General features: G+C 39.5%; 1 protein-coding gene across 1 annotated transcript; it reads left to right on the top strand.

Moving 5' to 3' along the window:
• Positions 1–31,683: 31,683 nt before the first annotated feature.
• Positions 31,684–58,522, top strand: Alkal1 (ALK and LTK ligand 1). The gene is made up of 4 exons (XM_059255625.1): positions 31,684–31,867; positions 55,331–55,384; positions 56,876–56,956; positions 58,458–58,522. The coding sequence occupies exons 1-4, from the start codon at positions 31,684–31,686 to the stop codon at positions 58,520–58,522; spliced, it is 384 nt and encodes a 127-aa protein (XP_059111608.1).
• The last annotated feature ends 13,567 nt before the right edge of the window (positions 58,523–72,089 follow it).

The raw sequence follows: 72,089 nt of genomic DNA, 5'->3' as shown, positions 1-72,089 counted from the left end.
AATGGAGTAGAATTCTGTGGTCAGAAGAGGTTTTCCGCTACATACCAAAGTACTTCCTGTGGGTTTGATGAGGTAGTGCAGCAGATGAAGGTGATAGCTATACATGCCTGGCAACTTGAGTTTGACAAAAGAAAAACAAGTCATGAGACAAAAGTCATGACATAGCATGAGCCCTATACTGATCACATAATGAAATTAACCAGGAATTAACGTCTGAAATAGAGATACAACTTATTCATTGTGAAGTCAATTCTGCCTTTATTTCTATTGTTGATAGTATTAGTTTGAAAAGTTACTTTGGAAGTTTTTCTGAAACTTACTGCAAAAAAAAACAGCAGAGGGAGAAGCAAGGGCTAGAAAGATAGCTCAACAGTTATCAGAGCTTACTGCTGCCTCCAAAGACCTGAGTTCAAAATTCACTGCAATATGTCAGGCAGTTCATGACCACCCATAACCCCAGCTCCAGGGAATCTGATGCCCTCTTCTGGCCTCCATGTGCATCAGGTATTCACGTGATCAACAGACATAGATGCAGATAAAACAGCCACACAAACAAAATAATAAACTTTAAAAAAAGAGAAATAAACAGAGCTCAATTGTCATCTTATCTTTTTAAGAGTGAATCAGAGACAGAATGGACCCCTGGATGTAAGAATTAGCTATAAATGAAGATGAACACCATATTTAGATTTTCCCATTGTCTTGGTTACTGTTCTATTGCTGCAAAGAGACATATGGCCATAGCAACTCATAAAAGAAAGCATTTACCTGGGGCTTCCTTTATGTATCAGATGTTTAGTCCATTTTCATCATGGTGGGGAGCATGGTGGCACATAGGTGCTGGAGAAGGTACTGAGAATTTTACATCTGGATTCAGTTGTAGAAATGTAACAAGCATCCTACAGCAAGGCTATATAACTCTAACAAGGCCATACCCCCTAATCCTTCTCAAGGAGGGCCACTCCCTGGGGACTCAGCATTCAAATATATGAGCCTGTGGGGGCCATTTTTATTCAAAACACCACATTCATCAAATATGAATAGCTTCATTATTCCTCATCAAATACAAATATATCAAATATAAATAATCAATGCAAAACTATCTTAAAACAATAAAACTGTATTTTTTCAGTGAGCAAGAGGAAGAATAAGACAATTTACCTGTGCTTAGCACCAGGGTCGTCTTCTACCTGAACAGAAGGAGGCTCGGTGAGACTCAGTTACACACTGAAGGGATTTCTCCAAACAGGATTTCATTTGCTTTCTTCCAGGAAAAAGACACAATTGAGATTAGGGTAGGGTTGGCTTCTGGCCACCAACATCTGCTCTTCTTACATTACTGACTTGTAACAGTGAGGTGGCTGCTCTCACTACTTTATGGGGTTTAATAAGAAAGTGACAATACTATTAGAACAGCCTCAACATGTAAAAGCTGTACAAAGCCAAGATGATGAAAAGACATAAGAGTAAAAATGAGATCCTTGGTAGGATTATGTACCTGCAAATTCTAAGGTCTTTCCTCCCCCACCCCTCACCATCTATTTTGAGACAGAGTTCCATGTAGCCTGGGATGGTCTTGAATTTGCTGTATAGCTAGAATAGCTTTGAAATACTGACCCTCCTGCCTGTATGTCCCATGTTCTGTGGTTACAGTTGCACATAATTGTGCCCAGTTCCTGAGGTGTTCTTGATTAAGTGACAATATTTGGAGCAGGAAAGTAATTCATATTATAGAACTGACTTTCACTTTGTGGTTTGTTTTTTTTTTTTGTTTTTTTTTTTTAGTGTTTTTACTTATATTGCTCAAATCCAACAATAACGCATGCAATGTGTTAATCTAACTCACTGTATTTGTTCACTGTAGGGATTCAGATTAAGCCCTACTTGAAAATCTTAAATGCCTATCAAAATGTTATGGCAAATATTGATCTTAGCTGGGATAATAGTGATTTAGTAGTTTGGGGGAAATAGTGAAATCACAATAATGCTTCAGATTGCTGTGGATTTTGCTCTGTATAAATAAAATGCTGATTGGCCAGTAGCCAGGCAGGAAGTATAGGCAGGACAAGCAGAGAAGAGAACTCTGGGAACAGGAAGGCTGAGTCAGGAGACACTACCAGCCGCCACCATGAGTACCAACATGTAAGATACTGGTAAGCCACAAGCCATGTGGCAAGGTATAGATTTATAGAAATGGGTTAATTTAAGATGTAAGAACTAGATAGCTAGAAGCCTGAGCCATTAGGCCAAACAGTTTAAATAATATAAGAGTCTGTGTGTTTATTTTATAAGTGGGCTGTAGGACTGCCTGGGCTTGGCGGGAGCTGGAGAGAAACTCTCCAGCTACAAATGGTGCCCAATGGGTTGGCAAGAGTTTCCACCTAAAACCTGAGAAAGAAGATTCTAAAACAGAGCTAAAAAACAGCCTAGTTGTCTCTCTCAAGTTAGCGGCAGCCTGCAGGTTTGAGCTACTATGGAGGGTTCCTGGTGTGAGAGCTTGACTGGCAGTATGGCAGGAAGGAGGCGTCTCCAAGCTGCACATTATGCTGCTTCTGTGTGGTGGATTTAGCCTTTGCTAGTACACACACACACACACACACACACACACACACACACACACACACAAAAGAGGTTTCTGGGCTATGTGCTGCTTTGATAGAACTGATTCTGATAGTTGATGGTACACATGGCTCCAGACCCAGAGCTGGTGGTAAACTGTACCACCACTGTGTTGAGAAGCTGAAGTGGGTGGAGCCATCAGCCACAGTGCTGTTTCAGTCTTAGAATGCAGCAGTTTAAAGCAATAGGTTCACAATAAGACAGATTCAGATGGAATAGTTTGCAATATATATAAAAATATAGGTAGGCTTGAAAGAGAAAAAATATATACAGTTATATGCAGTTACATAAACAAATAGTTTAAAAATAAAGTCTTTAAAGAGACAGTAAAAGTATTATAAAAAATAAGTCACATGAAGATGGATATCACACAGAGAATCTGTATTGTGTTGTCTTTTGGGATTCTTAACTACAGAAAAATATTTGATTGTAAAAGCTGTTGAGTTAAGCCAATATGTATATTTTAATGACACCTTGACTTCAAAGTTTGCATCTAAGGATATGTTGCTTTGGAAAGGAGGCTCGGCTTTTGTTTCCAGAGAAAGCCAGAGGCTATGGATTTGTCCCAGGTTAAGATACATCAGGTTTGACCAGCCAAGATCCCCTGAAAGGTCTCCAATGATACCATGGCCCAGATGATCCAACATCTAGAATGGTTTCAAGGCAAGTGGCTCAGGCAATACAGCCTCATGTACTACCACATAAGCCTAAAAATTTTCTTTGTGTCCCCATAAGATACAGCACCCCATCCAGCAGGAAGCAGTAAGAGAAGCTACGCCCAAATTCCCAAATATACCAAGTTGTCTTTGGAGATGGAATTGGCTCACTCCTTCTCTAAATCCAAGCATATTCCTAAAATAAAAGGTTATGAGATTCTTGTGTCCCATATCAGAAGAGCCCTCTGGTGTGGGACAGAGAAAAACCAATATTTTTATTTAAAGCAGGTTGATTATACATGTAATCTCTTTCTAAAGAAGAAAGGGGGATAGTATAGATAATGATAGGATGAAAGGGTAAATTAATGAACCTACTTTTAGAGAACAACAACTTGTTTAGAAATGTTTTACATTGCTATGTATTTTAGTTTATTGATACAAATTCAAAGTTAATTTTGTTATAATGTGTGTATATTTCTACTCTTGTTTAAGGTATTATGTTTGTACAGCTCATTTAAAATTGTAATGGATAATTAAGAAGTAGATTAATAATTAGTCATCTATGATAATCATACTTGTAGCAATGTTAATTAAGTTTTCTAGGTATACATAGATATATTTCAGATAGATAGGTAATTTCAAATACTTCAAAGACCTACAGAATATGGCATTTAAAATGTTTTAAAAGCTGGGCGGTGGTGGTGCACGCCTTTAATCCCAGCACTCGGGAGACAGAGGGAGGCAGATCTCTGTGAGTTCAAGGCCAGCCTGGGCTACCAAGCGAGTTCCAGGAAAGGCGTAAAGCTACACAGAGAAACCCTGTCTTGAAAAACCAAAAAAAAAAATGTTTTAAAAAATTTAGACTTTCTGGACAATGAGACATGTCTGCTCCTGGCAGCACCAATTTACTTCAGAGAGGAGGATGAGCATCGAAGACACTCTATATGGAGTTTATCTTCTTGGCAAAAATAGCCATTTGGGCAAGAAATTGTTCTTGCCTGGACTGCTTGATTGACTGGACATGCAGGACCCACAGGAAGGTGACCACTGAACTTTGCTTGGCAAAATGGTCCTTCAGGTTCCTGCTTCACAGAGGAAACTGCCAGACATTCTACAGGACACAAAGAGAAGTGACTGAGAGACTCTCGGCCTGTGGGCTGAAGACAGATGCCCCAGCTTTACAAAGGAACTTTAGATGACTATCCAGGCTGCCAGCTGTCTCTATCTACTCTTGCAAGGCTCCTGAAAGTTGCTTGCATCCTCCTGTTTCTCAGGTAATAGACCTTCTGAGGTCTTCGATGTAGTTGAAGACTAGATAGTTATAATTTTCCTCTAAGTTAGATATGAAACCTTAGACTCACAAATATAGGATAGATAGGATATCTTCTTTAATTTTGCCAGATACAAATAGACTAGATATTATAAATAGACTAGATATTGTAACTATAATTCTTGTTTGATAATTGTTTTGTTATATGTAATTTTACTATGTTAAAGTTAAAACCTTCCTTTTTGAAAAAAAAAAAAAGAAAAGGGAAAGTGCTGTGGATATCACTCTGTATAAATAAAAAGGTATTTGGCCAGTAGCCAGGCAGGAAGTATAGGCAGGACAAGCAGAGAAGAGAATTCTGGGAACAGGAAGGCTGAGTCAAGAGACACTACCAGCCGCCACCATGAGTACCAACATGTGAGATACTGGTAAGCCACAAGCCATGTGGCAAGGTATAGATTTATAGAAATGGGTTAATTTAAGATGTAAGAACTAGATAGCTAGAAGCCTGAGTCATTAGGCCAAACAGTTTAAATAATATAAGAGTCTGTGTGTTTATTTTATAAGTGGACTGTGAGACTGCCAGTCTTGGCGGGAGCTGGAGAGAAACTCTCCAGCTACATCAGATTATTATTGACTTATAATTAAGTCTTCTGTTAGAGCCTTTATTTTAAGAAAATTTGATTTACAGAAGAATTACAAGCACTGTAGAGGGTGTTCTCATAGGCCCTGTGTCCAACTTCCTAGGTCACTAACATTACATACTGACATGGGAATCACTAGTATTGAAAACATTGGCATTCCCTACAGTCTGAACTTTATTCAGCTTTCCTTGGTGTTCACAGGATGCTCCATTTTCTGTTCTCAGATTCTACCTAGGATCCCACATCTGGCCACTGTGCTTGTCAGGGCATTCCTGGCTGGTAGATTTTCCCTGATTGTCCTTGTGTTTGATGACAAATTCCTCATCACCAAAAGCTTGTCTCTTAGCCGGGCGGTGGTGGCGCACGCCTTTAATCCCAGCACTCGGGAGGCAGAGCCAGGTGGATCTCTGTGAGTTCGAGGCCAGCCTGGGCTACCAAGTGAGTCCCAGGAAAGGCGCAAAGCTACACAGAGAAACCCTGTCTCGAAAAACCAAAAAAAAAAAAAAAAAAAAAAAAAAAAGCTTGTCTCTTACTTCCTCCTAATTGACTGATTCAATTATTCACTTAAGGGCTGATGGATAAAAGTGCTTCAGTATAAGCTTGTTGATCCAAGTTCAATCTCCAGATGCTGTGTAATAGTGGAAGGAGAGAACAGACTTCACAATAATTTATGCCAGTACAGATTTACAGGTATTTACTTTAGAACTTGGTCTATAATCTAATTATATGTTATTTCTCTAGCTGTTCCCAGGGCTCTAGCTTTGGATTTTGGGAGGTTTCCTAGTTGAATATTCTGTTTGTTTGAGAGAATACCTTCACATCATTGCATTTTAAAAACATGTCCTAACTTTTGGTAGATCAGACTTATATATTTCATGCCCCAGTTCCAGAATCATCTATTTCTCCAAGGAGCCTGGTTATTTCTATTGAAGACAACTAGCTTTACTTTGTTGATCTGAGATGTAGGTACTTCAACACTGAGAGTCCTAATTCTCAACATCTACTATCCACTTCCTTAGTAGTTTAATCCAGATCTACACATACAAGTGGCATCAAACATTTAGTCTATGATGTTATGAGGGTCACAGGGACCAATATCAAGAAACATGTCACAGATCTTATGGGCACTATCTTTTGCATTTGTAGACATCATTCATTTCCATAGTTACTAAGGCTGACATGTCCCTCTCACATTTTTAACTAAATGTAATGGTTAGCAGCTTGGCATAGTGAAGACTAAAAGAGCAAAGATTTATCACCTAGATCAGGTAACTACAGCACAGGAAGTATTTCAAAATAATTTCTTCATCAGAGAAAGGAAAATGAGAAATTTACATAATCACGTATGAAACATTTGGAGAATGAGTACATACCTAAACATGCTCAGTAAAGGGGTATGTTCTCGAACATGCTCAGGTTAAGATCGTAATCTAAGAAGAAAAGATGGTAGGCAAATTTTTGTTTATGGAACACATATTTTTTTTTTTTTTTTTTTTTTTTGGTTTTTCGAGACAGGGTTTCTCTGTGTAGCTTTGCGCCTTTCCTGGAACTCGCTTTGGAGACCAGGCTGGCCTCGAACTCACAGAGATCCACCTGGCTCTGCCTCCCAAGTGCTGGGATTAAAGGCGTGCGCCACCACCGCCCGGCTTGGAACACATATTTAAAGGTTTAACATGGTGGGCAGGAATGCATCTAGGCATACTCAGGTTGCATCATGAAGTGTTAGGTAAAAATAAAGGAAAAAAAACCTGAAAGAAGATTAATATAGGATCTTGTCTAATGTTGTCAATCTCACTTAGCAGGCCACTCCTTCTGAAAGCCTGTGTCATACATGTCACTTGATACATTCTGTATTCCATTCTAGGATCACAATCTTCTAGGACTAAGACCCCACCCCTGTTTGTATGTGTGTGTGTGATACCAGGTATATAAAACACTGAATCCCTGATGCTAGGCAATCACTCTATCATTTAGCTGTATTTCTTCTTTACTGGTAAGTTTTAAGACTTTTTAGATCTTTTCTGTTGTTGTTTTATGTTTTTAAATGAAGGTCTTGCTATGCAGGCCAGGGTGGTCTGAATTCACTTTGCTTTTGCTTCAACTTTTCTGGTGCTGAAATAATAGGTGTATGACACTGAAGCTTCCTTGGATATGTTCTCCTAATGTAAGATAGTTTCTTTTTCTTTTTCTTTTCATTCTCATAATAGAATCTTTCACAACACAGAAATTTTAAATTTTATTAAAATCCAATTTATAATTTTTCATTGCTTTTACCTTTTGAGATGAATCTGAAATCTCATCATTAAACCCAAGCTCCTTCTAAAAGTTATATTTTATGTTTTATGGTAACTATTTGTGAAAAGCATACACTTCATGGTCTGTGTTTACCTTTCTCAGTATACCAGAGTCTAATTTCTTTCTTTTTTTTTTCCATTTTTCTTTATTAAGAAATTTTCTACTCACTCCACATGCTATCCACAGACCCCCCCTCCTCCCTCCTTTGACCCCCCAGCCCTCTTTCCCAAGCCACCCCACATCATCCAAATTGAGGTCTCCCATGGGGAGTCAGCAAAGCCTAGCACACTTCCCTTCCCACTGCACCAAGGCTGTGCAAGGTGTCAAACCACAGGCACCGGATTTCAGAAGCCTGCCCATGCATCAGGGACAGATCCTGATCCCCCTGCCTGGGCACCCCCCAAACAGTTCAAGCCAAACAAATGTCTTCTGTATCCAGAGGGCCTAGTTCAGTCCCATGGGAGCTCTACAGCCACCAGTCCAAAGTTCATGGGTTTCTACTAGTGTGGCCGGTCATCTCTGCATGTCCTCCCATCATGATCACAACGACCCTCGCCTGCAGTATCTCTCCTCTCTCTCATCAATTGGGATTTCCGGAGCTCAGCCTGGTGCCTGGCTGTGCCGTCTCTGCAACTGCCTCCATCAGTCACTGCACAAAGGCTCTATGATGACAGTTAGGTTATTTGCCACCAGAGTAGACCGGTCCAGGCACCCTCTGGATCACTGCCAGCAGACCTAGGTGGGGTCAACCTTGTGGATTCCTGAGAGCCTCCCCAGCACCCTGCCTCTTCCTATTCTCATGATGTCCTCATCTTTCATGGTATCTTCCTCCCTGCCCTCGTACTCTGTCCCTGTTCCAGCTTGACCCTCCCATTTCCCTATGTTCTCATCCCCCACTCCTTGCCCTCTGCCACCCCCTACACACCCAGTCCACTCATGTAGATCTCATCCACTTCTCCTTCTCAGGGTCATCCATGTGTCCCTCTTAGGTTCTTTCCCTGTTAGCTAGCCTCTCTGGAGTTGTGGGTTGCAGTCTGGCCATCCCTTCCCTCACATTTAATATCCACTTATGAGTGAGTACATACTATGTTTGTCCTTCTAAGTCTGGGTTACCTCACTCAAGATGATATTTTCTAGTTCCATCCATTTGCCTGCAAATTTCATGATATCATTGTTTTTTACTGCTGAGTAGTACTCCATTGTGTATATGTGCCACATTTTCTTTATCCATTCTTCAGTTGAGGGACGTCTAGGTTGTTTCCAGGTTCTTGCTATTATGAATAATGCTGATATGAACATAGTTGAGCGTGTGTTCTTGTGGTAAGATTAAACATTCCTTGGTTATATGCCCAAGAGTGGTATAGCTGGGTCTTGAGGAAGACTTATTACCAATTTTCTGAGAAACTGCCATACTGATTTCTAGAGTGGCTGTACAACTATGCATTCCCACCAACAGTGGAGGAGTGTTCCCCTTTCTCCACATCCTCTCCAACCTAAACTGTCTTCAATGTTTTTGACCTTAGCCATTCTGACAGGTGTAAGGTGGTATCTCAGAGTTGTTTTGATTTGCATTTCCCTGATGACTAAGGATATTGAGCAATTCCTTAAATGCCTTTCAGCCATTTGAGATTCTTCTATTGAGAATTCTCTGTTCAGCTCTGTAGCCCATTTTTCAATTGGATTTTTCAGTATTTTGATGTCTAGCTTTTTGAGTTCTTTATGTATATTGGAGATCAGGCCTCTGTCAGATGTGGGGTTGGTGAAGATCTTTTCCCATTCTGAAGGCTGTTGTTTGTTCTTTTTTTTTTTTTTTTTTTTGGTTTTTTGAGACAGGGTTTCTCTGTGTAGCTTTGCGCCTTTCCTGGAACTCACTTGGTAGCCCAGGCTGGCCTCGAACTCACAGAGATCCGCCTGGCTCTGCCTCCCGAGTGCTGGGATTAAAGGCGTGCGCCACCACCGCCCGGCTGTTGTTTGTTCTTATTGACCATGTACTTTGCTTTACAAAAGATTCTCAGTTTCAGGAGATCCCATTTATTAATTATTTCTCTCAGTGTCTGTGCTACTGGTGTTATATTTAGGAAGTGGTCTCCTGTGCCACTTCATTCCAGACTACTTTCTACTTTCTCTTCTATCAAGTTCAGTGTAACTAGATTTATGTTGAGGTCTTTGATCCACTTGGACTTGAGTTTTGTGCATGGTGACAGATATGGATCTATTTGCAATCTTCTGCATGTTGCAGAGTCTAATTTCTTCAACAGAGAATTTAAAACAGACTACCCTTCTTCCCATGAATGATCATTGCTTCCCTATGATGGTATTGAGACATAATGAGGATTGGTTATAAACCTTTTAATGATTCATATTCATTTCCTCTCTTTCTCTCCCATGAATTCATGTATTCCATATATATCTCTCTGTCTGGAACTTTATAATATTTTGAAAATGAGTATATGTTTCTCATCTGATATTAAAACCAATCCTAATGAAGTAGACAGACTTCAAGAACAAAAGACTTTGGGAAGAAGTAATGGAGATATCAATTCTAATTGGGTAGACTGCAGTGAGTACGTAGAAATAAAAAGAAAATATAGAATGTATATATGCTATATTTTCTGCAATTTATATATATTTGTATAAACATATAATGTAGGTATATCTAAAGGTAATTGTCCTTTTCTGTCTTGGGAAATTAATTCCAGGACCACACTCAATACCAAAACTCAAGGATTTTCAAATCCCTTTTATAAAATAGTACAGGATTTTCATGATACCTAACGATCCTCCTGTCTCTTTTAATTATCTCTAGAGTTCTTAGAGTGCCCAATGTTGGCCTGGAATTCACTTTGCTCCTGTCTTACCTTTCCACTTGTGCCACTAGGCCTGAGTTGGATATTATTTTCTAGTGCAAAATAGTGAGGATTTTTTTATGTGAATAGTAGATATAGTGTATTGTTTAGGAAATAATTATGAGAAAAGAGTTAACATGCATTCAGTTGAGATGCAATTTTTAAAATTTATTCTTTTGCAACTTTGTACATGTATATAAAATATTGTGATCCTATCCCTCCTCTATTATGCTCTTATTCCCTTTCTTCCCTTACTAAGTCTCTATTTCTCTTCCCAGAAAGGTCCCCAACTTTCATGGTGTGTGTGTGTGTGTGTGTGTGTGTGTGTGTGTGTGTGTGTGTGTGTATGTGTGTGTGTGTTTATTCCCTACTGTTTTTTTTGGGGGGGGTGTTTCGAGACAGGGTTTCTCTGTGTAGCTTTGCGCCTCTCCTAGAACTCACTTGGTAGCCTAGGCTGGCCTCGAACTCACAGAGGTCCACCTGCCTCTGCCTTATTCCCTACTGTTTTTAACAAGGGTTGCCTGCATGAGCATGGATGAGGGTTTATTTAGTTAATCAAGAACAATCTATTAGTGGTTTCACCACTAAAAAATATAACTCTCTCTGGTTTTTGTTGTTTTTATTTTTGTTTTTGTTTTTTGAGACAGGGTTTCTCTGTGTACTTTTGGTGCCTGTCCTGGATCTCACTCTGAAGACAAGGCTGGCCTTGAACTCACAGAGATCCACTTGGCTCTACCTCCTGAGTGCTGGGATTAAAGGCGTGCACCACCACCACCTGCTATACTCTCTTTGTTAATTTGTTTGTTCTTGAATTAACTGTTTGTCCATTAACTTGCTTACAGCTTCCTAAGCCAGGGTGAAGCCACAAGAACCCCTCTCTCATCTGTGAAAGAATATTGTTGGGCCCAATTTTGTGTTGATAACCACAACTGCTGTGAATCCATACTGCAACAAGTTTATTGTGTCATACTCAGAAGACAGTGTTTCACCACACTCCTTCTTTTCTTTCTACCCATTCTTATGCAATTTTCCTGAGCCTTGGGGTACGGGTGGGGGATATAGATGTCCAATTTAGTTCTGAGACCTCAGCAGTCATCTATTCCCAACACTTTGGCCAATTATGAGTCTCAGCATTAACTACTGTAAATAAAAGCTTCTCTGACCGAGGCTGAGAGCAGCATTCATCAATGGGTATCAGCATAAATATTTAGAAGGCAATTTGATACCATGTTCATTTATGAGAACATCAGTGATACATTCCCCTCTAGGTCCTATGACTTCCCTTGCCATTTTTTAAAATAATGTTTTCAGTACTGGTATGAATTCCCTCCTTAGGACTGCTCCTCCAATCCAATTAGAAAGAAGGTAGTGCTTGCCCCCTTAACATCGAAGCCACTATTGCTTCTATGTGCACATCTTTTAGACACAATTTAAAAAGTAGTTTCCATCTAAAGTTGACTGAATTCACAGATTTGAAACTTTCAGATATTGAAAGTCACTCATCCACAAATATGCATATATGCTGGTGGGTGTGGATAGCATATATTCTAAATATACAGCAGGCTCAGAATGTTGAAGATCTTTGCATGAAGGAACTGTTTAGAATAATGTATAGATAGTGAAAATAAAGAAAGAGGTGCTAAATAATATCATCATTGAAAACTGATTTGATGATTGTGATTAGCATTTTAAGCCATGATACCACCTTCCATATTTGACTGACAAAAATCTTACCTGCTTATATGAAAGTGGATTGGAAGAGGGCAGAGACTAGCATCTAGTTAAGGAGTTTGCTGCAACTGCTCAGGTCAGACCTCAGAGGGACAACAAGTACAGTAGCAGGTGGAGAAAGATGCATTGCAGAAACCCAAAGTGAAATAGCCAATTTTTAGTAGTATACTGCTTTTCTGTTTTAATAATCTATCCAGAAATTGAATCAGCACTGCCATCTATTGGTGGATTTGTTTCCCAATCTAGTTCTTCCCTGCAGAAAGATCAACATTTTATAGGACACTAAGAGACCCTAATCTGTGGGGAATTCAGTCCAAAACACCAAAAAGAAATCTGAAACCACAAACAGTGCAGAACCACACACACACACACACACACACACACACACACACACACACACACACACACCTTATACATACATGGCTGTGACAAACTTTAATCTATATGTTAGATACACAGAGAAGATCACAACTAATAGTACAATAGAACAATCATAAGAGCAAACTACAGTACAAGCTGAGTAGATATGCTTTCTTTTACCTTGTATCTTCCTAAAACATGCTTCCCTTCTAGTGATAGTGAGATGACATGAAGCCTATGAGAAGCCTATGAGATTGAGTGAAGTAGGCTCAAAGTTCTCTGGAACAGGCTATTATTTTTAGGTAGAACACTGTGGAGGCCCACAAAGGTTTCCTAGTGAGATCTGAGCTTGCTTTGCCCAGCAGAGCTACATTAGAGAATTGCTTGACCATGTGCATGGTTTCTAGGTGATTGGAAGGATCTGTATTTGGCTGAGCTAGGGGGAGGTCTTTTGTTCCACCTCTTGGAATTCCTATAAATAGCCCTTTAGAAGAGACACTAGGGGCTGTTGGATAAAGATCTAAGCCCTTCCAAGGCTATCCTGTGTTTGTTTCTCTCCCTCTATCATTCTATTTAAATCTCTTTTTTTTAAAGATTTATTTATTTATTATGTACACAGCATGTATGACTGCAGGCCAGAAGAGGGCACCAGATCTCATTACAGATGGTTTTCAGCCACCATGTGGTTGCTGGGAATTGAACTCAGGACCTTTGGAAGAACAGCCAGTGCTCTTAACCTCTGAGCCATCTCTCCAGCCCCCTATTTAAATCTCTTATCCCTCACTCCTCAAGAGTACCCTGGGGTAAAATATGGGAGCCACTCTCCCAGCTGGACACCCACAGATGGTGCCATGAACAGGGACCAGGGACTTGGCAAAAGGAAAGAAAGGGCATTGAGGGTAAAAGGAGGCATGCCTGATAAGAAATTAAAATATAAAGGTGACAGTATATTATTCTTGGGAATGAAATTTAGGCAGCAAAATACTGAAGTTGAAAAGTGAGGCTGCAGCATATATTTTTCTCTATCTAGGTTTCTTTTTAAAAATTCTATTTATAAAAATTAAGAAAAAAGTGTAAGAGGTAGAATATAGGAATATAGTGTAAGAGGAAATTTAGAATAACATTATAATTAGGAATATTGGGTAAAAAGAAACTTAAGGTAAGGTAGAATAAGATAAGAAACAAGACAGAGGATAGATAGATTTCCAACTATGGGACTACGAATGCAAACTCCTGAGAGGAGTCGGAGTCATGAAAAAGTCCTATGAAAGAAAACAGGCAGAAAAAGATTCTGTAAAAGCTTTTGGCCTATGGACAGCTTGGATCTAAGCCCTGAGTTACAGGGAAATGATTTTCCCTGAGGTGGATGAGAGTGAAATAAAAGTTTTCACTCCACTGATACTGTACAATTAAAATTAGTTTCCGCTTGACCATGAAGCCAAAGTTTAAAGAACAGAAGTCCTGGTAAAAACTTAGCAGTCTCTCTGTCTAAAAAACTAAAAACTTTTCAGATCTTTTTGTCTCAATTTTTTTTCTCTTTCTGTAAGGGATAAAATTATATTCACCTGGAAACAACATCTATCAGAATGAGAAAATCACCTGTAATTGCTCTAAGAAAAAACAAAAAAACCTCTTGAAACAGGGCAAATCTTCTCTGCCAGTCTTATCTCCCCTTCAAGTTGGTATTAGAAAAACAGCATCTGCCAGAATCCCCTGTGGCTACAGTCTAGAGCAATAGACGCTTGGGAGAGTACAGGTGGAAAGCCAAGTGGGGCAGCTTCCCCCCACAAAGTGAGGGGCTACAGCAAAGGCAGTATGGGACTCAGTGGGGAGGGGCTGCTGGTGTAAAAAAGCACGGTCTAGGTTCTCAGTAGCTATAATGGTAGCATGAAAAAAACTGAGGCAAAATTTGGCCATACAAACAAAGTCAGCGGGAATAGTGGTGAGACTGCAAGTGGGTACATGGGGTACACAGCACCCACGGCTGTGAAAAGAAGCTCATTGAAAAAGCTCTTTGTTTTCTTTTTCCATTGGGGGAAAATCTTCCTTAAAAAGCTCTATTTTCAAGTACTCTCTTTACTTTTTCATTGACCCAGTAAGGCAGGGGAACAAAGGGTTACCAAAACACCTGTCTGAGTGTATGTGGGTAGACAGGCACAGCCCATTCTGGGGAACAGTGCCAGGTTAAGAGCTTAATCTTGACTTAAAAACCTCCTATGATAAAAAAGCAGAAATTTGATTTTGACCGTGTGAAAAAAACTGGGAGAGTTGGCTACAGCTGACCAGAAAGACAATCTGGGAAATGTAGTTTGAAAAATAGCTTGGGAAATGTAATGATGCGATAGAGAAAGTCAGCTTGGAAAATGTAGTGCATAAAAGTGATGCGGCATAGGCAAGCAGGCCCAGACAAAAGGCAGATAGACTGGGACAAAAAACATTCAAATGTTCCCAATAACTTAGCAGAAAAATACCCAAGGAAAATACTGCCAGTATAACTAAAAAACAAAACAAAACACTGTTTTCCACAAGCTTTGTTAGCTTTTTGTCTCAATTTTTTTTCTCCAGGGAACAGGTGAACAACTTTCCTGTCAGGTGTGAATTATTTGCTATGAAAAGCAAGATGGTAAATTGAATATAAAACAGGCATTTTTTATAATCCTCAAGGACAAGTGGAAAAAGCCCATGGCAATCTTAAGAAACAGCTTTAAAAAAATTAAGAAGGGGGAAATTTTACCCTCCGAAGCTTGTAGGCTGCCTGAGTTTGGTACAATGTGTGGAACAGAGAAATATCAGCTACAATGACATTCCTCCAGAATGACTGGAGTAATTTTTAGAATGATATTAAAGCCGACCATGAACTCCAACAGAAATAAAGTAGTGTTGAGTTCACTTATAATTTTTACTATGGTAACTCATGATTTGTGTACACTCTGTTTTGTTGAAAGAAAATAAGTTATTTCTGTTAAGAGATTCTATCTAGATGTTTGATAATAGAGTTTCCTAATGCATATAAGTTTAGTAAATAGTTCTTCTAAGAAATCTCTTCTATATATGTGCTAAATTTTGTAAAATAGTTCTACAGAGTTTCCTTTTGAATATAAATTTGTAAAAAGTGTAAATGTTGAATGTAAGTCTAAATGTTGAATGTAAGTCTGTAAAAAGTGTAAATGTTAAATGTAAGAATTGTTTTTATTACTCCATCTATATCTGTCTAGTCTGGACAACATTAATTTTTAAAGGATAAAGTAAATCAATCATATTAGAAGCATCTTGAAGTTTTTACTACTCTTTTACATTCAGATATATTGAATACTTTTTATGAAAGCTTAAAATATAATTTTATGGTCTCATTGGTCCCTGAAAAACTTAAGTATTATAATTAGAGGAGATTTTCTGTCTTTTCCCTAGAAATTTCCACTCTTTCTGTCTCTGTTTAGAAAGGGTTGGCCTCCCACAAAGGGGTAGGCCTCACACAATTGAATTAGTTTATACAGAAATTCTACTGCTGTGGTAGGAACCCATGTATAGATGAGCTACTTAAACTGCTAAAAGTGTTTTTTATAATTAACATGGGTTTTTGTTTACTTGAGTGGATACTTTGAAATGATTTAAAATGACTGTTTTCTCCTGGGAATCAAAATAGTCTCTTGAAAGTTTTATCAAACATCTGTTAGGAGAGAGTTTTGATCCACAAAAAGGGCTTAGTGATGCTGGGACTGCCATAATCACCTTAGACTCATTCCAATAAGGATATTCCATCTTTATTATCCTCTACTCCTTTACTGGGAGATGTGGCAGCTATGAAGATCACTGTGGATGTTTGCAAGATCTTATTAGGGACCTGGTTCAGAGCTTAGTTAAGCTCTGTACTCATTCTTGCCATAGGCTAGTAGCTAAAGACTGGCAACTTTCTTCTTGATAACTTCCTGAATATATGAATGTAAAATTAATCAAGAAGGATGACCTAGTACAGACATAGTCTATCTGAATGACCTTGTGGGCCCTTTTTTATATCAAGAAGGGGAATTGTGGAGGCCTACATGGTTTCCTAGTGAGATCTGAGCTTGCTTTACCCAGCAGAGCTGCATTAGAGGATTACTTGGCCATGTGAATGGTTTCTAGATGACTGGAAAGATCTATATTTGACTGAGCTAGGGGGAAGTCTTTTGTTCCACCACTTGGCATTTCTATAAATATCCCTTTAGAAGAGACAGTAGGGCCTGGTGGATAAGGATCTAGGCCTTCCCAAAGCTATCCTGTGTTTCTGTATGTTTCTCTCCCTCTGTCCTTCTATCTAAATCTTTTATCCCTCCCTCCTCAAGAGTACTCTGGGATAAAATATGGGAGCTGGTCTCCCACAGAACACGTTTCCTATAAATAAACAAACTTTTCTAACTTTTCTCTGATAAGCTTAAACTTGTAATCCCCCTGCCCCAGCCTCATGGCTATGATGAAAGGGTGCTTCATCATGCTAGTTTTGCATTTTTAATGTAATTGAGCATTTAGCACACAACAAGGCTGTGATATTTTCTATCTAGAATAGTAGCAAGTAATACAAGAAACATCAGTCTTTTGTTCTTTATCTTTCTCCTCTTCTGACTGTTAGCAACATCAGCATATAATTTTTGCCTTATTACATCAAGAATTCTTCTTACTACCAGGAAACACATATGGTTTCCCTCTGACAAATCTGAATAGCCAGCATCACTCTTTTTGTGTTTGGAGGCATTACTAAGTTAGATGAGGGTTACCAGGTATTCCAACAGCTAAGTGGCTAATAGATATGATCAGCATATGACTCAAATCCTGGGAAGGACAGAGTAAGGTGACTTGAGATTTCTCCATACTGCTAGAATGGCACTTAGTTTAAAATGTGTTTTGTTTATTTCTGTCATCTTCCTTTTAACATTTTCAGTCTGTGGCTGACCATGGGAACTAAAACAAAGGAAGGAAAAGTATGTAGAATGGGTCACTACTATATATTGGCAATATTGCTGCTTATGTCTCTTATCCTGCCTGGCCCTCAGTCTTTGAGACCCCATCAGTGTTCTGAGGAAAATGCCCATTTTTCAGGCTGGAACAGAAGGATAGTAACATTTGCAAAATATCCATCTACTAACATATTGAATGCAGTATGATATCCCAGATACCATCTGAATACCACATGTTATTTTATTGTCTTTGGGATTTTTAACTACAAGAGAAATTTGATTGTAGTGGCTACTAAGTTAAACCACTATGTATATTTTAAAAGTATTTTGACTTCAAAATTTATGTATAAGGATATGTTCCTTTGGAAAAGAGGTTCTGTTCTTGTTTACACAGAAGATGAGAAACTGTGGATTCCTTCCAGGTTAATATAGTTCCATCAAGGAAGACTCCCTGAGAGGTCTCCAAGAGGATCTATGGTCCAGATGATCTAATATCTAGAACAGCTTTGAGGAAACTGGCTGAGATGATGCATCCTCACAGATTACTACAATCAAGACTTGACCATAATTCTAAATTTTCTCAGGATCCCTATAAGATTGCTAGTGCCCTCAATCAGCAGGAAGTAGTACAAAAAGCTACACTCAAATTCCCAAAGTATTGTTTATGTATGTCTGTTTTTATTGAAAGGGGATTGATTATAAATGCAATATCTTTCTAAAGAAAAAAGGGGGATATGATAAAAAAGATAGATTATTGAATCTACTTTGATAAAAAAAAAACAACTGTTAACCTCAAAATACTTTACATTGATGTGGATTTGGTTTATTGATACAAATTTAAAGTTAATTTTGTTATACCATATGTATATTTCTACTCTTGTTTAGAGTATTATGTTTATGTAGCTTATTCAAAAATGTAATATGTAATTAAGAAATACAGCTTAATAGTCATTTTAATAATTAAACTTATAGTTGTGTTAATTAGGTTTTATAGATATGAAGAGATAGATTTCAGATGGATAGGTAATCTTCAAACACTTCAAAGACCTACAGAATTTGGCATTTAATATGTTTTTAAGAACTTAGAATTCTCTGGACATTGATACATGTCTGCTCTGGGCAGCACCAATCTACTTCAGAGAAGATGATATGAAACTCCATGTGGAGTTTGCTTTTCTTGTGGCAAAAGTTAGCCATTTGGGCAAGAAACTGCTCTTGCCTGGACTGCTTCACAGTATATTGTATAAACTGGACATATAGGACCCTTAGAAAAGTGATCACTGAACTTTGTCAAACAAGGTGACATGGTCCTTCAGCTCCTGCTTCATAGAAGATACTGCCAGACATTCTGCAGGACACAGAGGAAAGTGATTGATGAGCTCTGTCAATAGGCAAGACAATCTTTCAAATTTCCTGCTTCACAAAAAAGTCTGCCAGAGACTCTAGTCCTATAGGCTGAAGATGGATGCCCCAATCTTGCAGAGGAACTTTGTGTGACTGCCCAGGCAACCAAATGTCTCTGTCATTTCTAGAATTTTGGAAGTTGCTTACAATGCATTTCCTGTTTACTTAGTTAATATTACATCCTTCTTGGGTCTTTGATGGAGTTGAAGACTAGATAATTATAATTATAGTTTTCCTTAGTCATGATAAAAGATAAATTAGATATAAAACTTTAGACTCACAAATATACAAGAGATATAGTATTTTCTTTAATTTTACCAAATACAAATATACTAGATAGTGTAACTATAATTCTTGCTTGATAACTGTTTTATTATATATAATTTTACTGTGTTAAAGTTAAAATCTTCCTTTTTGATTAGACATAAAAGGGAAAGTGCTGTGGGATGTCTTTCTGTATGCTGTGAATATATGTTTTTCCCATTAGTTAATAAATAAGCTGCTAAATAAATAAATAAATAAATAAATAAATAAATAAATAAATAAATAAGCTGCTTTGGCCTATGGCAAGTCAGCTTAGAGGCAGGCAGGAATCCAAGCAGAGAGACAAGAAAGCGACAGGCAGGAAGAGGAGACACGATCCAGCTGACCAGGGAGCAACAAGATGCCAGCAGACTGGTAATGCCACGGTTATGTGGCAACATATAGATTAATAAAAATGGGTTAATTTAAGATGAAAGAGCTAACTCTAAAGAAGTCTGAGCCATAAGCCATACAGTTTATAATTAATATAAGTCTCTATGTGTTTACTTGGAACTGAGCAACTGTGGGACAGGGTGGGACAGAGAGAAACTTTCTTTTACAGGAATTTAATGGGGTGAGTCTTCCTTGCTCTGAATGAAGTGTCTACTAAAACAGAACATTTAGCAAAGGCAAGTTTTGGAGTTTTCCAAATATGAACCCACATGTCCACTCTAGTTAAGACACCATTCAGTCTTAGAGTCTTCTATGTCTAACAAGTGGTTTAACAATTAAGTTGTCATGCTTTAAGTAGGGGTATTTTCTGAGAAATGAGAAACAAAAACTCATTTGCAAGCACAAGCCTTTCTTGCACACATTCTTCAGTGTAGAAGATATGAATTTATTAAGGAATCACGCAGAAGCAGAAAAAAGGTTTTCCTGGCCCAGCAGAGGACAGCCAGCTCTGAATGGTTCTCTTTCTTGTCTCTCTGCTAGGATTTCTGCCTGCTTCTAAGCTGACTTGCCATAGGCCAAAGCAGCTTATTCATTAACCAATGAAAAAAACATGTATTCACAACGTACTGAAAGACATCCCTCAGCATTTCCCAATGTATTCACCTAAGCCACTTGGTATTGAGTTTTCATCTCTGTATGGCTATAACTCTGCTAGTCAGCTTTGTGCTGCTATAATGAAGGCTTGAGCTATTTACTAGGTAAACAGAAGTTCATTTGGGCTCAGAGTTCCTCAGCCCAAGGTCAAGCAATCTTATTCTTTGGGCTCTGGAAAGGGTGGCACACTGTGGCCTGCATGTTGGAGCAAGTGCTCACTAGAGTCAGGAAAGAGAGAGAGAGACAGAAGAGGGGGCTGCAGAGATACTTAGCCCTTCACTCCCTAAAAATTTATGTCATTTTCCAATGTTGCTGTCACTACAGGAATCAAAGTTTTTGGTCATGAACTTGTGGAAGAAATCTAAGCCATAACAGAAACTAGAGCAGCTTTCCTGTGATGTGTAGTCTGTTTCTTCCCTTTGGGTATGGGAGCAATCAACATGCAATCAATAAGCACAGTTCACCTAAGGAGAAAAGTGTAGCATTTATATACTGGAAGATCCCTTCTTGCCTGCCCTCAATTAGAGAGGGAATATAAATAAGGAGTGCTGTAAAGGAGACAGCAATTTGATATCTTTGCCACCAAATGCATTTCATTTAGATCTTACAAACAAGATGTCTTCTTTTTCCTAAATCAATTTGGAGAGAGAGTGGGGCAGAGAGAAAGAGTGTTTAGCATGAAGCATATCTGAAGGCATTGTAAAGGCATGGTTGGGTGGTTTAAATGGGACAAAGATAGACTGGAGACCAGTGGGAGGGCAGAGGTGAGAGGGCAGCAGAAGCAGGAAGAAAAGTCCTACAGCCTAAATCCTGCTTCCTGTTTGTGCAGCCTGGCAAGCCATTGGTAAACCCTGGCCAGCTGTCATGATGAAGTTTGTTTTCTTAACTGACACACAGCCATAAGGCTGATGAAGGAAATTACACTTGTAACTTGGCAGCTCTGTTTTCTAATGGTCAGAATGCTCCTTTGTGGTTAAAAGTTCTCCAGGAGGCAGATGGCTTTTCTTGCTATATAAATAGCCAAGGTGAGACCAGGCATGGTGATGCATGCCTTCAATCCTAGTTTGCCAGATACAGATGGAGGCAAATCTCTGTGCATTCAAGGCCAGTCTGCAAGTTCCAGGCCAGCCTGGTTTGAGATTCAAACCAAGAAACCAACAACAACAACAGAAAATAACCTAAAGCACCAGGGCATTTTCCCACACTTGTGCAGAAACCTGACTTACATCTGCAGAAGACCTCACTTTCATTATAATATTTTTATTGTGGTCTTGCTGTCTTCCCTCTCACTTTCTAGGCTTCATTAGAGAATCATGGAAAGGATTTCTAAGGGATATGTGTTTCATCAAGATTTGGGAAGGGAAAACAATTACCTTACCCCAGTGAATGTGCTACCTACTTCCTGAATATTCATGAAAACATCGATAAAACTAAGAACTCACTGTAATGTGTGCCCTGCTGTCTTCAGAGCATCTCATCCAGTCTCTGTGCAGTGCTTACTTTGCTTGGGAATCACTTTGTTAAATAAACTCCCCCTTAGCCTGTTTTGACCAGATTCTTTTCCTCAAGACAAGAACAGAGACTGATGTGTGTTCAATATCAGTCACCAGTGACAACCTGAGCCACTCTACTGTGCTGGCCTGGATCAGTGACTGTCTGCAGCTGAGTCTACAGAGAAGGAACAGTTCTGCTCAGGGCTACCTACTGTCAATTTATGGACACAGGATGTTCCATTTATTTCTACTGCCTTGAAGAAAGTAAAATTCATGCTAAGGTAGAACATGATTATATCCAAAATGACAAAATGCATGCAGGTCTTAAGAGGATGGGGGTTAGCAAAGTAATTTCTGTGGATAAGCTGGCATAAGGAAAGTTTCAGGACAAGTTTGATTTCATTCTGAAGTTCAAAAATTTTAATACAAACTATGATGGAAAAGTTGATGACCTTGTAATTGCCAGAAAAGGTCAAGTGTGGTGATTGGAAAAATAATGAATACTTACTTTCTTTTTTAATAGTTTCTCGTCATAGTGTCTCTTCCCAGCACCAGACAAAGGCTGAGACAGAAGTTGATACTGGGAGTGGGGTACTGCTCCGTAGACCTGACCATGCTGCTTGTTGGAGTAATATGGAAGCCTTTGAAACTTTGTACTAGAAAATCAGTTGGATATTTTAAGAGGGTACTTAATTGGCCATTGTAGTAGGAGCATAGAAGGCAGTATGAGGGAGATTTTAAGTTGGGGGTTCAGCTCTCGAAATTTTAGAGGCAAAGAATATAAGCAAGTGTCCTAGAGACCATTCTTGTGATATATTGGCAATGTAGCTGTTTTCTTTACCTGTCCTAAAAATTTGCCTGAGGCTATTTGAAGAGTTTTAGGTTAATGTCGCTGACAGAGGAGATTTCAAGACAGACTAGTATCGACTGTGTCAAGTGGTTATTAGTCATTCTTATACAGATCTACAGTGAAAAGGAGCAAGTGGGGCAAGGAGAAATATAAATGTACATTGTGAGGAGAAAAAGAGAGAGAGAAAAACCTTAAAGAAAAGCTTGATGCTAAATGGACTTTAGGGAGTGGTGACCTCAGGGCAAGACCCCACCTAGCTCAGCTTGTGAAAAGGAGTTAAAGGAAAGCTTAAGCAGGAAAGGTAACCGTTAACAACCGAAAACTGATACAAATGTAATTGAAAGGAGCAGCCAAGTTTCAGTCCCAGCAAACAGCAGAATTTGGCAGCTCTGGCCACTGGCCACATGGTTCTGGATTTAGAGCCTAGGAAAAAAAGGGGGGAGGCATATATTAATTATACATGAAAATGTGCTTCATTATAACATTTTCATATATATATATTTTTTTCCCTCCATTTCCTCTCACTTGTCCTCCTGTCACTCCTGCTGACCCCCCTTCCTCTTCTAAACTAGTCTTAATTCTACCCTCAAATATTTTGTTTTGAAAACCAATGAGTTTAATTAGGGTTACTTATATGGCTGTGGATAAGGGGTAGTTACAGAAACATGGGCAAATTACCAGTGGGTACATCACTGAAGAACTGTCTCCCTCTGTACCAATAACTATCAACTTCCAATAGCTCCTTGGGGAACAGAAATTTCATATGCCCCTCTCTCATTTATGATAAAATATTGATGGGACCAAGCTTGTACAGGTCTTACATAGGTAATCAAATATGCTGCATCATGCCCTGGGCTTAGATCTTAGACTATAAAAGTGGGAGGAAAAAAGAGCATAGACATTCAGCTCTCTCTGCTTCTTGATTGTAGATGTGGTATGATCAGCTCTTGAAAGCTCTTGTCTTGACTTCCCTGTTATGATGGACTGACTCCATGAACTACGAACTCAAACAAATGCTCTCTCTCTAAAGTTGCTTTTGCCAAGGGATTTCATCACAGCAACAGGAAAAGGTCTAAGACAGGGGACTTGGGGCAAAGGAAGTAGCCTGCAAAAGCCACCATCACTATGGGATCTACAAGGTGGGGGTGCTTTTGGCGTCTGCTGTTCCTAGCTCTCAGCTGTTATCTGAATACTTTTCCAATGCACTAACGTTCATTAAATTCATTACTGTGTTACTGTATCATGTAATGGTAATTTTTTTTCCTAGAAAGTACAGTACCATTTCTTGATTAATAATATTTAATATATTTCATTCCTTAATTGTCCCTCATTTGTTTTGTCCATGTATTCAATTCCTTTGTTTAGCAGAGTTTTGCAAAGTACATGTTGCCCACTGCAGTAGTACTGACTTCTTTTTGGTGTAGTTTGTCCTAATTTGTGTGTAGAAAACAGGAATTTTATGATAGAATTGTGTTTGCTCTGTGTGGAATTCAGAGAGAAACCCAGATTCAGTGAATAACAGCTTGAAAAATATTAAAATAAGTAGCCACTGTTCAAATGGTAGTGGGGCCTTGTGTTCTTTTAGGCAGATTTTCCTCAAATTCTAGTTTATTGGGTATCAGAACATGGTCCAAGGATGGAGTCACGTTAGGAGATTTCTGAGTGTTTGTGAGAAATTTCCAAGAAACTAAGAGTCACATGACCTCAGTTTCTACAAAACATGGAATTGTGCCCCTTCCAGGTGTTGCAGATAGGTCTGAGTTTACTTCAGATTACTCATTACTACTGGCTACTGTAATCTGTTCATATGTCTCTCTGGAAAAACTTGCTTTTGCTGTATTGGGCTTGTCTGCCACCTGCAGCTTGCCCTTGTGATTGGATACTTTACTCATGTGACTCTTCTTGACCCTCAGAGTATCTATTGGCTGATACCCTGAATAAGGTTGACTATTGCATGACAGTTTAGTCCAATTCATTTTTAGGCTCGCCTCTCCAGGTCCCACTGCCTCTAGAGCAGTAACCAACTGGGAATCTATATTCTACTTGTTTTTTCTTGACAGAATTCCCCCTACTTTAAACAGTTTCTAAAGAAAATTCTTCATTTAAGAAAGATAGAGAGCTGGGTGGTGGTGCACATCTTTAGTTAGAACACTCAATAAGCATAGGAAGGTGGATCTCTGAGTTCAAGGACACCCAGGTCTACAAAGTGAGTTTCAGTTCTACAGAGGAACTCTGTCTCAAAAAAAAAACCAATAAATAAATAAATTGAAATATAAATAAACCTAAAAGTAGATATTACCTATTATTCAGTACACCATGCAAAAGAATCATGTTATCTATGAAACTGTATGCAGCATTAACACTAGTTTGCTAAAGAAAATATGGTAATTTATAAATATGTCATATAAACATGTCAATACCTTAAGTTATAAATTACATTTCTTACTTTTCACCTTACTTTTTCTTTTTTAACTATTATATAAATATTGAAACCACATCTACACCATACATTGCAAACTCTGTGGAGTTGATAGATGAAAAAAGAGGAAAAAATAAATGTATTTCTTAAAATTTAAAGACCTATGCAATTCAAAGTTAAACTGTAAATAATAATACAAACAAACTACTGTAGTGTGTACATACTGATGCCCTACTTCATGTGGAATGGTCTGACACTGATCTCTACTGATATCTCCTAGAGAAGAGCCAGGTGATGCAAGAACTACCTAGACCCCTCCACTGGTGACGTGGGCTGCTGAAGAGCAGGGATGTACAATGGGAGTTCCATCTGACCATCTTGGCTTGAATATCCTATTTTCTATTACTATGCCCATGTATCTCAGGTAATTCATCTGAAAGAGGACAGGTCTATTTACCTGAGCACCGGAAATTTCTGACCTATTGCTATTAGACCTGCAGTGAGTCAGTGCATTACAGAGGAAGCATGTGGCCAGGGAAGCTGCTCATTTCCTGCCCATGGAGGCCTGAGAGAGAGGAAGAGGATTCAGAGTGTCAATATTCCCCTCTTGAGCACGGATCAAGTGACCCAGATCCTTCTTTTTGGACCCACATCTTAGCATTTCTACCACTTCCTAACTTTATACAATGCAGAAATTATCTTCAACACATGGGCTTTGTAGTGTGTTCAAGGTAAAAACTATAGCAAGCATTTAAAAAGACAAATATTCTTTGAAGAATATTATGCATTTTTAATTACATTAAAAATGGAAGGTAGGATCTGAATGTAGTGCAGTGATAAGCCCTTGTCTGACATGTGGGAGGCTCTGGGTTCAAAACCCAGAAGAGCAAAAAGCGGGCGGAAGCCTATGATATAATAAAGGAAAGATATAATATTTTACAATTGTACTTACAGGAAAATGTTACATGCCATGCCCTGCATGGCTTTGGGGTTCAACTGACTAGGGTAGTGAAGGATTGAAGAAAGGACAGGCACAGACACATGTGCAGAAAAGCTGGGATTGTATGTGCTGTGTTCTCCAATACAGACATGCTAGCACAGCTGATGGAAGAGGCAGGTTTATGGTAAACAGCTGAACAAGGAGGAGGTGGCTATGGTTGATAGTTTCTGCACATACTGGTTTCAGCTAAAGGTCAATTGTTCATCACATCTATACTCCTAGGTGAGGACCTTGCCATTGCCCTGAGCCTGACTTAGGGAAGGCTTTGCCATTCATATGGGTCAGAAATATTGGGGTCCTTGACATGACTTTGCTCAAGTTAACAATATTCATTCACTCAGGACTTCATCTGCTCCCCACAGTCATATAATTCTGTTTATACATTTGTATTAAGTGACATTCAAGTTAGTTAGCAAACAATCTTGCAACTTAGTGTGTGTGCATGAGTGTGTGTGTGTACATTGAGCACAAAGGCATGACAAAAACTGTGAAGGACATTATCTTAAAACATATGTAACAGATTTTAATTAAAAAGAAGGCCACAGTGAAATGTAGCATATCATGAGAGCAGATGTGGGTATTGCAGTTTTATTGATGTTAAAAGAGCCTGCTTCTATAAATTTTACAATAGGATTTTATCTTCTTGGAAGTTCTCCTAAGTTTTTGTCTTACTGGCCTGTTCCCCAAACTTACAATGAAACCAAGCTATGAAATTCTAACAGATAACCTCAAATCAATACTGCTAGCTTGCCTAGAGCAGGACCTCCATTCGTCTTGCTCAGGAAACTGACTTTGGAAGATACAGGGAGATGACCACATATTTTTGAAATTTTTAGTTAGACCAAGAAACTGTTGTTTTAGTTTGTTTCTATTGTTGTGATAAAGACCATGACCAAAAGCAACTTAGGAAGGAATGGGTTCATTTGGATTTCATCTCTCGAGTCACAGACCTTTGAGGAAAGCCAACACAGGAGCCTGGGGGCAGGCATTGAAGCAGAAGCCACGGAGGAACACAGCTCACAGGCTTGTTTAGCTGTCTTCCTTATCCAACCAAGAACCACTTGTCCAATGGTGGAACTACCTACAATGGACTGGGACCTACCACATCAATCAGTAATCAAGAAAATGACCCACAGACTGTTGAATATTATTCTAAAGATTTATTTATTACATATACAATGTTCTGCCTGCATGTATGCCTACATGCTAGAAGAGGGCCCCAGATCTAATTATAGGTGGTTGTGAGCCACTGTGTTGTTGCTGAGAATTGAACTCAGGACCCCTGCAAGAGCAGCCAGTGCTCTTAACCTCTGAGACACAATGGAATATTACTTAGCTGTAAAAAACAATGACATCATGAAATTTGCAGGCAAATGGATGGAACTAGAAAATATCATCCTGAGTGAGGTAACCAGACTCAGAAAGACAAACATGGTATGTACTCACTCATAAGTGGATACTAAAAGTAAAGCAAATGATAATCAGACAACAACCCATAGCTCCAGAAAGCTAGGAAACAAGGAAGACCCTAAGAAGGATGTATGGATCACCTTGGGAAGGAGAAACAGAGGAGATCTACACGAGTAAACTGGGAATGAGGGGGTGCAATACAGGGTTGGGGATAGGGGATGATAACATGAGGGAATGGGATGGTCGAGCTGGGGGAGGGACAGAGTTGGAGAGCAATGAAAGAGATATCTTGATAGAGGGAGACATTATGGGGTAGGGGAGAAACCTGGTACTAGGGAAATTCCCAGGAATCCACAAGGATGACCCCAGATTAAAAATGCTGTCAGTATTGATAAGAGTATCAGAATTGGCCTACCGTGGTAATCAGATTGGTAAATACCCTAACTGTCATTATAGAGCCTTCATCCAGTAACTGATAGAAACAGATGCAGAGATCCACAACCAAGCACCAGGTTGAGCTCCAGGAGCCCAGTTGAAGAGAGGGAAGAGGGGTTCCAGGGAAGTTAAGATAATGATGTGGAAATCTACAGAAACAACTGAACGAAGTGCATAGAAACTCATGAACTTTAGACCAACAGCTGTGGAAACTGTATGGGACCAGACTAGACCCTCTGCATACGGAGACAGTTGTATTACTGGGTCTGTTTGAGAGGCCCCTGGCAGTGTGATCAGGATGTATCTCTGTTGCATGAGCCAACTTTCTGGATCCCATTACCTATGGTGGGACACCTTGCTCACCCTTGAGGCAGGGGGAAGGGGTTTGGTCCTACCTCAACTGAATGTACCAGGCTTTGCTGTCCCCCCATGGGAAAACTTACCCTTTTGGAGGAGGGGATTAGGGTAGGTTGATTTGGGGGGGGGGCTAAACAAGGGTGAGGGGAATGGGAGGAGGGATGAGAGGGGCATCTGTGGTTGGTATACAAAATAAATACATTTTTTAAATAAAAAAGAATAGTATTCTAAGACATGTTACATTTGTTTATGCTGTGGAACATTTGTTTAATGATGCAAAGATGTGTTTGCATTCTTTTGTGTTGTATTTGTTTAACTCTGTGAAGCTGTGTTACTTTGCCTGTCTAAAACACCTGATGATCTAATAAAGAGCTGAATGGCCAATAGTGAGGCAGGAGAAAGGATAGGCAGGGCTGGCAGGCAGAGAGAATAAATAGAAGTAGAAATCTGGGAGAAAAAGAAGAATGAGCAAGAGAACAGGGAGAGGAGGATGCTAGGAGCCAGCCACCCAGCCACATTGTCAGCCATGGGGTAAAAGTGAAAGTAAGATATGCAGAAGTAGGAAAAGTAAAAAGCCCAGAGGCAAAAGGTAGATGGGATAATTTAAAGTTAAGAAAACCTGGGAAGAAAGAAGCCAAGCTAAGGCCAGGCATTTATAATTAAGAATAACCCTCTGTGTGTGATTTATTTGGGAGCTGGGTGGTGGGCCCCCTAAAAGAGCCAAAAGAGCAAAAACAACTAACCACAGACTTGTCTACATGTCAATCTAGTGGAGTCATTCCTCAATTGACTTCCATATTCCCTGATGACTCTAGCTTGTGTAGAGCTGACAAACTAACCAGCACAACTGGCTTTCTTTCATAGTGCCAGAAGATGCTCTACAGGCAGCTGTGGAGAAGAGACATCAGTGGCCTTATCTGTCACTGCATCCTGTATGCTTCCAAGTTTGAGTTATTTAGCTGGCTGCAGAATTTCTGTAGTTCTAAAACTCAGTGGGCTGACATGGGAGTATTTCCATGACTTCAAGTCCACCCTAGTCTACCTATTGAGTTCCAGTCTATCCAGAGCTACAGAGTGAGACCCTGCCTACAAAACAAGCAGATAGAATTATTAAAACATGAGTTATTGGCTTGGTTACTGTTCTATTTCTGTGAGGAGATGCCCTGACCAAGACAACTTTGAAAGGAAAGCATTTAATTGGATCTAGCTTACAGTTTCAGATGGTTAGTCCACGAGCACAGCAGAAGCAGGCAGGCATGGTGGTGGAGCAGTAACTGAGAGCTCACATCATCCATAAGTAGCAGGCAGAGAGAGGGAGGGAGATAGAGAGACAGAGAGGAGAGAGAGAGAGAGAGAGAGAGAGAGAGAGAGAGAGAGAGAGAGAGAGAGAGAGAGAGAGACTGGGCCTGGTGTGGGCTTTTGAAATCTCTAATTCACCCCTAGTGACACACTTCCTCCAGCGAGGCCACACCTCCTAATCATCACTAAACAGTCCACTAACGGGAACAAATGTTCAAATATATGAGCATATTGGGACCATTCTGGTTCAAACCACACAGTTACTATGTGTCCTGTTCTAAATAGATGGCTGTAAGTCACAAGGTCAAGTCTCAAAACAGAGTTACTTCACTGTGGGCATTCTGCTTATTCATGTCAAAACCATTATGCTGTGCAGCTAAAATCCGTGAAGCTAACGCTTCACAGGGACAAGGATTTTTTGTCTAATTTACTGCAGTGGCTCAGACCCTGCCTGGCCAATGGCTTGCAGTCAAGTAAACTGAAAGCCTGTTTGCTTTAAACCTACCCTGCCTACCGGTCCCTCCAGCAGAACTGAATGCCAAGAAGAGTGGAAGTCTGCTTTTTAAAATATCTTTAAATTTTCTGAGGAGTTTTGACTGTGTTGCCCATTCTAGTCCAAACCCCCTAGGGTCAAGGAATCCTGCCTTCTCAGCCTCCAACATGATACCACAGCCCTGTGCCACCACATGGAGATCTGGAATCGGCTCTCTTTTACATTTAGTATAGAAGGCCACTAAAGTTCAGTCTGAGAGAAAATATGGGGCTTGCTCTGTCTCACACTGCCCAAACCTGAGCAACAAGCCTCACCAACTGCTAAGTTCTGTGAAGTTCCTTGGTTTGCTGCCTTCCTTTGCATTTGGCATGGAGAAGAAAAAAACAAAGAAAACAAAAAAACAAACCATCAGCCTTCTTCACGTGTAGTGACTTGGGGTGCATGTCTGTCACTTCTGTATTTTCTCCAGCATTATTTCACACTCTGGCACCCCAGTCCCTGCTTTATATGCCTTGTTTTCCAGAGTAACACCCAACTTCCGATACTTCTAATTAAATTTAAGTGTGAATTTTTTCCATGCCTGTGAACTTGTAATGTTTCATCATTTCACTTGTGATGAGATGTGAGAAAGTTTATGTCTTCTACTAAGGTCTCTTAAGGACTCTCTAAGGCTGCCTGGAAATTGGAAGCCATTTTTACACTCCATGGTGCCTGCTTAGGAAACATGGGGGTTTGTGCTTCCTCAAGCATCCTGAGTCTTTGTGCAACAACTTTCTTGAAAGAGTTCCAGTCAAAGGCATGACTCTATAAAGCTCTTAGAAAAGTGCTTCCCACTCCAGTTTCCTGCGCATGTTTGAAAACAACACTTAGGCCAACTGAATGAGTAAATTGAGATTATTTTTTTCAGTTTGAGACAGACAAGGTATCTTTGAAGAGAAATATTGAGTCGGTCAATGACTAAGGAACCACAGAGCCTTCTATTGCCTTTAGTTATGAGAAGATAATTAGCAATCAAGCCATGGGCATGCCGACATATATACTTAATACAACGCAGTAAGACAGGCAGACGAAATGGCTCAAATCGTAACTGACATAGTACTGCTTCATCAGAAATGCTCTCATTTTAAACGAATGTACCCTGCCTCCCATTATCGATGTTAACGCCAGAACTTTGTGGTAAGAGTTTCATAACCTAAAAATGCCAGTCATGTGGGTCTCTGGTCACCTGTCCAGAGGGACCCGGGTGTGCCCTGGTTTGCGCATCTCTTGGCTTTTGTTGTCCTGAGTGCTATTCCTTAGATCTTCTGGGGGCACCCCGGTTCTGGCTCCTCTGGGCCCAGGTAAAGATGGGGACTCTGGTACCTGAGCAGGGACAGCAGGTGTGCCCACCTGGCCTGCTCTGGGGCAAAGCAGGGCTCCTGGCCCAAGAGCTCTTCATCTTGCCTCCGCCAGGAGATACCCCATCCCCCTTTCTCCTGTCCAGAACTAGAAGTTGTGGGTTCTTTCAATCTGGAGGGTCAGCGGAGGCCATGACCCAGAGACTCACAATCTAGGTCTAGGACCCGGGGAAACCCTGGGACTTGCTGTGTGACTTTGGCGCCATCTCTGCCCCAAACCCTGGGGACACGGAAAGGGTCCCAAGGGAGGCGGCCTGTGCTTCTGAGGGTCTTGAGCCTTGACCCGCCCTCGCCCGCCGGGTCCCCAGCACCGCCCCGCCTCCGGTCCCCGCCCCGAGCCCCAGAGCGCATAGATCTTGCTTCGCGCTCCTCTAAGTCCCAGTGCCGCGCCAGCCTGCCGCTCCCTGCTCTGGATGCCAAGGCTATGCGGCCCGCTAAGCCCAGCGCCCGGCTGCCCGCACTGCTGCTGCTGGCGCTGGCTTTGTCCCCACCCGGGACCCAGGGACGGCCCCGGGGACGCAGAGCCATGCGTCTAGCAGAGCTCAAGCCACAGCTTTTCCTCCCGGTGACTGGGACTCACCAGGCTACCAGAGCCTCCCGGAGCGCAGGTAAGCCCAGCCCACCCTCTCGACCTGCCCTTTCCACTCTCACAGCTGGGCGAGCTGGTGTTGGGAAGGCTGAATTAAGCACAACAGAGGGTGGACACCTGTAGATTCTCGGGAATGTTCCCTGGGAATGAAGTAACCAGCTTACTAGATTTGCCTTGGTTGAGATGTCAATAACAAAACCTGGCTGGCAAAGAAATCAGCTTTATATGCTCCTTGCTAGACCTGGGCTGCAGCATCACCTGTCAGGATGACGGACAACCTACGCATTTGTCAACACCTCAGCTCTGAGTCTTTTGGAGTTTAACTAACATGGCCGTCCTTAGTCATTTGAACATTCTAGAATGTCCCCTTCTCCCCCTTTTCAAGCTGGCCCCCGGGAATGGGTGACTGGCATGCGAATTCAGTAAGCTAACTTGGCTGATGCTGGCTTACACTCTTCCTGGGCCAGTTAGAAGTGTCCATGCCAGCTCTGGACATTCCTGCTATTAAGATGCATAGGAAGAAGGTAGGAAAAGTCAGGACAGAGGACCATGAGACGCCTACACACAGAGAAGTGTGATGAGAAGGAAAGGGAGAAAGCCTGGGAACAGGAAGTGTAGGGGACTGCTGGGGAGAGTGTGCAAGGTGCTGGAAAGAAACAAGGTGGTGAGGAAGAGAGGAGCCACTGGGGTGTTTCTGCTTAAGTCTGTAGACACAGAGCAAGGTAGAGGCCTGTCTCCCTGGCCTGCACTGAACTTGCTGAGAGGACAAAGCATAGGAATGCCCTGGAGTTCCCCAGTACAGCCAAGACCTCTTCTCCCCACTTCCCTCCCTGTCTCCCGCCTTCTCTCCTTCCCTCCCTCCCTGCCTCCCTACTTTCCTTCCTTCCTTCTTTGACTCCCTCCCTCCTGTCCACCTTCTTTCCTTCCTTCCCTGTGTCTCCCTTCCCTCCATTTCATTTTTTCCCCTTTTGTCTGAAGCAGGGTCTCACTTTGTAGCCTTGAACTCTTCATTCTCCTGGCTCAGCCTTAGAGTCACAGGCACATACCACCCTAAGTAGTGTAGGCTTCATTTTAAGAAAACATGGGGGGGGGGGGTTCTTAGTTTCTTTTCTGGTTCTCGTTCTCTCTCTCTTTCTCTCTCTCTCTCTCTCTCTCTCTCTCTCAATAGTCTCACTGTACAGCCCAGGCTGCTTGGAACTTACTCTGGCCTAGAGTTTGCAGAAATCTTCCTGCCTCGGTCTTCCAAGTGCTGAGGTAACAGATGAATCATACCTCTCTTAACAGTTTTGACATAAGGGGATACTTAGTCACTCCACAGCTTCTACTAAGAACTACCCATCATGCAGAGAGCTGAGTCTATGCAGACCTGCAGGAAGCTGGGTGTGTCTGCCCTTCACTGCACATTTCAGGGAGAGCAGTGCACATGAACAAACTGAGTGAGCCAGGTGAGGAGAGCAGCAGACAGAAGTGATGGGAAGACATTGGAGGTGAATGTGTGGCTCTAGCCCAAGCCCACTCATCTGAGAGCCTTCCAGAAGAGGGTGTAGGGGTGGTCACCACAGGAGGGAGTGTACCATGATGCGATGGCATTGGTTATACACTTTGACTTAAAAATTATTGCTAACAAAAATATTTATGTCAGGATCCAGTGTCACTTTGGAATACAAAAGAATGTGAGAAAATCTCAAATTGCAAAATCATTTATGGTTAACACATGAACTTCACCTGTTTTATTTTAGTTTAACATGTTTTCTCTAGTTAAAGACAGTGCAGGGAATTGGGAGATGTAGCTTAGTGGTAGAACATTTTCTTAGCAAATGTGAGGCCCTATGTGTAACCCAAAGTACTCCCTCTCCCAAATGACAGAGAAGACTTAAAACAATGTAGTAAGGTCCTATGTTTAACCCGAAGTACTCACTCTCCCAAATGACAGAGAAGACTTAAGACAATGTAGTAAGGTCCTATGTTTAACCTGAAGTACTCACTCTCCCAAATGACAGAGAAGACTTAAAACAATGTAGTTGGGGGAAAAAAGAAGAGCCGTGGCTCATCCTCAAAATCCATTGCTTTCTATAGCTGTTTGATGTGACCTAATATTTTGATTACTGTATTTTGTTTACATGGGGAGAGAGGGTGGCTGGTTACATCTGAGGCTATCTGTGAATGGAACTCTTGACACGGATCAGGGAAAAACAAGGACATAAATACAGAGAGGACAAGTTCCCATCTGGATGTTCTCACAGGAGCAGCAGGGATCATAATTCATGCAGAAGGAAACATCTCCTAGGTCCTAGAGGCCAAGGACTGTCATCCCTGTGGATGAGCCTGGAATTTCCCACTGTGATTCTGAAAAGAGAGGACCAAGCCCAGGGGTTGTTTGAGAATGCCTTGGAACGCCGACTGGACTCTCATGTGAGGGTAGCAGAAGTCTCTTGTGCTCCACATTTCACTTTTCCTCCTCTTCCCCCACACCCCACCCCTGTGTTCTCAGGCTTAAGTCTAGGAATCCTTGCTGTCCATGAAAGTAGAAAAAACTATCTCAGACCCAGTTTCTCCTCCTGTGCCTGGACCACACAGCTCATCCCTGACACTGCACTGTGGGAGATTTCCCTGCACACGGCAGTAGCAGTTCTGCTTTAAATACCAGCTGGGGTTCTAATTTGCCTTAGTTCTGGAGTTCTGGCACTTACTATCTCCTGAAGATGAGCCTCAGAACCCATAAGTTGAGAACTACTCCAGTGCCAAATGCAGATCCCAGGTGTTCATGCCTGTGGTTCTGAGTCTCTAGCTAAGAATCACATTTCCCATACTCTCTCCTCAGATTTGAACTAATTTGCTGGAGTAGCTCATAAATGGTATTATAAAAGATACTGATGAAGAGATGCATAAGATGAAGTAGAGGGAAAGGGGCATGTATGAGTAAACACCCCACCCCACCTCAGCCCCAACTCCTTGAATCTGTGTGTTCAGCTATCCAGAAACTCTGAATTCAGTGCTTTTGAGTTTTTGTGGAAGATTCATTACATAGATAAGATTGAATCACTGGCAGTGGTGATCAACTAATCCGCCAGATCCATTCTAAAGCTATTCAGAAACTGCCAACCCTCAGTTAACTTCTTAACACACTATCATTTCTGAGATTCCAAGGGGTTTATGATTTATGCCAGGAAGGCCAACTATTGTATTACACAGTATCATGACATTGAGTTATATATCATTCCTTTTCAGTAAGTTGGCCAGCTTCCCCAAGTTAGGCAAGGCTGGAAGTGGGAGAGCCATTCCTAGGCAGAAGGGACAGTAAATCCAAAGCCTGGAACAAGAGTTGCCAGCCAGGATTCCCTCCCTAGAATTGTTTGAGTAAGGGGGAGGGGTATTAGGCTCCTGGGAACACTGGTGATTAACCACCTGTGGCATTATCTTCATCCTTATAGTATGTCTGCCATTCGTGAATGTACTTGTCAATTGAATTAGCCATTCAACAATGTTTGAGATCAATTTGATAGACTTTTGATTGTGACTTCTTTTGGTTGTCATTCTTCAGCTCAGTTCGGCTAATAACTGGTGCCTCAAATGCCTAGACCCTGCTGTTTCATTTTGCTGTCTTTCCCACCACTCGTGTCCAAGCCATTGTGTCGCAGTGACTTTCCAGATTGTCTCCCAGCCCTTTCAGTATCCCATTTTCATAGCCTCTCTTCCTGCCCTCCGAAACCAGCTCTTTTGTCCATCATCACAGTAGTAAAAGGGAACGCAATGGAACCCTACCCCAAACTTTGCCAGGAAAAGGGGGTTCTAGGCACTCATGCATGGACATGTAGACAAGATCAGAAAGCTGAAAATAGGCAATAGATTTGGAAGATTTTGAGATCAGAAGGAAACTGGCATAAAATATGGGGAAACAGAAGTAAAAAGGGGAAGTTTTGACTTTATTATGCCCCCTGCTTTGTGACTTATACACACTTCCATTATTTCTATAGAATTTCTAAGGCTGGTGTCTCATAGGGGTTGTTTAAATGTAAGACCAGGCTGACGGTGGAACCTCCAGAGAAACTGAAGATCCCATTGGGGAAGTTATTCTAAACAATTGCAAATGACAGTCTGTATTAAGTAGTGTGGGATGTGGTCCCTCTCCAGTCATAAATCTGCACTGGCTTTTCTTGACTTTTCCAAGAAGTCTTAAGTCCTCTCAAAGGCAATGAGGGACTGGGAATCAGACAGATCTCCTGCAGGCAACAGAGAGGGAAAGAAGGCTCTAGGAAGATTGATGTACATTTCATTTAAACATTTAAGAAGAGTGAAGATGGATTCTGCTCTCTCTCCAGGACATTCCTATCCTTTCTAACTGATTTTCTTTCTCTTTCCATGGTTGTGGCAGTCTCAGGCTCAGTGCTGACTCCGTACAGATGCTGTCCCTATTCCACCTCAGCTGTTCAGGGTCCTCAAATGTGCTTCTCTTACCTTTGCCTGATGGAATTCTGTTTGCACATTTTGGATTCTGAGGTAAAAACAACTACCTTTTCACACTCTTTTGCCCTAGCAACCAAAAGGGAAGACTTCTGTGACATTAAAAGGCATAGAGTTTTCTCCCCACAAGCAGTCTACTCTGCAATGGACACCAGCTGGTGTCTTCGAATCCAACTCAATCCTGATGCTCTCTATGTGGAGGATCCAACTTCAAGAGTGATTCCTTTTCACACCTAGTCTCAAGTCTCAGAATCTGACATTCTGACTGTTGAATGTGAGTCAAGTCAACCTACTCACAAACAGAAAATTAAATTAATTTGGGCCTAATTAGGATTGTAATATAGGAAAATACAAAATCAAGACATCTTGAAAATGTGACCCAAAGTTTTACAAAATAATTTATTTATTTAACTCCAAATGGGTCACTTGTTAGGCATTTATGGCCTGAGTTGGCAGAAGTTGCCATACAAGAAACAACTGGTCTAAGAGAAAGGAGCCATAGTACAAAGTCAGGGATTAACTATTTTGGGAAACTGATTTGGAGTTTGGCCAGTGTGTGTGTGTGTGTGTGTGTGTGTGTGTGTGTGTGTGTGTGTGTGTGTTTGTGTGTGATGTGACATTCTGTGGGGGAGTGGGGTGGAAGACAGGATAGCACAGTGTCTGCAGCCTAATTCAATTCTAAGGTTCAGGCATGCACCTAGCTAAGATGTGATTAACCATGACTTCCCAGCTCCACTTCAAGTGCTCTGCATAACTGCTAACTCCAGTCTGATTTTCCTGACAGTCAGCTACAAACTGGGCTCTAAATGGTTTAATTTACAAGAGCAATTAACAGAGTTCAGGAAAACACTATACCCACCTTTGTTTGTCATGAAAAGGGTTAAAGAGATGAAGGCTGGGGAAGCCACTGACCTCCATGCCCTCTGAGTGGAAGTTACCCTTCACTGTTCTCCATGTGCCCAGCTATCTGGAAACTCTAAAATCCCACCATCTCATAGATTTGGTGATGATTTCATTACATGGGTAGGAATGATTGAATTACTGAATGTTGGTGTTCAACTGAACTTTCAGCTCTCCCTACTTCCCTGGGACCAGCCCTCTATGTTGCCTTCTTGTTTCTGGTGACCACTTCCCATCCTGGAGCACTCTAAAGGCTTCTAGTCCTTGATCAAATCATTAGCATGTAAAAGACAGGGTCATCTTAGAGATTCCTAGGATTGTACATCAGGAAGCATGTCTGAAGAGACAGTACATATTTCCTAGTATCACAATCTCTCTTCCTTTATGATATCTCTCTGTTTTCAAAAATAGCTAAACATGTACCATAGTTATATTTATAAAAAAATCTCAAAAAACCTAGATATATTTGGATACTGCTGGCACTTGTATAATAATGGAATTCTATTTGTACAATCCAAATTACCTTTGTTGTAAATCTGTGAGGATTCCCTCTGCCCAATTAGGCAGTCTTACTTTAATACCTGGTGCCTAACAATTTCTTCCAAATGAAATAATGAAAACATTTTTTGCTGCTTTGCATATTACCAAGACAGAATGTATAATTTGTCTGTTTTTTTTTTTCAGACAGAGTCTTGTTATAGTCCAGGGAAACCTTAAACTCCAATCATCCTGCCTCAGCCTCCTGAGTACCAGGATTATTGACACATGCCATCATGCCTGGCTTTGTGGGTTCTTTCTTAAAACATTTTTATTAAACATAATTAAGGTTCATAGCCTGATACTTATTATACATCTACAGAGGGAATGATTACTGTAGTCAAACAAGTATGTCCATCCCCTTTGGTTTTAACACATGTTAATGTTTGTAGAATTGCTTAGAGTTATTTGTTTGACTGAAAACTGTGAGTGTGGGAAGAGGTCAAGGTGGAAAGGACACATATGACTTTGTTCCACTTTTGTATTTGGCAGGTGCTTTAACCAGATATCTGCTGTCTGTTGGGCTCAGTAGCCAGATGCTACAATCATAAACACTCATTATGAGTGGCCAGAGCTCACTTACATGGATGGATTTCTCCCCATTCATAGTACTTCTGGCAGTAACAGTTATCTGCTTAAAGGATCCATTTATCTCACTGGAAAGTAGAGAAAGTCCATGCAGTTAGTCAATAGAATCACCCAGTGTTGCTTCCTTCTCCTAGAACATGACTTTTTAATCAGAGATCACCTAAGGAAGCTACAAAATTTCAAATTTCTTTAAAAATTTTTATTTCATTCATTATTTATTTATTTATTTATTTATTTATGTGTGTGCATATGTGTATGTGTATGCATTTGCTGGGGTATACACGTGGAGGTCAAAAGACAACTTGTTTGTTTTTTTTTTTTTTTTGGTTTTTTGAGACAGGGTTTCTCTGTATAGCTTTGTGCCTTTCCTGGAACTCACTTGGTAGCCCAGGCTGGCCTCAAACTCACAGAGATCCACCTGGCTCTGCCTCCCAAGTGCTGGGATTAAAGGCGTGCGCCACCACTGCCCGGCCAAAAGACAACTTGTATGAGTCAGTTCTACCATGTAGGTGCTAGGGATTGAACTTGGTCATCAGCAAGTACCTTTACCTACTGAGCCATCTTGCTATCCCTAAAATTCCATTTTAATTATACTTTTTCCTCTTTGCTTTTTATTTTTATGGTTGTAAGTAAACTCTCAATGTTTAGGTGCAGATTTCTAAGGTTGCTGTTAGGAGACAAGATAGGCAAGTGATGTTTCCCTCCTGTCTCTGTGGCAACATGAACCACTGTGGATGTGAAGTACAGTAGACCTGGCCTTATGCTTAGTGTCACTTTTAAAGTGTTCAGATACCTATGGCCAATCAAGATTTAAAAGTATTACAGGGGACTGGAGAGGTAGCTCAATGGTTAAAAGCACAGGCTGATCTTAGGACACAGGATCGATTCTCAGCACCCACATAGTGATTCATGCTGTCTGGAATTTTAGTTCCAGGTGATCCAGTGCCCTCTTCTGGTATCTGATGGCACCGTGTGCACATGGTATACAGATATACATGCAGGGATAATACCCATACACATAAAATAAATAAATGAAAATTTAAAAAGAAAGTATTAGATGGAATATTACAGCAGTAGTCACTGGAGGTATTGTTCAGTGGGTGCAGGCATTAGGAGGCACTCCTTTAAATCCCCAGAACCCACTTACAGACAGGCACAGTGATGGGTGTCCCTAATCTTATTTTTCACAGACAGAGAGCCCCTACCCCAGCATCACCCAGTGTTCTGATGGTAATGTTATGTGTTCTGTGCTCTCTATTGTGTCCTGGCGGGCACTGGAAGCCCAGGAAACCTATGCAGCTGCTTGGCCCCACACAGGAGCCCAAGGCTCCCCCAGAACCCTACTGGTGCTGATCCTAGGAGAAGTGTACAGGGTGCGGCACTACTGTGTGAAGACAAGACCACAGTCCCTAACATTTCTCACAGGAATTGATGCTGTGTGTCACTATTGTTTACTGCTCTCTTGGTTGTATGGAGAGGCTTTCCATAATAGGCTGCTTCATGCGGAAGGAAAACACTTGTTCTAGAGCCTTTAGGAGTCATTGAAGAAAATGTGAAGAAAAATATGAACTACTTGAGAAAGGTAGGATTGCTTGAAAAGAACAAGAAGGCTGAGAGGCACCCAGGAAGGAGTCAACAGAAGTAGGAAGTTGGAGGCAAATGGAGAGAAGCTGGAGAGAGAAGTCCACACTGAAATATGATGAAATTCAATTTCTAGAAAAAAAAATGTCTGAACATTCTGCACAGAATGGATTGATGGCCTGTATTTTAAAAAGGATGCTGTCACTAGTAGATAGGCTGAAGCTCCTAGATTACAAATAGCTGGACCCAAAATGATGCTCAGGGTAGTTTAAATAAATGAAGAATGACCTAAAGAATCAGTGAATGTGACCATGAATGAGAGTTACCAACTTCAGGAAAGCCAGAAAAGGCTTCTACAAAAAGCTGAAATATGGGAAGAACAGGTGGTCTGAATAGATAGAAAACACACTAAGAGTCCAAATAATGTGCAAAAAAGCTGTCACAATAAAGAAAGCAACCTCCAGTCATTCTGTGTTAGCTGGCCAATGATAAGAATTGGGTTGCCACATTTGAAGAAGGTGTGGCTGATGACAGCAAACTGGAATCGAATGTAGAGTGCTCAGTTCAATGCCAAAAGGAACTCAGAAGGAACAGAGTCATGAAACAGAGTTAGATGCTTCTTTAAAATCCCCAGGAGGAAGAAGGCAAGTTTCATGCAGGTATCTGAAGGAGCTAGAGCGAAGTGTTACCTTATGGAAAACAGTAAAACCTTTCAGACTGAAGAGGCATCTTCTCAGCAGAAATGCACAGACAGTGAGGGTCAGAGGCTTAGCTGGAAATAAAGTAAAGCTGAAGTCTTTCCGGACACAAAACAAAATCCCACAGCAAATTAAGAGAGGAAAGTACCAGATCAGAAGAGAAAATTTACAATGTAAAACAGAGCACCAAGCAGCTGAAGAGCTGGAGAGCCACAGAAGGTGAAAGCCACGATCCTGAGGAATTGGAGAGAACCATTTCTTCTGTTCAAGGGCAGGTGACATCAAAGAGGGAAAAAGATACATCACCATTAGCAGCTTGGGTGCTAAAAACTTCATTGTTCTAAGAAGAGAAAATTCTCACACCATTCAAAACTTGACCGAAATGGTCTTTAGATTTGAATGTTTAGGCAAAGATCTTCACACCCTTGATGCTCTAAATATGGCATATGTCAGAGTGATTTTTGCCCTTGGCTGCTCACCCTGAATGCAGTCCTGCCTTGTGGAGCAGACTTTCAGCAGCAAGAACTTTTCTCTCTAGCTTTGCTGCAGGAAGGAGGAAGAGGTGGAGGAACAGCAGATGCTCTGCACCACCTGATTAGCAACCAAGGAGATCCCACCTGTGATGGGCTGGCTCATCCTCGGACAGCACCTGCTGACATTGCACCTCCATTACCTCTGTGGGAACAAGGCCAGACAATGACTCCTCCACCAGACCAATCACATCCCATTCCAGCTCTACCCTATAAAAACACAACACATTTTATTCTTATTCTTGCAGAAGCTTTCCTAGGCCTCCTTTGGATAAGTCATGGGCCAGTGTCTTTAGAGGAGGAATCCAGCAGCACTGATAACAAGAGTGACCTAGGTAGTCGCATGTCCTTATTGCCCTCTCCCTGCTGAATCAAAGTATCTGGTCCTGGCCTTGTTCTGCCAACTCAGCTCTTCATCCCATCTCTGGTCCATGGTTTCCAGTAGATCCAAGGACCCTTTTGATGAACTGGGATCCTCTTTTCCCTCCCCCTCCCATAAGAAACATGTACAAAGCTTCTAGAGATGGCTTCTCACCAAGAAATTTCTGTGGACCACCTCAAGTGTGCAGTGGAATCTGCTCACAATGAGGTTTCCTCCTGCCCTTCCTTGGGTGTGAATTTTCCTCCTGATCTGTATTTCATTCAGGGTGGATTCCATCTCCAAAGGAATTGGAATTGGGACCTTCAGAATCACAGCTAGAAATCTGACAGCATTTGACTCTCTTCAGAAGTAATTTGATTCTTCTCCCATTTTCAGTGATTAATTGCAGTCATAGGTGGTTATATTCTGGGCCACAGCCAAGCTAATGTAATTGCAATTATTAGGATAGTGATTTATAAATAAAGATGATTAAATATGAATCTTACAAATAGTTTATTTTATTCTAGATGGCATAACCATTATGTCTGATTGTCTAGGCCACTTACATAAAAAATAGAGATGTGTGTGTATGTGTGTGTGTGTGTGTATGTTTAAACTCCCAAAAGATGTATCTTTATGCCACAAAATGTACTTAGTATGTTACAGACAAATGTGAACTAACTCTACTTTCACCTAAATTTAATTTTTTTTAAAAGGAAATCTAGAAAAGAAAAAAAAAACATGATTAAAACTTTCACAGGACAAAAATCTGATATTCTTTGCCATTTTCACTTGTGAGTCTATGTAGCCAGACTTTCTTTGGACCACCAGCTCCCAAACAATGATATGGAGACTTCTTATTAATTATGAAAGCTCAGCCTTAGCTTAGGCTTGTTCCCAACTAGCTCTTGTAACTTAATTCATTGATATTAATCTATGTTCTGTCATGTGGCTCCTTACCTCTCCTCCCTCCTCCAAACTGTACATCCAACTTGCTCTGCATCTCACTGGTAAAATTCCACCTCTCAGATTCTTCTCCCAAGTTCCTCTCTCTCCTGGGAAGTCCCGCCTATCCTCTCCTGCCTAGCTATTGGCCATTCAGCTCCTTATTAAACCAATAAGAAGATGCTTTGGCAGAGACACATCTTCAGAGTATACAAAGAGATTATCCTACAAATCTATCCTTCCCAACCTGTGCCTGCCTGTGAAGTAGAAATATTCTTCACAGAGTGGGCATGACATCACTCCTGGTGGGCAGTGGGCAGTTGATCTCTACCTCACTTTGCCTCCAGAAAGCTTTGGTACTTTTGACCCCTCCTTGCTTTCATTAAGTGAACCCTTAATTTCGGTGCCTATACCTACTTGCTTCCATGATAAGCTTTCAGTCATCCAGGCTTCTCAGAGCATTCCTCTGAATAACCAGGTACACCTCTCTAGTTTTACCTGTTGCCTGTAAGGGATGCTTCCTTTCCTCTTTCTTCCCTTTCTCTACATTCACATAACTGTGTGCTTTGTGTTTTCAATACAGGAACCTTAGACCTGACCTTTTCTCACAGTAACCTTCATTCTCTATTCTTTGTTTCTGACCCCAGTAAACCCAAACTTTTGCTTCTTAGATACTGTGGTTGTCTTAGTTCCTTTTCAATTGCTGTAACAAAAAATCACCACAACCAAGGCAACTTATAAAAGAAAGCATTTAATGGGGTTTTGTAGTTTTAGAGGGTGAGTCCATGACCATCATGGTGGGGAGCATGGCAGCAGGCATGGTGCTGGACTAATGCTGAGAGCTTACGATCTGATCTACAAGCACAAGACTGAGAGGTGGGAGCTGTGTGTGCGGTCTTCTGAATCCTCAAAGCAGATCACTGGTGATGCACCTTCTCCAACAAAGCCACATCTTCTAACCCTTCCCAAACAGTTCCACCAACTGAGGACCAAACATTCATATATATAAGCCCATGGGGGCCATTTTCATTAAGCCACACAGTGGTCCTAGACTGGGCATCTATTTCCTACTGGATCAGTAGCCTCTTCTGGTTTCCAGTGCCTAAGTCTATTGCTAAGGCTTCTACCTACTAGGTCTAATAAAAGCATCCTCAGCACTGGGTTATGTGGTTTCCTTTTCCTTCCCTTTCCTTTCTTTGCCCCCCTCTCTTTCCCTCCCTCCCTCCCTTTCTTCTCTCCTCCTCCTCTGTTTTGAGACAGGATCTCATATGTAGTTCTATTTGTCCTGAAACTCACTATGTAGGCTAGGGTAGCCTTGAACTCACAGAGATTCACTTGCCTCTGCCTCGAAAGTGCTGACGTTAAAGGTATGTGCCACCATATCTAGCCTAGTTCTGTGGTTTCTAATGCATAGCTTTCTATTGTCACTTATTTATAATTCTTTTTGGTCTGAAGTGTTTAACATTTTTATAAAAATATTACTTTTATGAGTCTATGGAGATGATAATTTTTAATCAGGAGGCGTCTAACTATGTTAAGTTAGTTACTAAAAAAAGTTGTTTTCATGAAATCAGTCTTCTAATTAAATAGCTAAAGTTTAAATTACACATGAATTGTCTTGTAACTTAAAAACAAGAAAATTTACATTGAAATTTCATTGTGCATTTTTAAGTAGTCTGGTCTATGTGCACTATGATTTAGCATTTTGTCCTCATATGTTGTAACATAAGACTTGGAAGGACTTGAAGATGATCAAGTTTATCAATCTCAGTGCATAGAAGACAATTTTGATGAGAATTTTAGTTTGATTGAAGAAGCAAAATTTGACTGTGGGTCTTAGGGAGGACACTGCTGGGTACAGAGTGCTGGCTCAAAATTGCACAAATATGACTGTGTACTTGGGGTTAGACCATTTTAAATTATTTTATGTGGTCTTCATAATATTATCAGTGAAATGTTGCAGATTCTATACCTCTTAAAAGTATATCCTATCTACAACCCTAATGGAACTGTAGAAGTTATTTAAACATTGAGTACAGTAAAATCAGATCACTCCTTCACACTACATGTTCCCTTGTATCACCTGAGAGGGCACAGAAGTAACATACCCAGCAGTGAGGAGCACCTAAGCACCCAGTTCTTGAGTTTTAGAACCATTTACAATTAAAGGAACCAGGTTTCCCTGTCAACAAACCTGATTCCAGGAATAGGGAAACCACAGGGCAGGTAGTTAGTTGTGCTGGATGAGCCTAGAGCCTCCAAGAGAGCCATAAAATAGAAAGTAGTATATATAAAATAATATAATAACTATATATAATATATATTATAATATATAATAAATATAAAACAATAACAATAACTCCTACAATGTCAAATGTCAAAAACCAGAATGGCCCAAACTGAATCTATTTCATTTCAGCAACAGAATAAAGAAAATAGTGTTAGATTGTAACTCAATGTAAAAATAAACATCTACTGGTCAACATTGGTATAAATAAATGACTGACTGAGGGAGAAATGTTCCACTCAGGATTCTAAATTGTTCATATAAAGTATACTCAAGTGAAAAAAGAACCTATCTCCCCAACATGTATACATAATATAGTGATGTCCTTTTAGAGAAGGGCAAGCAGAAACTTTACCATGGAAACACACCTGACAAATGATACCTATACTAGATTAGCAAGGCTAACATCAACAACCATAATTATGCTATCTGTACCCTTGATCAGATTAAAATTGTATCTTACTTGTGAGATTTTCCTTAAATTCATAACTCCAGTCTAATTATTAGAAAAACACAAATAAAAATGGGCATTCTGCTACATTCTGTACCAGGACTACATGAAATTGTTGAAGTCATCCAGATCCTGGAAATATCAGACTGTGATATCAACAACCTGAGATCTCAGGGCCTGAAGTACAAAGATCACAAGTAGAAGGTTAACCTAGCCTACACAACAACTTCTAGATCAGCTGGTCATCCTGTCCAAAACAGTAACAACAGCAAAAGGAAAAACTGAAAAACCAGAGCTAGAAGAATCCAAGAAGACATGATGATTGTAACATGAGACTCTAGGATGGAAATAAGACCCTGAGTGAAAAGTAAGCATACCTGAAAATTCAGAGAATAAGGACCGTAATGCGTGATCCAGTATCTTATCTATATGTGTTCACTAACTGCAAGAATGTACTGTATCCACACTTGGTGTAGAGTGCTTGGGAATACTAAATAATGTGAAATTTTATGTACCTCTAAAACTGCTCAATAATAAAAAGTTTATTTTAAAAATATAGCAGTTTCGAGCTGGAAAAATGGCTCAGTGATTAATAAAACTGGCTGCTTTTGCACACAACCTGGGTTGGATTCCAAGCACTAACATGGAAACTCACAACTCTCTGTAATTCCAGTTACAGGGCATCTGACATTCTCTTCTGGCCTCCTTGGGCATAAGGAATGATGCAGTATGTAGACATACATATAGGCAAAATACCTATACACATAAAAATGAACAAATAAAATTTAAAAATAAAAATATAGCACTTGACGTTGGGAGGATGGGGGAGATTCTTTATCAGTTGGAGAAAGGAAATGGAGTGGATATAATCTAAATACACTATATTTGTATGTGACTTTGTCAAGGAGTAACAGAAATGAAAAAAACTCTCTTAAAATTGATTGAGATCTTCAACATTTTGTTTTTCATAGTATTAATAATTCTCTCTTTAAAAGTAGTTGTGAAGGGAAAAGAATTTCTCGATTTATATTTTTTCCAAAGGCTTTTAGAAAACTAGTACAAACCTAAGTATTGCGACTGAAATACTCTAAAATACTCTAAGTGACTTGGAACATGTTCTACATTATGTAAATGTACGGGACTGTCCAATGGTAAAACAATAATGATGATCATAGACCATGTTCTATTAAAAGGAGTCTTTCATTGAGTAAATCTTTGCAGGTGGGTGAATCTTTATAGCACACAGTAGCCAACTTGACCAATGCTAGTTTCTTTTACAAAGAATGGTAATAGAACTTCACATCATAAAACTTCAGTTTGTTTAGTGGGCTCAGATTTTCATATGAATTGAATTGTATGTCCTCCCAAAATATGTTCTAATCCTGACCCCCATGGCTTTGGAAAATGACTTTATTGGGAAGTAGGGTAACTGTATAGGCAATTAGTTAAAATGAGGTCAGAGTGTGGTAGAGAGGACCGTTAGTTCAACTTCACAGGAATCCTTATAAGATGAGGGCCATATGAAGCCACAGGAGGGTTGTAGCTGGAGAATTTCTCTCCAGCTCCCGCCACCAAGTCCCGCCAGCCCCAGAGCCCACTTATAAAATAAACACACAGACTCTTACATTATTTAAACTGCTTGGCCATTAGCTCAGGCCTGTCATTGTCTAGCTCTTACTCTTATATTTAGCCCATTTCTATTAAACTTTACTTTGCCAGGTGGCTCATGGCTTACCGGTACTTTACATCTTCCTTGTCCTGGCGGCAGCTCCAGGCCGTCCCTCTCTTCCTTTTCTGTTCCCTCAATTCTCTTCTCTGTTAGTCTTGCCTATACTTCCTGTCTGGCTATTGGCCAATCAGAGTTTATTTACATATAGCAATATCCACAGCACTTCCCCTTTTCTTCTTTTTTTTTTTAAAAGGAAGGTTTTAACTTTAACATAGTAAAATTACATATAACAAAACAATTATCAAGCAAGAATTACAGTTACAATATTAAAGAAGAGATCCTATCTATCTTATATTTGTGAGTTTAAGGTTTTATATCTAACTTATCTTTTATTATAACTAAAAAAAATTGTAAGTATCTAGTCTTTAACCACATCAAAGACCTTAGAAGGATATAATACTGCCTGAGAAATGGGAGAAGGACGCAAGCAACTTTTGGGAGTCTTGTAGGGTAGACAGAGACAGCTGAGCCTGGACAGTCATCCAAAGTTCTCTTGTAAAGTTGGGGCATCTGTCTTCAGCCCACAGGCCTAGAGTCTCTTATTCACTTTTCTCTGTGTCCTGTAGAATGTCAGGCAGTTTCCTCTGCAAAGCAGGAACCTGAAGGACCATTTTGTCAAGCAAAGTTCAGTGGTCACCTTTCTATGGGTCCTGCATGTCCAGTTGATCAAGCAGTCCAGGCAAGAACAGTTTCTTGCCCAAATGGCTATTTTTGTCAAGGTGAAGATAAACTCCATATGGAGTGTCTTCGATGCCCATCCTCCTCTCTGAAGTAAATCGGTGCTGTCAGGAGCAGACATGTCTCACTGTCCAGAAAGTTTAAATTTTTAAAACATTTTAAATGCCATATTCTGTAGGTCTTTGAAGTGTTTGAAGACTACCTATCTATCTGAAATATATCTATGTATACCTAGAAGACTTAACTAACATGGCTACAAATATGATTATCATAGATGACTAACTATTAATCTATTTTTTAATTATCCATTACAATTTTAAATGAGTTACATAAACATAATACCTCAAACAAAAATAGAAATATATATACAGTATAACAAAATTAAGTTTAAATTTGTATCAATAAACTAATGTCTATAGCAATGTAAAACATTTTAAACAAGTTGTTACTCTTTAAAAGTAGGTTCATTAATCTACCCTTTCATCCTATCATATCTAAACTATCCCCTTTTTTTCTTTAGAAAGAGATTGTATTTATAATCAACCTGCTTTAAATAAAAATATTGGTTTTTCTCTGTCCCACACCAGAGGGCTCTTCTGATTTGGGACACAAGAATCTCTTAACCATTTTTTTTTAAGCAATATGTCTGGGTTTAGAGGGGGAGTGAGCCAATTCCATCTCTAAAGCCAGCTTGGTATATTTGGGAATTTGGGCGTAGCTTTTCTTACTACTTCCTGCTGGAGGGGGGCACTGTATCTTATGGGGACACAAAGAAAATTTTAGGATTATGGAGTAGTCCATGAGGGTGTATCATCTGAGCCAGTTGCCTGAAACCGTTTTGGATGTTGGATCATCTGGGCCATGGTGTCATTGGAGACCTTTCAGGCGGTCTTGGCTGGTCAAACCTGATGTATCTTAATCTGGAACAAATCCATAGCCTCTGGCTTTCTGTGGAAACAAAAGCAGAGACTCTTTTCCAAAGCAACATATCCTTATATCCAAATTTTGAAGTCAAGGTACCTTTAAAATTTACATTTTGGCATAACTCAACAGCTTTTATAATCAAATGTTTTTTTTTCAATTACGAATATCAAAGACAACATAATTCAGATTCTCTGTGTGATAGCCATCTTTACGTGGCTTATTACCTTTTATGTTTTTTAAAGACTTTATTTTAAAAACTATCTATTTGTTATTATAAAATATATAACTGTATATATTTTTTTTTCTGTCTTTGAAGCCTACGTACATTTTACACAGATTGTAAACTATTCCATCTGAATCAGTCTTATTGTTAACCTATTGTTTTAAACTGCAGCATTCTAAGACTGAAACAGTGCTGTGGCTGTTGGCTCTGCCCACTTTAGCTTTCCAACATGGTGGTGGTCCATTTTCCGCCAGCTCTGGGAGCCGTAACTCTCAGAAATAGTGGTTTTTTTTTTTTTTTTAATATATAGTAGTAAAGACTACATCTACCATACAGCGTAATGTGCTGGTGGCAGATGCCTTATTTCCACCATACTGCCAGTCAGACGCGCAGGCCAGGAACCCGCCAGTAGTTCAAACCCGCATTTTGCGGCATCTAGCTGCCTGTATGAGACATGAAGCAGGAACATGGTTTTGGCTCTGTTTACAATTGGTTATTAAATATTCTCAGGTTTAAGGTGGAAATTCGAGCCGTTGGGCGCCATTTGTAGCTGGAGAATTTCTCTCCAGCTCCCGCCACCAAGTCCCTCCAGTCCCAGAGCCCACTTATAAAATAAACACACAGACTCTTACATTATTTAAACTGCTTGGCCATTAGCTCAGGCCTGTCATTGTCTAGCTCTTACTCTTATATTTAGCCCATTTCTATTAAACTTTACTTTGCCAGGTGGCTCATGGCTTACCGGTACTTTACATCTTCCTTGTCCTGGCGGCAGCTCCAGGCCGTCCCTCTCTTCCTTTTCTGTTCCCTCAATTCTCTTCTCTGTTAGTCCTGCCTATACTTCCTGTCTGGCTATTGGCCAATCAGAGTTTATTTACATATAGCAATATCCACAGCAGAGGGTACCTCATGGAGACAACAGCAAGACTGGAGTGACACCACAGAATGCGAGGAGCTCTAATAACAACAGAAACTGAAAACAGACTGGAGAGAGCTTTATCCTGAGCCTTCACTGAGACTTGCCTAGCTTACACCCTGATCTCAGACATTTAGACTCCAGAATTATGAGACAATAAGTTCCTGGAAATGTATCACATCCAATTTGTGGAATTTTGTTATGGTAGCTCTGGGAAACTAAAACAGCACAGTTTCTCTGAGGTATCTATAGGGTACTGGTTCAAAAATCCTCTGTGAATACCACAAGCCACACATGCTCAAGTCTGTTGTATAAGTGTTTACATATTACATATATGTGCTCCCTGAATATTTGAATTATCTCTAGATTACTTACAATATTGAAAACCATTTAAATACTATGTAAATAGGTATTATTATATATTGTTTATGGAATAATGACAAGGGGAAGGTCTGCACACACTTGGTACAGACACACTTTCTCCCAAATATTCAGTATACAGTGGTTGAGTCTCAAGATGCAAGAATCACAGATGTTTACGTTTAACTGGATAGTGTCATTTCTTAGGGGAAATGCATCTATTTTTATCTATATGTAGAATCTGAGAAAGTGGCTACAACTATTCTACTCTTCCTCTGTAGCTCCTAAGCAGACATTGTCATTGCATACAACATAGGAACTGCTTCAAACATACCATGTTCTATTGGAAAACAAAGTCTGATATACTTATAAGAAACTCCTAAATGCTCTGATTGGTCAATGGGACATGTAGAAATAAGCAAAACTTTGTGTGATAAGAAGCAATCTATTTGCTATCATATATGTAATTTGCAGACTATGTAGATAGCACTGTTGTATCAGTGTGTCTTGTGTATGCATGTGGTTGTGCAGGTGTGTGCATCTATGTGTATACATGTATAAGCCAGAGGAGGATATTGAATATCTCCCTCCATCATTCTCTGCCTCATTTCCTTGAGATGGGGTTTCAATCAGAAGCATGGTTTTTTGGTTAGGATGGTCTGTCAGCTAGTGAGTACTAATGATTTGCCCATCTCTTGCCCCAGTGATGGGGTTATAGGTTTAAACACCAGTGCTCAGTTTTTTGACATGGGAACTGGAGATTTGAACTCAATCGTAATGCTTGCACAGCAAGTGCTCTTACCAATTCATCCATCTCTCCAGCTCCAAACAACTAGTTTTTGATTATTTCTAAACTGTAGGTTTTTGTTGTCACATAGAATCAAAGCTTTGATTCCTAAACTCTTGCCTCCTCTCTCTTCACTCACTCATGCTCTGAACTTATACACTTCTGGCAATAGTAGCTATTCTGTCAGAAAGGGTCTCGTCCACCCCTCACCTCCTGGGATATAAAGGGCTGTCATAGTCCATCAACATTGCTCCATCTCCATGAACTCTGTCATCTATAGGTGACAAATATGTCTTCCATGCTGCATTCATGTTATGTGTGGTTTATAAAGAAGTCATAAGTCTAAATGTACAATTGGTGGGGCCAGTGAGATGGTTCAGTGAGTAAGGGTGCTTGTTGTCAAGCCTGATGACTTGAGATTAATATCTGGGACCCACATGCTGGAAGGAGAGAACCAAACACCTGAAAGTTGTCCTCTGACCTCCATATGCATGCTATATCAAGCATACACAAAATAAATAAGCAAGTGTAGTAGTTTGAATGTAATTGCCACCCCCCATTAGCTGATAGGGAGTGGCACTATTAGGAGCTGTGACTTTGTTAGAGTAGGTATGGCCTTGTTGGAGGAAGTGTGGCACTGTAGGGGGTGGGCTTTGAGGTCTCATATATGCCCAAGCCACACCCAGTGTCTCAGTTCACTTCCTATTGCCTGTGGATCAAAGATGTAGAATTCTCAGCTCCTTTTCTAGCACCATGTCTGCCTGCATGCCACTGTGATCCACCATGATAATAATGGAATAAACCTCTGGACTGTAAGTCACCTCAATTAATTTTTTTCTTTATATAAGAGTTGCCATGGTGTAGAAGTAACCATCTTATTAAATAAGAAGCACAGAGCCAATGCAAAGATGAAAGCCCAAGAGGTCAGAGCTAAGAGCCTTACCCTTCACTGTTGCAGCTATCCTCTTCAGCCAAGAGACCTACTTCCTGTGTGTTTGTCTTTATATAGACTTTTTGTTCTACCTTCTCATTGGTTGTAAACCCAACCATAAGACCTCCTCGTCACTGCCCATCTGTACAGACCTCCAGGTCTCTATGGTTGGTATTGAGATTAAAGGCGTGTGTCTCCATGCTGGCTGTATCCTTGAACACACAGAGATCCGCCTAGCTCTGCCTCCCAAGAGCTGGGATTAAAGGCGTGCATCACCAATGCTGGGCTCTGCTATGGCTTGCTATTAGCTCTGACCCCCAGGCAAATTTATTTATTAACATACAAATAAAATTACATTTCAGTACAAATAAAATATCACCATACCATGGTCATGGTATCTTTTCACTTTGCAGCAATAGAAATCCTAACTAAGACAGAAGTTGGAACCAGGGCTTGGGACATTGCTGTGATATGCCTGACCACGCTTTTGTTTTAAGGAATATGAACCATGGGTCTATGGATTAGAAAAACAGTTGCGAATACTTTAAATGCTGCTCAATGGGCCATCCTAGTAACAAGATAAAAGACCCTGGTCCTGAGAGTGATTTGATGAACTGTGGGAGCCTGATTCAAGAGCTTTCAGAAGAGGAGGATATAAATAAGTTGCCTAGAGATCATTCTTGTGATATTTGGTAAAGAAAGTGGCTACATTTTGTCCTTGGTCAGAAGAGTCTTCCTGAGGCTAAAGTGAAGAGGTTTTTTTTTTTTTTTCTTTTTCGAGACAGGGTTTCTCTGTGTAGTTTTGGTGCCTATCCTGGATCTTGCTCTGTAAACCAGGCTAGCCTCAAACTCACAGAGATCTGCCTGGCTCTGCCTCCTGAGTACTGGGATTAAAGGCATGTGCCACCACCGCCCAGCTAAAGTGAAGAGTTTTTTTATTAATTCTGTTGGCAGAGGAAATCTCAAAACAGCCTAGTATTGACTCTGTTGTGTTGTTCTTATTGGTCACTCTTATACAGATTTATAATGAAAAGGAGAAAATTCAGAAAGGAAAAACACAAAATGTACAATTTGAGTAGAAAATGTACACCAGGAAGTGGAATGGAGCTAAGTCCTGTGTTCAAGGAGGTAAACAGATTAAGAAATGAAATAAAGGAAATGGTGACCTCAGAGTAAGATCCCACCCAACTAACTTTCCAACTTGTGAAAAGGAATTGAAGAAAAGCTTAAAATAGGGTGTGGTGGTGCATGCCTTTAATCCTAGCACTCAGAAGGCGGAGGCTGGTGGATCTCTGACTTTGAGGCCAGTCTGGTCTACAGAGCAAGTTCAAGGACAGCCAAGCTTAGGCAGTGAAGAAAGTTGGTGAAGATATAAGTGAACAAGGGGGCTATGTTCCAGGTCCAGTAAGCAGTAGAACTTGGTAGCTTTGGCCATGTGGTTCTGGAGTTAAGGATAGAAGAAAGGGGCTATGGAATTTGCTTCTTCAACTAAGGAAAGCCACTGAGATCAGTTATGTGTCAGGGGTGTCCCTGAATGGAGGCCAGAGAGGCCATTGTATGAAACTGTGAAGTTGAAGCCTGGATTGCCTTGGAGAACCCAAGAAGTTAGAGATGCCAGAATCTAGAGATATCTGCTGAAGAAAACTGCTAACAAGGAGTGGAACAAGCTCAAGAGAAATAAGTATGCTGCAGTCAACAAAGCTGAAAGGAATTGGACATCTGAAGAGTATTTTCACATCAAACATGGAGATGCAGAGTTTGGAGTTTGCCCAGTTGGTTTTTAGTCTTGTTTGGGTCCAGTCTTTCCTCACTCTACATTTTGGAACTATACTATATATCCTGTGCCACTGCATGTTAGAAGAATGTGACCTATTGTTTATTTTTATTTTATATGGGATTACAGTTAGGAAACTGCATGAATCTCAGAAGAGACTTTGAACTTTGGACCTTAAAACATTGTTGAGAACGTGATAGACTATGGGGACATTTAAAGTTGGACTAAATGAATTTTGTATTATGATATTGTTACAAGCTTATGAGAGCCAAGGAGTTGAATGTGATAGTTTGAATGTAATTGGCCCCCACAAGCTCAAAGGAAGTGACACTATTAGGAACTCTGGCTTTGTTAGAGTAATGTGGCCTTGTTGTGGAGGCAGTGTGTCACCATGGAAGCACATTTTGAAGTCTCAAATATAATCAAGCCATATTCAGTGTCTCTGTTTACTTCCTGTTGCCTGTGGATCAAAGATGTAGAATTCTCAACTTCTCCAGCACCATGTCTGCCTGCATGCCACCATGATGATAATGGACTAAACCTCTGAATTCTAAGCCACCTCAATTAAATATTTTCCTTCATAAGAGTTGCTGTGGTCATGGCATCTCTTCACAGTAATAGAAACCCTAACTAAGACAGTAAGTGCAAATCATATTCTTAAGAAAAAGTAAATAGACAACTGGCAACAAACCCTGAGGTTAAAGTATTTATTAAGTTTATTTTCTCCTCTACTACATTCATTGTGTGTGCTCCTAATGCATTATAAACTGCATTTTCTGGGTGGCATGTTTTAGCGAGTACCAGTGAAGTCTGAAGTGAAGCCTGACCTTTAAGTTGTGTTTCACTCTAAGCTAAAGCTTGTAAATGGGTCTATCTCATAAATAACCTAAAGAGTATCTCAGCTCACTTGCTCTAGCTGCTGTTCTAGAGAAAGCATTATAGAGGGGACAAGACAGGTTAGAAGGCTGTTTTCCAAGCATACTCACAGAAGTATGATAGCTGGGCCAGCCAGAGTTAGTAGATGATAGAAATGCAAGACCCCAGATGAATGTTTGGAGATGGAGTACATAAACTAACTCGATTAGATGAAGTGGAGAAGAAAAGGGGCAGTCAAGCATAACTTGGTGAGGTGGGCTATTGTCTTAGTTTGGGTTTTATTGCTGTGATGATACACCATAACCATTATAACCCTTATAAAGGAAAACATTACACTGGGGCTGGCATATAGTTCAGAGGTTTAGTCCATTATTGTCATGGCAGGAAGCATGGTGGCATGCAGGCAGACATAATGCTGGAGAGGTAGCTGGGAGTCTACACTTGGATTGGCAGGCAGCAGGAAGAGCAAGTGAGCCACTGGGCCTGGCTTGAGCATGTGAGACCTCAAAGCCCACCCTCTAGTGATGCAGTTTTTCCAACAACACCACACCTTCTCCAATAAGGTCACACTTTGAAATAATGCCACACCCTATGAGCCTATGGGGGCCACTATCATTTAAATCATCACAGCTATGCAAGGGTTAAAAAAATGATGCCATTCACTAAGGCTGGAGAACACGGTTGGGGAAGCTCTGGGAAACCCGAAAATCAGATATTCAGAAGTAGCTCTACATTGGTGAGAGGTCTGTAGGGTTCTATGGGAGAGGTGTAGAGAAGCAATAAGTTCTGCTAGAGCTCTAGAGCCCTGGAGAATGGTTAGGGCCAGATCCCAGGGATTTGAGATCTGCTGTGCATACTGCATGGATCTATGTATTTAGTGCTATAATTATGTTTTAATAGTGGAAATCTACCCTGGAAATTATGAAGGTTTTTTTTTCTTTTCAGAAATATTCCCAAGAGACTTGACCTTGAAAGACAAATTCATAAAGCATTTCACAGGTAAGCATATACTATTTCAGTGACTCAGTTACAAATGAACAGTTTTATGTAGAATGAATCCATAAGACAATGAAACTATGGAGATTAATGTCTAGAAGAGGCTTGAGTTCAGCTGGGTTTTCAGTCAACTATCAACTTGTATGATCTGTAATATGCACTAGAATGTGATAAGCAATAGAACATAAAGGATATTTTAAAGAAAAATAAAAAGGATAATTTACTGAGATCTGACTATGAGGGCTTGCAGTGGGACATGCTTTCTAAGTTTGACTTTAAAGTAGGAGAGTCTGGTCATGAGGAACCTACTGAGCAAGACTTCAAGGCTATAGTGTGAGAGGACAGTCAGATGGTGTGGATGGACTGGGGATGAAGGGTAAATTTAAAAAGGAGGTGCATTTGGCTAGTGGGCTAGGAAGGTGTGTGAACAAACCAGATGGCAAATAACCTTCTGGAGCGTGCTGAAGAATTTAGACTGTGCTTCAGCCAGTGATTGAGGCTTTATAAACAGGAGACAGACGAGCTTATGTTACACACACATCCAGCCTGGATGCTTTTTTGTTTGTTTGTTTGTTTACTTTTAAAATTGCAGTTTAATTATAACATTTCTCCCTTTTCTATCCTCCCTCCAAACCCTCTCATATACCTCTACCCACTCTCCTTCAAATCAATCACCCCCTTTTTCATCAATTGCTATTGCATGCATATATGTATGTATATACATTCTTAAATATAACCTATTGAGTCCATATAATGTTACCTGTGTGCATGTTTTGGGGGCTAATGTTTTTGGCATTGAACAACCAATTGGTATGTTCTTCCCGGGGAAGGGCCACATTTCCTATTCGCAGCTTTCCTCAGTTGTCTGCATTTGTTGAAACCTCATGGCCTACCTTCCCATCCCAAGCTCTGGAATTACAGTCCAATACAACTATACCCAGCTGGTAACTTTCAAATGGTGTTTCTGAGTATCGCACAGAGACACCTGCCAACGAGAAAGGCAGCACTAAGTGTTAGGGAGCTGCCTGTGGACCAAGTGGAAGAAGGAAAGTTTTGCTGCAGTTTCAAGGCCCTACCCCCTTCACAGTAATTCCTTCCACTAAGGAACACACATTGCTTCAATTAAAAACAAATGTCATCACTAGAAACATTACTTCCCATTAAGTAGAAAAAAAATCAAGGGACCAGAAAGCCACTCCCTCTTGGTTTGCTCTCTGCATTCCCCTTCTGTCTGGAATGCCCCCTTTCAGTTCCTCCAGAGCTCTACTAGTCCAGAAGGTTCCATGATGTGATATACTGAGAATGTGGAATGAACTTAGATCAAAGTTCAGTGCCTCCCATAGAGTCTGGGTAAAGGAAGGAATTCTCAGGCCAGTTCTTTAAAGGGCAGGAAGGATGGAATCTACAGTTACACCATCTCAGTCCATAGAGTGCTAGAAACTTGTTTGGGAAACACGCCTGTGTTTATAATAAGCATTCTTTCCCTTTCTCTAGGGCCTGTTACATTTTCAGCCGAATGTAGCAAACACTTCCATCGACTTTATCACAATACCAGGGATTGCTCAATGCCAGCTTGTAAGTTGCCTGGGCAGATTTTAGAAAAAACAAAAACAAAAAAACTAATCCAACAATGAATGCATATAATTTCAAGCTTCAACTGTCTTTGGGTGGGACACAATAGACTAAACATTGCATTGGATGCTATTTATAACCTTTCAGCACTCAAGGTTGTGTGTACTGTTGAAACTATAAGGAGAGATCGGATTCTGGTTGGGAGCATTTCCAAATCTGAAAATAGCCAAGTTTTCTTAAAGACTAGAATGTTTGTCAGGACAGAAACCTTTTATCATTATTCAAATTCCTTGGTATAAATAAAGTGACTTCTCATATAAATGAAAAAAAATAAAAAGTGAGCTGACTATAAAGTGCAAGTCAACATCTCTTCTGAAGTTATTTTGAAGTAAATGTTTTTATATAATGTCATTTGTACAGTGTGTGCTGGGTTTCCCTGAATGATGATAGCCTGTTGGGCAATGAGTTCTTTTGAATACTTAAGTTAATGGAGTTAATAATAATTCCAAACATAGCATGAAAGGGCTATTATTCAAAATGCCCAGTTATGATAATGTGTGGTAGTTAAGTTGCCTGTTTCAAGTTCCTTTCTAAATCTAAAATTTCCTTTTAAAGTGAGTGACTTCTGAGGATTTTGTTTCTAGTCATCTAGATGACCTTGAGGAGTATTTAACTTTACTTAGAATGTTGAGTCAAATTTTTTATTTTTTTTTCCACAAAAAAAAATGAAAAAACTCTTACATTTAGTGACTAGGAAAAATTAAGCACACTAGATTCATTCTAGTTTGCTTCTCTGTTGCTGTGATAGAACACTGACAAAGAGTGATGAGGGGAAGGATTTATTTCAGCTTACACTTCCACATCACACTCTATTACTGATGGAAGCCAACAGGAACTCAAGGCAGGACCTCAAGGCCAAAACTGAAGCAAAGGCAATGGAGGAATGCTGCTTACTGGTTTGATTCTGTTGGCTTGCTGCTTTCTTATACATCCCAGAAACACCATTCCAGGGTTGGTACCAACCCCAGTGGTCTAGGCCCTCCCTAGTAAATCATTAATCAAGAAAATGCCCCATAGATTTACCTACAGGACAAGCTAATGGAGGTGATCCCTCAGCTAAGGTTTCCTCTTCCCAGTTGACTCTAGTCTGTATCACATTGACAAAAACAGAAACAAAAAAACAACTCAACTTGCCAGCAAGAGATTCAAGGCAATGACACTGGATGACAGCATAGTTTTGTGGAGAAAAGGCAATTTTGAGAAGTAAACCACTTAGCTACTATGAGATAAGTCACATTTGAAGGTGGTTTCTCATCTATAAAGTGAAGGCATCAAATTTCCATATCTTTTCAGAGGAATGAAGAACAAAACCCATGTTGAGCATTTAAAATGTTAGGTGCTTTTAAAGCTATGGTGGTGACATCAATCAATGACGATAACATTATTTCTTTCTCATTCGCAATGATTAACTGTATGTTTTATTACCTTTAAATGGCTTTTCTAGATTATAAAAGATGTGCTAGATTGCTGATGAGATTAGCTGTGAGTCCACTGTGCTCCCAGACCTAGGAAACTTACCCTGTGAGTATCTACCTATTTATTTTTCTTATCCTAAGAGTGTTTTTGTTCCCTATTCCCTGTCCTTTCACCCACCCCCATGGTGATGGGGATCAAATTCAGGATGTGCACACAGGAGAAAAATGCTAAGTTGTACCACCAACCCTAATACTCTGTCTTTAAGAAAATATTTCCTGCAATCCCAAATTCCAAATTCCAGCACTCAAGAGACTAAGGGGAGTCTGAGAGTGACCTCATTACATTATTAGTGAGACCCTGTCTCAAAAACTAAGAACTTAAACAAAAAAAAAATTTTTTTAAGAGAAAAATTTGAAGAGTCCAAAAGCTCAGGAGCTAACCTTGGCATAACATAATACCTGTGGCACTTACTAATGGGCTTTTTTTCATCTGCTTCAAACTTGATTCTAAATGTGCTATTCTGCTCAGTTAATTTAAAATGTCCTCTAAGCAGTTACATCAAGTAAGATAATATTCTGTATAAATTTCTGTTTCAGATTATTATATATTTGAGATTATATTTACTTTTATGTGTATGGGTTTTTTACCCTTGTGTATGCCTAGCACTGGAGCTGTGAGCAGCCATGTGGGGGCTGGGAATAGAGCTGGATTCCCTGGAAGAGCAGCCAGTACTTTTAGCTGATGAACCATCTCTCCAGCCCTGTTTCAGATTATTTATCAAGAGATTATAATCACAATATTCCAGTGAAATATGTTTTAGGAATATTTTGTGAGTTATTTGTTTGCTGTCAACAGGAAGAGCATCATTTTCCTTCTGCACAAAATCCCCTCCTTTCTGTCAGCACATGAGCCTGCTTTCTCAGGGTTATATTTCAAAAAAAGATATTATAAAATGTAACTATTAAAAATGTCAAAATATTTTATGTGTGTTGCAAACCATGTTCTTACTATTTTTATTCTCTTTTTTACTTCAGACATTTTATAAGATGCAAATCTAATTTGAAGAAAAAGTATCTGGAATCATATTTAATGTTTAGCTTCATATGAACCTACATATAGTAACTTCCCAGGAGTAAATGATGAGTGGCGTCCTGCAGCAGGATGGAGGCTTTCTTGATTTAATTGATGAGTGGTATTCTGTGGAGAATGGAGGCTTTCTTGGCTTACCTTTGTGTAAACAAAAATTCATAGTATCTTTTTAAAAGAGACTTTAAATCATATATTTTTAAATAGAATATTTAAATCTGTGTCATATTTTTGCTAGGAATATTATTTTTATATGGTTAACATTGCATAGGAAACATTTAATTGTGAAAATTATACCTCAGTACCAGTGAAAATTAATAACTTTATTGTATATGATTTTAGTGATATGTTTAACAGATATTTGTATACTGTGTTCAGTTTTGTAATTCTTATTTAATATTTAAAAACCTTTATTGATAATTTGTTGTCTTTATTGCATTAATTTGAACTGTGAATTTTATTAAAACAGGTATATGAAAAAAATGTCATTTCTTTTAATGAAAGGTACTTGAGTAAAGCAATACTATTGCAACCACACACACACACACACACACACACACACACACACACACACAAACACACACACACACATTTATCAGTAACAAGTATACTGAGTTAGTTTTTGTTTTTAGAGATAAATCTCATGGTTTTGACATCTTAACTTAAATAGAATAAAATCTAGGTGTTCTTAGACAGTGGATATGTGTGTCAGGGAATGAGATGATTATGTGCTTTCTGGATTCAGTGTTTGAACAGGAAAAAAAATACTTGAATGAGTTTAGTTACCTTCACTTAATTACAAGAAAAATCCACAACAAAACACTTGAAAAGCCCTATCTTTTTAAAGAACAGATAAAACCTGAGTTTCTTAGTGATGCACCAACAGTACAAATGCTGAGTATTTTTGTTTGAGAAAGCATCTCAGGTAGCCCAGGACAGCCTTGAACTTACTTTGTAGCCAGAGATGACCTCTAACTCCAGATTCTCCTACCTCTTCTTCCTGAATGCCAATATTATAAGTGTGAACCACTATGCCACACTCAGCACAAATATTGGTAGTTGTTTTAATCACCTTTCAATAGTTTATATTGTATCACAAAAATCTGTCGGTCTATGTCACATGAGAGGTTCCACTCCCACTTTCTAGCACCTTTGGCTTTGTCTATCACTGAGTATTTGGTATGTATTTGTGTGTTTATGTGCACTCCTTTGTCTGTCAGAGAAAGACACAATCACAAGTGCCTTTGGCTTCAAAAATATTATGAAAGTACATTATAAAATTTAACATTTATTGTCTTTGACCTATAGGCAAATATTTACAAATAATCATATTCAAGAAACCCCAGAGAAGCCAGGCATGGAAGTCATATGTGAAGTACCATCCCTTGGAAGCTGAGGAAAGAGTGTCATAAGTCCAAGACCAGAGTAGACTATATAGCAAGACCCATTGTCCTAGTTTATTTCCCTTTTGATGTAATAAAACACTGACCTAAAACAACCTGGGGAAGAAAGAGATTATTTCTTCTTACTTGTGATCATTGAGGGAAGCCAAGGCAGGAACTTGAAGCAGAAACTGAAAGAGAGACCATGGAGGAACACTGCATGTCTTGCTCCTAGGCTCACATTCAGCCAACTGATTTTCTCTCCCACCCCTACCCCCCACCCCCCACCTCTTTCTTTCTGAAAGATTTTTGCTTTTATTTTATGCATATGTGCTGGTTTGAAAGGAAATGTTCTCCAAAGGGAGTGGCACTATTCAGAGGCATGGCCTTGATGGAGTAGGTGTGGTCTCATTGGAGGAAGTGTGTCACTGTGGAGGTAGGCTTTGACGTCTCACGTATGCTCAAGATACTACCCAGTGTCTCAAACCACTTCCTGTTGCCTTTAAGACATAGGACTCATAGCTACTTCTTCAGCACCATGTCTGCCTGGATGCCACCATGTCCCACCATGATGACAGTGGGCTGAACCTCTGAACTGGAAGCAAGCCACCACAATTAAATGTCTTCCTTTATAAGAGTTGCCATGGTCGTGGTGTCTCTTCACAGCAATAGAAACCCTAACTAAGACAGCATGAATATTTTGCCTGCATGTATGTAAGTGCACTGCATGCATGGCTGGTGCCTGCAAATACTAGAAGAATGTGAAGGATTCCCTGTAACTGGAGTTATGGATGATTGTGAACTGCCATGTATATGCTGGGAACCAATTCTGGTCCTCTGCAAGAGTAACAAGTGCTGTTCTTGATGCTGTGCCATCTCTAGAGACCCCTCTCTACTTTTCTTATATAGCACGGGCCCACCTGTCTAGGGATGGTACAGTGTATAATGGCCTGGGTCTTCCTTAGCAATCAAGAAAATGCCCACACGCCATTCTGATGGAGGCAATTACCCAACTGAGGATCCCTCTTAGGTGTCTCAGGTTGAAAACCAAGCATAGTCATCACAAACAGTCTCAAAAGTAAGAGATGTGAGTGGATATTATGTCTGCACTAATGCTATATAACATACATGGGAAAGAATATTATGCTTTCAATTTAACTATATTTATCACAGTAATTATATGTACTACTTTTGGAAAATGAAGTAGTTTGCATATAACTATCAAGGACTATGGGGGTTTAGCTCCTGGATAGTTACCTCCCAGGGTCCGAGAAGAATCTACAACCAGCTGATAATTAATCTTTGAAGAAAAGAAATGAATCTATGTACAAGAAACTCCTTAGTCCATACACTTTATTATTCTGTGTCGGTTCTCTCTCTACAAGCTTATACTCTGTTCTCATTTTAAGCTCCTTTCTTGCCCAATTTCTCTTTACATTTATCTGTTGTTCCCTCCAGGTTCTATCTCAATTCCTTCATCTAGTTCTGCCCCTTCTAGGTTCTCATCCATCTGGTTCTTTCCCATATTATCTCCTCTCTCATCTCCTCTCTCATCTTGTTCTTCCTCATATTGTTATTTCCCATCTAGCTCTTCCTCATCTTCCATCCCGTTCCTCTAGTACTCTGTTCTAGCCCTTAAATCTAGTTCTTCCCCATCTCAGTTTGTTCCTCTCAAGTTCTTACCCATCTAGTTCTTCCATTCTTTTTCTCTTCTCTATCCCTCATGCCCTGGAAGTCCTGGTATATATACACTTACAAGCAGTAAATTCTTTGGCTGTGCAAAGCCAGGCTTCCAGGGTCAAATGGAGGGGTGATAAGAATCACATAGAGGGGAAATAACCATTAATTATCATTTGCAAGCCCATGACCAATGGTGAAATGAATTAACTAAAGGCTAAATTCAGGTAATATTTAAGAAGAGGGATCTTATGTGTTCAACTATAGTCTTAAACATAATTGGTAGAAAACGTTAAGAATCTATAAGTTGCTAGGTCAATGGGAGAAAATAAAACTGTCTATCTGCCGTTTTTTCTGCAGGGTGGGGGAAAGTGTGCTTGGTCGCTAGACAACCTGTGTACAGCTAGATGCCTCTGGTGATAGTTAAAGGGACATCTGGAACTAGAGGTAAAGTTTGGAAAAGGAGGAAGTAAAGCTTAATTGGCACATCTGCCAGGCTTTCTCAAAAAGGTAACCTGGATGCTGAAGTCTGTTCTCAGAGAGTACAGTTATTTCTGATAAGGTACTTTCCTCCGTGTGGGGATGGACCTGGCCAGATGCTGCCAATGATGAACTGGGGTTCTGGCTGAACATAGCTGTCAGCACAAAAGTTATCTAAATATTCCTAGAAGTGGTTAACAGTAAGGAGTTAAAGTTCTATAAAGTTAATAAGGCTATAAGAAATGAGGATCTGAGCTAAATTGTGTAAAGCTATTACTTAACATCCACCTGACCTAGGCGGTGTCTTCTTGTGGAATTTACCTTAAATCAGGAGACTTTCATGTGGACTGTTGTTACTGCTAGTCCTTGAAAGTGGCTAAGGGAGATATCTGATTCCAGAGAAAGCCTTTCCTGAGGCTGTTCTCCAAATATCTGGAATGTGTATATCCAGAGAGTGATCAGTCCATACTGTTAGCCCTTCTTAGGGAAAACTCAATTGGGAAAACTATGAAGGCACACATGATTTTCATAACAGAAGACAGCTGATATATAACAAGCCAAATAACACCAAAAGCTCCTTGGAATTTGGCTTCCTCTGGAGGAAATCCTTGATCCCTCCAAGTAGTGACTTTACCATAACAAGCTGAGTCCTTAAGATATAATCCTGTGGCCTGCAGCGTATAACTATCTAGAGAAATGAAGAGGCTATTGGATAATGAAAAATAGGAGCTTATTGGTGGGATGTAGCTGATAGAGACAGAAAGTAGTCCAAAGGGCTTTGTGATTAGTATAGTTTCAAGTGGTAAGTTACTTGAGATGTTAGTCTATGAGATGAGATTTTGAACATTCTCATAGATGACTAGTATACTTCAAAAATTTATTCTAAGCTATATACTTAAAAAATCTACTCAGGTAATTAAAAATACCTGTTAAGATGCTGTTTATTTTACTTTATGATACACAGTTTTTCGTTATATGGATTTCAACATAGACAGGTCAGGAGCAAGCAATTGCAATGAGTTTAGCAAGGGTTCCAGGGTAGTGGAGCTGAGGAATGAGTAGGGATAAGAAGTGGGTTGTGGGCACAGGTTGTTGGTTAGGAAGTAGGAACTGAGTAAATAAGATAGAGAGGAGCCTGTGGGGCTGAGTTAAAGGCACAACTCAGAGACGTCTTGGTTTTTGTTGGTACTAATGAGAGAAATACAAAGCGAGGCATTTTCTGAGGAGTGGAGAAGGATGGATTCTAGAACAAGGATGAAAAAACTCAGATTCATCTTAGGTTTCTGAATTAGTAAAAACAAATTTGCAGTCAACAACATTAAATTTGGGAGCAATTTTTAAAAAAGAGTTGATTTCATAGACAAATTATTGTGGTGATATATTGTGTACCCCAATAAAGCATGCCTGGGGATCAAAGACAGCCACTATATTAAACATAGAGATCAGGCAGTGGTAGCACATGCCTTTAATCCTAGTATTCTGGAGACAGAGATCCATCCAGATCTCTACGAGTTTAAGGCCACGCTGGGAACAGAGCCAGGCGTGGTGGCACATATCTGTAGACTCAGCACTAGAAAGGAAGTGAGATGGCAAGGCACAGAAAGGTATATAAGGTATGAGTAAACAGGATGTCTCTCTCTTGTGGCTGAGGATTTTGTAGAGGTAAGAACATGGCTGGTTTGTTCTGTTTCTCTGATCTTTCAACTTTCACCCAAATACCTGGCTCCAGGTTTTTTTTTTTTTAATTAATAAGACCTTTTAAGACTCATGTTACATTTGACACCCTAAAGTTTGTGTCACAAATTCGGGAAAAAGCTGCTTGCCCAAGGTTCAGGCCAAAGCTACACATGGCTGGAATCTCCACTCCACCTGGGCTGGGAGTACCTAACCCACTGGCTAAGTTTCTGTTGCAGCCTCTCTGCAGCAAACTCCCCAGGCTCAAGCCCCAAACACCCCAGAATTAGCTGCTTTTACATATTAGCTGGCTTTTTTTGGTTCTTTCCTCTCCTGGTGAGTTCCTTGCCCTCCCCCTCAGGCTGCTGCCACACCATAATCTGAATCAACATTATTAGCAAATTTGGTGAGTCAATAAAGATTTTTTAAAGCGAGGAATTAGTTAAAAGAGAATTTTTTTCCCACATTAAAAACCAGGAAACATTTTTACAATGGAGGGAATTTGGTCTCTGTTTGATAACACATTAGGCAGTCTGAAAATGGAACAATTAAATGAAAGGATAATTAATGTTGATGGGATTTACATAATGTTAACAATAAATATTATTTGTCTGATAATTTTTTTTATCACTAAAACATTGGTTAATATGAGTGCCAAGATAAAAGTTTTAGAAAAACTTGTTAAAACAGATCATAGAGAGATTCAGATCCAGACAGAAAAATTTAAAGATGAACTTATCTCAGCATTGCATTATACGGTTACAGAGAAACAGCTTAAGGCTTTCTAACAGCCAACCTTAATCTATCCAGCACAGGAACTGGCAAATGCTCAAGGATGTGTATGAGCTGAATGGACTCCTGTGCATATGTTAGATTTGAGGAGACTCAAGGAAGCTATAGTCTCATATAGTATGCATTCTCTACTTATAAAACAGATGTTAAACTCATGGTCAACTTGTATTATCCCTCAAGACTGGTAAGATTTGGTTACAGCTGTCCTAGAAGCTGTTCCCCAGACATAGTGGAGGACCTGGTAGAAAGATGAAACCAAGACAGTTGAACAATGATGTAGGACTAGAGGTATGGAAATTTCCCAAGATCAACTTCTTAGAGAAGGCAATTACACTGATATACAAAGGCAATCATTATATGATGGCCACACCTTAATTTTACGCTGAATGGCAGCCTTGAAGGCTTGGGACAGAATTGAAGAAGTAGGAAAAGAAATTGAGTCATTTACAAAGGTTATACAGGGCCCAAAAGAAACCTTCACAGATTTCTTCCAAAGGCTGACTTCAGCAGTAAAAAGAAGGATAGCAAATTCACAACCTAATTGAATATAATAGTATTTGAATCTCTGTCTTTTGAAAATAGTAATGCACAATGTAAAAGGATAATTAGGCTGTTAAAGGCAAGATCAGCACCCTTGGAGGAATGGATCCCAGATATAATTAATATTGAATCTCATGATTATGATGATACTTGGATAGGAGAGGTGATTTCCAGAGGTTTGGAGAAAAAAAATATAATGTCAGGTGTTTCAATTGTGGTAAACAAGGTCACCTAAAAAGGGACTGTAAACACTGCAATCCTAGAAACAATGTGTTTTTCAAGGAATAATCCCAACAGAACACTCTTCCCTTCTGGAATATGCAGAAGGTGTAGTAAAGGCAAACATTGGTCTAATGAATGTGGATCAACAAGGGACAGACAAAGTAATCCTTTGCCTTTGCCATTGGGAAACTCCCTGAAAATTTTGGTTCAATCCTTTCCTGCAATCATAAAAGAACCCCTTCTCAGAGCAATTAAAGAACCTTATGCCTATTGTAAAAACCATACTGCTCCGGGTGATAGACTAGATATAGAAGAGAGAACAAAAAAATTGGGAGAAACCATAAAGCGATTTTTTGAGCAAACTTCTATAAATGAACAAAGACCAGAATTAAAAATATGAACAAATGACATTCTCATTGAAGGTCTTGTAGACACAGGTGAAGACATAACAATAATTGCACCAGAATCTTGGCATCCAAATTGGCCTCTTCAGGAGGTAAATGTTCAGCTTTTAGGGATTGGAACGTTATCTCAAGTGAAACAGAATGCAAAATGGGTCAATTGTGTAGGGCCAGAAAGATAGAGAGGAAAATTAAAGCCATATGTGACTAACATAACTATGAATCTATGGGGACATGATTTATTAAAACAATGAAATACTCATATTAACATTCCTCCAATCTCAGAAACAAACCATAAACTGACAAACGTTTCTGAGAAAAATATTAGAATGTATTATAAAGAACAGTCACCAACCACCCAGATTGTACAAGAACAGGGCACAACAGCTACTGATCTTTCAAAGACACCAACAGCTCTACCTTTAAAATGGTTAACAGACAAGACTGTATGGGTTCAGCAATGGGCTTAAAAATCAGAGAAACTGCAGGCCTTAGAACAGCTGGTACAAGAGCAGTTAAATGCTCAGCATATTGAAGAATCAACTAGCCCTTGGGAGTCTCCTATATTTGTTATTAAAAATAAATCTGGTAAGTGGAGAATGATAACAGAGCTAATAGCAATTAGCAAGGTAATTCAGCCAATGGGCTCTCTACAATCTGGAATTCCTTTGCCTACTCTATTACCTAAAGGACAGCCTCTTATAGTTATTGATTTCAAAGATTGTTTCTGCTCAATACCCTTGCAAGAAAGAGACAGAGAAAAACTTGCCTTCTCAGTATCTACTTACAATAATTCCCAGCTAGTCAAGAGATATCAATGAATGATTTTCCCACAGGGAATGTTAAATAGCCCAACCCTGTGCCAATGTTGATTTTTTTGTACTATAGCCATTGGAAGTAATACATAAAAATTTCCTAAATCTACAATTTACCATTACATGGGTGACATTTTACTAGTTGATTCAACTGTAGATACTTTAGAAAGAATGTTTGAAGAAGTAAAAAAATAAACAAACAAAAAACCATTGCCTTTTTGGAGGTTACAAATTGCTCTTGAAAAGATACAAAGAGGAGATTCTATTAATTATTTGGAATATAAAGTGGATCTACAAAAAATTCAACCCTAAAAGGTTCAAACTAAGAGAGAATGATTATGGACTCTTAATGACTTTCAAGGAGTATTAGGAGACATTTCCAGTCTATGGACCACTATTGGGGTAAAGAACGATGAACTGAGTAATTTGTTCAAAACTGTAGAGGGTGACAAGGACTTAAATAGTCCAAGAGAATTATCAGCTGAAGCTGAGAGAGAATTGGCTTTGGTGAAAAAGAGAATACAGGATGCACATGTGGATCATTTGGATCCAGAGCTTTGTTGAGTTTTGGTTATTTTACCCTCTCAGCATTCTTCTACAGGAATTTTAATGCAGAGGGAAGATATTATATTGGAATGGACATTTCTACCAAACAAACAGAGTAAAAAATTAAAAACCTATGTGGAAAAACATCTCTGAGTTGATTTTAAAAGGAAAATTGAGACTTCATCAACTAGTAGGCATAGACCCAGCAGAAATTGTTGTACCTTTAACTAATGATGAAACTGACAAATTATAGGCAGAATGTGAACCTTGGCAAAGAGCTTGCAGTAATTTTTTTTGGAGAGATTAACAACAAATATCCCAAAAGTGATAGAATTCAAGTCACAAAGAGAGCTAACTGGAGCCTACCTAACATTGTATGGGAAAGACCAATATCTGGAGCCCCTACATTTTATACAGATGCAAACAAATAAGGAAAGGCAGGTTACAAATTAGAAAATTTAAGTAAAGTGGTACAAAGGCCTTATAATTCAGTCCAAAAATTGGAACTAAATGCTATTTTGATGGTATTGGATTTTCCAGAACCTCTCAACATACATACATATTGAAACTGCTGAATTTATCCTTGATGAATCAGAACTAACTTCGTTATGTATTCAGTTACAAGAAATAATTAGGAATAGAAATCACCCCTTACATACAATTCACATCTGATCCTATGCAGGTCTGACAGGTTCTCTAGCACGAGGAAATGACAAGATCAATCAACTCTTGATAGGAAATGCACTAGAGACCTCAGAGTTTCATAAAAAACATTATGTTAATAGTAAATGTTTAAAAAAGGATTTTTCCATCACCTGGCAAAAAGCCAAGGAAATTATAAGAATATTTCCTACTTGTTCTTTTTACAATCAAACTCCACTATTAGCAGGATGTATCCTAAAGGGTACTCAGAGGAATAAAATGTGACAGATGGATATGTTTCATTTTGTAGAATTTGGAAAATTGAAATATGTACACCACACCATTGATACCTGTTGAGCATTTCAATGGGCAACTGCTCTGAGTTCTGAAAAGGCTGATTCTGTAATCATGCATTTGCTAGAAGTTATGATCATCATGGGTATACCTGTACAAATTAAAACTGACAGTGCTCCAGTGTATATCTCTGGTAAAATGAAAAAGTTTTTTTTTTTACTTATTACAATATAAAGCATTTTACAGGTATACCACACAATCATACAGGCAAGCAGTCATAGAAAGATCAAATCAAACTCTAAAGGATATGCTAAATAAACAGAAAGGGGTAACAAATCCCCAAGAAATAGATTACATAATGCTTTATTAACTTTGAATTTTCTCAATGCTAACAAGAAAGGAACAATGGCTGCAGAGAGACATTAGATAATAGAAAAAACTACAGAATTAAATAAGCCTATATACTTTAAAGATTCAGAATGGAAACCAGGATATGTGTTACATTTGGGACGAGGTTTTGCTTTTGTTTCCACAGGAGAAGAAAAGCTAAGGATACCATCAAAATTGATAAAGGTTTGATTTGAACAAGAGAGACCTCTTAATTAGAAGAGGTGATAGTTCATCAATCAGCATGACAATTCAGTTTAAATTAACTTGTACAAATAGCAAATGCTTCTCATTTAATCAGATATAATTTGCCAAAAGGCAACCTCCCTAATGTTATGGTTGGGGGAGGGTTTTTGCTTTTGTTTTTTAGGAGAATGAAGACCAAGGAATCTGAAGAACACTGGACAAATGAGACATCTGAGGAAAAAAGACAAATCATCAACAGAAATTATCCCAGGAAAAAGAGTAAATTGGCTTATTGGTATATCATATTTCCAACAGGATAAAATTTCATAAGTCTTCTTAAATGTTTGTTTCTTTTGTTTTATACAGATACATAATGCAAGTGGTCTTTATGTAGTCCCAGTTCAATTAAAAATTAAAGCTGGCTTTGGAGTTGGAGCATGCCTCTCTCTTTCTCTAAACCCAAGCATGCTTATTAAAAGAAAATGAAAAATCCCTGTGTCATGTCAAAAAAGACATCTGATATGGGACAGAATAAAAGCCAAAATTAAGGGACTATTCTATTGCCACTAATCTCATAATTCTTTGGTTTTATTTTGACTCTTTAAAACTTTTCTTAAGATATGAATTTATATAAAAATTGATAAGATTTATACATATATTTAAAATATTTGTCATGCTATTAATGGTCATATGGAGTAATAACTAATTACAGAAAAATGGCTTTATTTAGTTTCCTGTACATGATTTCAAGTTTGAGTCTCTACCAGTTTTCTGCAGTGAACCATGACCATGCCTAAAAGCAACTTTGAGGTCTCATAAAAGATTGTGGGATCCCACAACAACAATTCCATCAGGATGATGATAATACCACAAAGATGACAAAAACCACCAAAGATTGGCTTTGGACTACAAACTGCTCAAGACAATTTTGAGATGGCTAGCAGCTGAGATGATCCAGCCTCACAGACTACTTAAGCAAGGACTTGAAACTAGACTTTCACTTTTCCATTATGTAGAGACTGGACAATTATCCCCCAATTTTTTTTTCAGGATCCTCTAAGGATGGCTTCACCCCTAGACAGAAGGAAGTAATTTTAAGAGCAAGATGCCCACATACCCAAAAATGTGGTGAGTGATTTTGGGCCTTTCAATTGGATATGGACAATTGTCATTGTTTAGGATGGTTGTTTACAAGTTGTTAATTGATAATGGTCAGGAAAAAAGCTAAACAAAGGAGATTAGATTCATGGCTCTTGTTTGAAAAAAGAGAAAAAAAAAGGATATAGATATGATAAGATTAAAAAGTAGATTATTGAATATACTCTGAAAAAATAGAAATGATAGGATAAATGGGTAGGTTACTGAATCTACTCTTAAAATAAAAATTGGAGAGTATGAATATGATAAGATAAAAAGGTAAATCATTGAATCTACTTTTAAAATGTAACTACTAGCTCTAAATATTTTGTGTTGGATTGGATTTTCATATATTGTATACAAATTTTGTATATTAATACAAATTTGAGATTATTTTTGTTAGATCATACTGTACATACTTTTCTAATCTTGTTCAAGATATTGTACCTATACAGCTCATTTAACAATATAATGAAAATTGCTCATTCTTAAAAGTTATTATTACCAACCAACGAGGATATAAAGAAATGAAAGTTAGTAGTTAGTTATTACAATCGAACTTGTAGTCATATTAGGTATGTTTTCAAGGTCAAACAGAAATATATTTTACATAAACAGGTCATCTCCAAACACTTCAGAGATCTACAGATTATATCATTTAAAATGTTTTAATAACACAGATTCTTTTTTTTTAACGACAATGAGACATGTCTACTCTTGGCAGCACCAATATACTTCAGAGAATATTATGGACATTGAAGAAACTCCATATGGAGTTTACTTTCTTTGTGGCAAGTTAGCCACTGGGCAAGAAAATGTCCTGACCTCAACTACTGACAATATGCTGTACAAAATGAACAATCAGGGTTCAAAAGAAAGGACTGCCAAACCTTGCCAATACAAGGTAGGAAGGCCATTTAGAAAATCTGGCTTCACAGGTGAGTCTATTAGATACACTAGACCTGTAGGTCAAAGATAGATGCCCCAATGATGCAGAGAAATCTTGAGTGACTGTCCAGGCAGCCAGATGTTTCTGTCATTTCTCACATTTTTTTGGAAGTTGCTTGTTTGCACTTACTGCTTACTTGGGTAATATTTCCTTCTCAGGTCTCTGAGGGAGTTGAAGATTAGATAGTTGCAGTTTTTCTTGTTAACAAATTCAGAAAAGAAATTCGCTAAAGATGTATAAAGTGTATAAGTTTGGAAGACATCAAAAGATAGTTTTCTGTTGGTAATTCAAGTTAGGATAGAAAGTGAATTATGTACAACATTTTGTAATCATCAAAATAGGATAAATAGTGGAGTAGTTTCTCTGAATCTGTCAAATGTTAATGGACTGGACATTGTTAATGTAATTCTTGACTATATATATTGTATTTACTTATTGTATATAGTTTTT

The sequence above is a fragment of the Peromyscus eremicus genome, chromosome 2 (assembly GCF_949786415.1).
Source record: "Peromyscus eremicus chromosome 2, PerEre_H2_v1, whole genome shotgun sequence".
Lineage (NCBI taxonomy): Eukaryota > Metazoa > Chordata > Mammalia > Rodentia > Cricetidae > Peromyscus > Peromyscus eremicus.
Note: the sequence above shows the minus strand (reverse complement) of the source record. Positions and strands in the feature narration are given on the sequence as shown.

Bases quoted from the DNA above. Each gene is read 5' to 3' on its own strand.
- Alkal1 (XM_059255625.1), top strand. From the start codon at position 31,684: ATGCGGCCCGCTAAGCCCAGCGCCCGGCTGCCCGCACTGCTGCTGCTG. The intron at 31,868-55,330 runs GTAAGCCCAGCC...TTTTCTTTTCAG, and splicing joins CAGAGCCTCCCGGAGCGCAG to AAATATTCCCAAGAGACTTG. The intron at 55,385-56,875 runs GTAAGCATATAC...CCCTTTCTCTAG, and splicing joins ATTCATAAAGCATTTCACAG to GGCCTGTTACATTTTCAGCC.